Source organism: Panthera pardus, unplaced genomic scaffold (genome assembly GCF_024362965.1).
Source record: "Panthera pardus isolate Hobbes unplaced genomic scaffold, ASM2436296v1 HiC_scaffold_11, whole genome shotgun sequence".
NCBI classification, from domain to species: Eukaryota; Metazoa; Chordata; class Mammalia; order Carnivora; family Felidae; genus Panthera; species Panthera pardus.
In genome coordinates, this window is record NW_026526666.1 from 4949717 (window position 1) to 5020326 (window position 70610).

At 46.6% G+C, this 70610-nt stretch overlaps 2 protein-coding genes across 3 annotated transcripts; one reads left to right on the forward strand and one right to left on the reverse strand.

Annotated features, from left to right (window-relative positions):
• Positions 1-8747: 8747 nt before the first annotated feature.
• Positions 8748-38738, forward strand: ZNF697 (zinc finger protein 697). 2 transcript variants are annotated; one of them, XM_053890649.1, is made up of 3 exons: positions 8748-9088; positions 32342-32622; positions 34003-38738. In XM_053890649.1, exons 2-3 carry the CDS (start codon positions 32379-32381, stop codon positions 35415-35417), a joined length of 1659 nt encoding a protein of 552 aa, XP_053746624.1. In that variant the 5' UTR covers positions 8748-9088; positions 32342-32378; the 3' UTR covers positions 35418-38738. The 2 variants fall into 2 exon arrangements, with proteins under 2 accessions (XP_053746624.1, XP_019313564.2); XM_019458019.2 differs by lacking the exon at positions 8748-9088 and adding an exon at positions 9322-9497.
• A 12979-nt stretch (positions 38739-51717) lies between these two features.
• Positions 51718-59653, reverse strand: LOC109272160 (3 beta-hydroxysteroid dehydrogenase/Delta 5-->4-isomerase). The gene is made up of 4 exons (XM_019458018.2): positions 59492-59653; positions 59146-59365; positions 55111-55275; positions 51718-52894 (listed from the first exon to the last, which is right to left on the reverse strand). Exons 2-4 carry the CDS (start codon positions 59288-59290, stop codon positions 52083-52085), a joined length of 1122 nt encoding a protein of 373 aa, XP_019313563.1. The 5' UTR covers positions 59291-59365; positions 59492-59653; the 3' UTR covers positions 51718-52082.
• Between the last annotated feature and the right edge of the window lie 10957 nt (positions 59654-70610).

A 70610-nucleotide genomic window follows, 5' to 3' on the forward strand; every position in this document is an offset into this window, starting at 1 on the left:
GTTTCAGGCTTCTAAGATACTCAAGATTTGCTGAAATGTACATAGTGCAAGCTCATGGACACGTTTTCTTCACTGAGGTGTCCTCTGGTGTCATATACTAGGCCTGACATAATAGTAGGTGCTCAATAAATACATGTTGAATTTAAGAATGACCGTTCAATTGTAGTAGTAACTGATTTGTAGGGATTGTTTTATAGTTATTTTTTTTTAATTTTTTTTTAATGTTTATTTTTGAGACAGAGAGAGACAGAGCATGAACAGGGGAGGGGCAGAGAGAGAGGGAGACACAGAATCTGAAATGGGCTCCAGGCTCTGAGCTGTCAGCACAGAGCCCGACGCAGGGCTCGAACTCACAGACCGTGAGATCATGACCTAAGCCGAAGTCGGACGCTTAACCGACTGAGCCACCCAGGGGCCCCTGTTTTATAGTTATTTTAATGCAATTCTATTTCTTTCAACAAAGATAAATGGTTAAATATGTAACTTCATGTAGTTAATAAGAAATACTTTCCTGGGGCGCCTGGCTGGCTCAGTCAGTTAAGCATCTGACGTTGGCTGAGGTCATGATCTCATGGCTAGTGAGATCCCCGTGTCAGGCTCTGGGCTGACAGCTCTGAACCTAGAGCCTGCTTCCGATTCTCTGTCTCCCTCTCTCTCTGCCCCTCCCCTGCTCGTGCTCTGTCTCTGTCTCTCCCAAAAAATAAATAAACATTAAAAAAAAAAAAATACTTTTCTAAGACATTAAATGAATCCACAAATCCCAAAAATGATTCCAATTTTGGCTTGGAAAAAAAGTCATCATGTCTTGAAAGGGATACAATATTTAAACTCAGGAGTTTCTGGAACCATTGCCTTATCTACGTGCTTTCTTCTACCACTAAATGCTGAAATCTAAAATGGCTGACTTAACTTTTATTCCTCCCCACCCCCACCTTCATTCCCTCATCCTGGCCTCTTTCGGCCTTCCAGGATATTCTGCAATGGGTGCCAAGTTCTTTCTGGGCTCTGCTTCTTTGTGCTTAGGATATCTTTGACCCAGAATCACATCCCTCCTTTCCTCTGTCACCTGGCTAACTCCTACTGCCCCCGTCAAGCTCGGCTTGAAGCTTTTCCAGAAAATGGTTCCTGACCCCTACAACTGGATTAGGTAAACATTTCTCTAATGCAGTGTGTCTGTATCATGTCATTTATCACACTAGATTGTCATTAGGCTGTTAAAGTGAATGGGATAAGTCACAGACACAGGAGCTGTGCTGCTGGGGCTCCAAGCCCAGTAGCAGGGTGAGATGGGGGTTGTCCAGATAATTAAATGATTGACGGATTCCTATATGGAAGAACAAGGCTTGTCACACAGTGTCATATAATGCTTGCTGATTCTAGTGTTAAATATTATTATCTGTTTGGTCAGCTCAAGCCCATAAACTTCAGAGTAGGAACCATATTTTATTTACTGTGGTATCCTAGCACTAGTAATGCTCTGTCAATATTTGTTGAATGAATGGATTTTTCTTTTCTGTTTCATTAAAGCCGTATTGGGGGACCCTCTTGCTTGATCACAGATGTTAGACCTAGTAATGAAGCCACAAGGATCAAAGAGAAAAGGTGATGTGTGGGTGGGGGGTACTTGTCAAGTGGACTGAAGGTTTAATGCGATCATATTCAGAATAGGGAAGTTTTACTAACACTTTTGTAAAAGCTGTAACTGGTGGTAAATTACAGGAAAATGAGATGGCGACGGAAGTGATCACTGATGTTGAGTGTAGACATGAAAAAATAAAGCGGTTTAACCCCACATCTTTGGTTTTTTTTTTTAATTACTATTATTTTTTTTAATGCTTTCTTTATTTTTGAGACAGAGAGAGACACAGCATGAACTGGGGAGGGGCAGAGAGAGAGGGAGACACAGAATCTGAAGCAGGCTCCAGGCTCTGAGCTGTCGCGGGGCTCGAACTCACGAACCGCGAGATCATGACCTGAGCCGAAGTGAGACGCTTAACCGACTGAGCCACCCAGGCGCCCCCCCACCCCCGTCCCCCCCACATCTTCATTCAACCTATAAGGACTGAGCCATTTTCTTTTCAATGTCTACCCTTTCAGATGTTCTCTTTTATCCAGTCTGTCTCATCCCCCCAGTGCTGTGTCCTGTCCACACTCTTTCATGTAGCTCATACTGTCATTCAGGACCTGGGCCCACAACTAATTAATTTTCTGGCCTGTGGCACTCTGCGGGAACATCCTGGACCCCGCCCCCCCCCGCCCCCCTCCCCCCCTCTCCCCCCCTCTCTCCCTCCCTAATTTTTCTGGAGTACAGAAGTGACCGAAATCTATACCTTGGTCTATATTAACCTAATTTTTCCTGTGACTCACAACTTATTTTCCTCCTCTCCCCACCCTTGAGGGGTAAGAGCTTCCAGGCTATTTGGAGCCCAGCAAGGAACCAAAGTCTTGTGCTCATGCTAGGGGAAACGCTTGTAGGAGGCAGACCATTTTAGAGCTAGCCCTCAGCCAAGTTAATCCCCACGAAAGCATCCCCCTTCTCCTCCCTCTACTTCCTTTAATCCTTTAAACACTCTCACTTTTCCCATCCCCAAATTCTCCTCCAGGAAATAAGACAGTCTTCAACATTTGAATACTTTACTCTTTAATGAGATATTCATTTTTACACATTATGCTTTAATAGAAAGCTTACTAAAAAAAAAAAAGTATCTAAGAGAAGTTGCCCACAAGTGAACATTAAATGCTCCTCACAGATGCTTAAAACATATTTCTTTATTGGATGCATTCACCAAGCACCTTTTGAGCTCTTGCTGTAAAAGCTGAGTGCTGTGCTAGTCTCTTGGGACAGAACTGTGAATCAGACAGACACAGACTCTGTACTCACAGAGTTTCCACTCTAGCTGTAGGAGAGAAACAAAACACAGGAGAACAATGTCTATTAAAGTGGTTCAAACATGAAGGAAAAAGGACTGAGAGAAAGAAGCGGAGTCCACTGTAGATGGAAGGCTCTGAGAAGGTCTCCACAAGGAGGTGGCAGTTAGGTTTAGTGTGGGAAGTATCCATCCACAAAGAGATTGGGACTGAAGGTGGAAAGCTGGTTCTGAGAAGAGAAGGGAGATCGGCCCTGATGAGGGAATACAAGTTTTTAAGCTTGACAAGAAGCAGCGAAAGGCCACCCGCAAATGAAACAAAAATCTAAGGACAAAAAACTAAGCTGCATGTGACCTATTAGTAAATAAACCAGGTTCCACAAGAAGTGTAAGAGTTGAAAATCTTTTTTTTTTTTTTTCAGTTAATTGATTTTTCAGCAAAAGTACCAATACAAAGATGAGAACATGGCTGATCTCGCCCAAGTCAGGCATTGACGGATCCTTAATGTTCCGGGTCATTTCAACCCTGGAAGGTGGTTAGTTTCCCACACACAGTCCTAACCAGCCTGGATGATGGAATTAGAGAGCCGGCAGGGGCAACTACAGGCACCTCCTGAGAAAAAGAACACACGTCACTGACGTGCTGTCCAGGTGAGTACATTCTTGTCTGCTGCTCACCTCCCTCTTTCTTGAAAAACACCAGGAGCCACACTGTAAAGCATTCAAAATCTCGGCGTTTAGTTACAACTGTATCTGTTGAAGAGGTAGACGTCCAATTCAATTAGATAAATAAACAAACACAGGGATGGTTGGGGCTATTTAATCGTTCATATGACTGACAAGTGGGATAGGTTAGGAATGGCTGGATTTAAGAATTCAGATAAACTTCTTTTACTTTCTCTGTCTTTCCCTCCACTCCGCTCTTTTCTCTGTTTTGATGCCACATCCAGGCTACAGCTTCCAGCTTCCAACAGCTTCAGATTTATGTGGTCTTTTCAATTAGCGGCTCCAATGGAGAAAGAGGGCTTCTTCTACATTAGCTTCAGGCTCAGTTGCCCATCCTGAACCCATCACTGGTCTATGAGATGTGGGAGCACTGCTGGGCCCGCTGGGTTACAGACCTACTCCCCCCCACCCCCCACCCCCCGCCCCCACGGGGAGCCACAAGACAAAGAGGTAGATGTGGGGAAGGTGAAAGGCTCTTCCAGGCAAGACTAAAGTTGAGGGAGGGACAGCTTCTCAGAAGTCAAATGAGGGCATTGTTATAAGTGGAAATGCAAGCTGAGCCATCAAAAAATAATAGCCATGCCTTGGCTTCTCTTCTTCCATACACATGATTTTTAAAATGTCCCCACTTAATAGCATGTAATTGTTATGCACACGCATGAAAATGTACTCGCCCACACTCCAGAGGGAGAGAACTTGACTTTAGGTCTGGCTCCTGGTCCCTGACCTTTAAGTGATTTCTATTCTTTCTCATAGCTCATGGTGAAACTACAAATTTGATGATTCCCCACACAGTCGCTGTAAAGTGGCAGAAGGAAAAACAGGCTAACTTTTACTGGAAAACAAAGGCAAGGGGAAAATAATAAGCAGGGAGATTGTCCTACAGGATGCATTCAATTCTGCTAATTAGAAGTAGCAAGGATTACCCGCCAGGAAAGGAATGGAGTTCTTGAAACAATGTAGCTATCGCCACTTTAACTCTCCCAGAAACATTCTCATGATTTTCATCCATGACCACAACTGTGATGGCAACTGAGGACGGTTTCCCTTCTCAGGACTGAACTGCTTTGGCCACCGACTTGCTGGTGCCCCTCAGCAGTGTGGAGCTCATCTACACTCTGAACCCTGGCCTGGAGCTGTCTGTCTTTTAAGGAAACACCTTAGGGTTGATTCACTTTCCAGGCTTCAGTTTAACGGGCCAATTTGACCTCTGCCTAGGGGCAATTGGAAACAATTAACTGGGATTGAAGACGACTGACAGGTTGGCCTCTCGATACAAGGCCAGGCCGTATCCTAGCGGTGAGCTCTTTTAATGGGGGTGACCTGCTTTAGAGCTGTCATTCAGCTGTAATTATTAATAGCACCCCTCACCACATTCCAAACTGTCCCATTTTGGATGATAAATTATACAGTCACCCTACTTAAAATGAGGTTAAGCCTTTTCTTCCTCAGGCAGGGAGGGAACAGCAGGAAGAGTTTGATGTGGACCCTGTACAGTCTTTTTACCATGATCTGAGTTTTTTGCCCTCCTGCCTTTGCTGTTACTCTGGAAAGGGCAGAGAATTTCATGTTTCCAACCTGGCATGGCTCGATATATCTGACTCTTGACCATTTGGGTTTGCTGGCTAGAGTCAGAAAGAACGTCTTTACCCAGGCTCTAATTTCTTCCTCCCTGCTTCCACTGAGGCCAGTTTCAACACTAGCATATCTGGTTCTTCAGAATATTTATAAACACTGCAAACAGTCCAAACCTTCTAAAATGCTGTCATTTGTCAATCAAGACCTCTACAAGCCCACCCTTGAAATGCCGAGGGCTGGAGATGGAGACCTTTGCATTCAGCGTTTTGGCTACCGTATCACAAGGATTTCCAATTCCCCAGCCTGGTACCAAGGGTCCTTTCATGTGTCACCCTTCCTCAATTTAGCCAGGTGCACATTTAACGATCTGCACTGCAACACTCCACGCTCAATGGTATAGACCTCTCTTGGCTGCAAGAGATAGAACTTCACTCAAAATAGCTTAAGCCCAAAAGGGAATGTTTTGGCTCATCTAACAAAAAGAAAATCTAGGGTTGTCTTGGCTTCAGGCATGATCAAACAGTATCACAAGGATTTGCTTGTGCATGCGTTCTCTCTGTCTCTCTCTGTCTCTGTCTCTGTCTCTCTCGCACACCACCCCTCCCTCTTTCTCAACTCTGCATCCTCTAGTAGTTTATCCTCTATAAAGCAATGGAGCAGATTAGCTGGTTGGTGTTGATTACGTACCCATCACTGGAGTGCAGGAGGACATGGGCTCTGCCCTTCTCTAAACCATAAGGATTAAGGTGAAAAGGGGATTATTTCCCCAAAGGTGCTGTTACCAAAAAAAAAAAAAAAAAAAAAAAAAAAGAAGGCGGGGGGAGGTGGTAGGGAATGGATGCTTGTGAGGGTAAGAAAACAACAGATGTCCACCTTATACTTGAAAGCTTAAAACGTGTAGGCAAATGTCTCCTGGTTCAATTCCCCCTTTGAAAGGTGAGGCTGAGAATAGTTAACTATTCTATCTTAAAGTGAAGGGTGGGGGGAAGGCAAGGGTAAAATATTTGCTTAATTAAAAGATTAAATCCACACACTTAAAAGTTGAGACTTTTCTGAAGTTGCTGCATGCCTTTGGAACCCGTTGTGGAGTCTGAAAACTTGACATCCAGCCTGTAGCAGTGGGGAGCCCTGGTTTCCCTCCCCTCACTCCCTATTACCTCCCCAGAGGACTAGAAGGGCGGGGGAGGATGCATGACGAGGGAGAAAGGAATGTCATTTCTGCCTGGTCTCAGACTTTGCTGATCTTAGCTGGGAATGTGCAATTTATTAATTTCCATCTCAACATCTTCAGCAATGATATGTAACAGGAATTAGTTAATTCAGCAAGTATTTGTTGAATGCCTGATCTCTTATCCTTTCTCCCTCCTGTCTTCACCCTCTGCCTCTCTCCTAGTCCTTTCCCATCAGCATTTAAACATCCCCAAGGAGCTGTCATCTTAAAAACTAAACAAATACAAAGCCCACAAACAGAAACTGCCTTCCCCTTAGACCCTTCTCCCTTCCCAGCTACCACTTCTTTATAACCAGATTTCACACACTGAGAGTCCCTAGGTACTATTTGCATTTCCTGGCCTCTCTTGTTCCCTCCTCTGGCCACTGCTGTCCCACTCCTGATCTTGCTGGAACAAAAGAGTTTATGGAAAGAGCACCACTCTCTAAGAACAAAACCTCGGTGTTATGGCTTTGTCATAGCACTAGAATACTAGATGGTAATTGTCTGTGTGATGTCAACTTGAGTATGAACTTCCCGAGAGTTAAGACAGAGTTTGCAGTTAGTCAATATCTTACGGCTGAATGTTAACATACGTCTATTGTAGGTATGGTGACTAGCATGTAGGGAGCATTACACAGATCTCTTTTGAAGCAACTAATTAACCTGGGTTGGCAACAAAAGAGAAGGGCAGGTTTGATATGGGATGGAGAGGAGCGAAATTTTAGGGATCTTGAGCTAACTTAGAAATGTAGGAGGAGAATGAGGAGAGTGTGCTATATTAGAAGGAAGGCAGAAAATAGCTTCACCGAGGGCGTAGCAGGCAACGTTAAATGCCACAGGGAAGTTTCATCTTTTCAAGTTGAACACTACGAGGGGTCGCTGGATTTGCCAAATGATGATCAATTATCTGTTTTTCCCCTTGGTGGTAGTGGAGGGGGCAATTTCAGGGGGATGTTACCAGATTGCAAACCTTTAGGAAGCTGTAATTTATAGGGTCTGGCAAATGCGAGGATTGCAGTGAATGCAGCAGGAAGCTTGGGGAGGTACGTGATCCTATCTGCACACTTGTCACAATTTCTACACCTGAAATGGATTCAGCCCATGTTATCCCTGTGGTCAAGTGTTCCGAGAGAAAGAGAACGACAGCAGAAAAGAAAAGTGAATGCACTTTTCTTTTTTTATTTTTATTAAAAAAAAATTTTTTTAACGTTTATTTATTTTTGAGACAGAAAGAGACAGAGCATGAACGGGGGAGGGTCAGAGAGAGGGAGACACAGAATCTGAAACAGGCTCCAGGCTCTGAGCTGTCAGCACAGAGCCTGACGCGGGGCTCGAACTCACGAACCGGGAGATCATGACCTGAGCCAAAGTCGGACGCTTAACCGACCGAGCCACCCAGGCGCCCCGTGAATGCACTTTTCTTAAAGTACACGGAGACCCCGGTGCAGTTGTTGTAATTCGTGTGCATTTGAAATGTGAAAGGCCAAGTGGATACACAGGGTGATTATGACCTTCTGATTACCTTTCAAACACACTTCAGAGCATGCTAGAACTCTTCCTTTCCTAGCTCGGTTCATCCCATGCTTCTCACTCCCCTGAAGAGAGAACACAACTTTTCATCATTCAGTCTCCAAGTGGCCCTTCCTTGATTTTTCCCACGAGGTCCCGGATATACAGTTCCAGAACTAGACAGGACTTTGTGGAGGATGTTGTAGACTCTGGATAGGCTGCAAGTGGAGTTCTCCGTCCCGAAGCCCCCTCCACAGACGGCCATAGTGGGCACTGCGTCTGTTTGTAGGACCCAGGATACTGACTCCTAAAGGTGAACGAGTAGAAATTCCAGCAGCACACGGGGTTTTTACTTGTCTTGGGGCTAATTCACATAATTTGTTTTCAATCGCTTAACTTAATTACTTTTCTTGAAAAGATGCCCGGGACAACGCCAACGTCGGAGGGAGCAAAGTCACCGGGTCAGGATCTGGAAACAATCAGCTCTCACGGTCCGAGGGATGAAGCGCCAAGATCTTAAGGAACCTGCATTCCTGGTGAGCAGTCAAATTCTTTTAATCCGCTCCCAGCAGGATTCCAGCGGTTTAAAAGACACAAGGAAAAGGAAAAAGAAAATCTGTTGCAAACACAAGTCAATCCGCAGCGAACCCACCCGAAACTTCCTCCTTTCCGAAGAAAAGGCCGCTCCAGCCGCAGAGCGCTCCGCGTGTACCGCGACGGCTAGGCGGCGGACCACGGCTTAGGGGACCGCAGCCTTGGCGGCGAGCGCGGACCGGGGCGCGCGGACGGGCGCCCCGCGGGGTCGGGCGGGGCGGGGCGCGGGGCGCAGGGCGGGGCGGGGCTCAGGGAGCGACGGCCCCGCCGCTCCCTGTCCCGGAGCGCCGCGGGAAGGAGCGAGCGCCGGCGCTCGCGTGCCGGGTCCCCCTCCCGCCGGGGCAGCCTCCCGGGCGCCCGCCGCCGTGGTGGCAGGAAGTCCCCGGGAACTACAAATCGAGGCATGCTGGGAACATTCCCCTGCTCCTCCCAGGAAATGTCCTTTGTCCAGCCCTACAGGAAGCCCCAGTGAGGAGTCAGCCGGGCTGGCGGCCAGTCTGCCAGCCAAGCCCGCGGCCGCCGCCGCCGCAGCACAAGGGCAGACGCGCCGCGCGCGGGGCTCCGGCCGGGGCGCGCGCTGCCCTCGCTCCTCGCCGCGCAGGTAGGAGCGTGGCCGCGGCTGGGCTCACGGCCGCCTGGGGATGGGGCTGACCGGGACCCGAGCCGGTCGCCGCGGGGATGGGCTGTGCGCCGGTGAGCGGGTGGCGGAGCGGCTGGGCGAAGTTGTGCCGCGCGCACCGGACCGCTGTCCGCTCCCCCGGGGCGCAGAGGCCCCGCGCGCGTGGCGGGGTGGGGGGAGGCTCTGCCCCCCGCCCCCCCCCCCCCCCCCCCGAGCCCAAGCTGAGCTCGCTCCGGGATCTGTGGCGAGGGGCGGGGAGGAGGCGGCCGAGACGCGAGGGAGGAGGCAGCGCTGCGAGAGCTGGTGGGACCGTCCCGCCGACCACCGAAGGGGGCATCCGAGACCCTCGGAAAAACGAAACCCGGGGAGGAGCTTGGAAGGCAAGGAGAAGGTGAAGGGCTTTGTGTGCAGCTGCGGACAGGGACCGAGTGTGCTTCCCTCCCCTTGTCTGTCTGCGCCCCCAGCCCCACTCGAGGCCGGAGGAGTGGGGGTGGGGCACTCCAAGGAGGGGCAGCGGGTCATCTTGGGTCCTTGCGAAACGCGTTCCTCCTCTTCCCTCTCCCATCAGCCGACTCCCATCAGCGGCTTGGGCTGCCATCAGACTGGGCAGATGGCACAATAAGGATGAGTGGGTGGGGAGATGGGCAGCAGCTCGCCGTCCCGGAGGGTCGCCGTTTAGCTCCGGTGGGCTTCCCAACCCCCGATGTCCATGTGTGCCCGTGGGCGGGTAGCCGGGCGAAGCTGACGCGCTCACCCGAGGATAATGGTGTGAGTGGAGGCATGGGGTGAGGCGCGTGTTGGGAGGACCGGGCGAGTAGGAGGTGGAGGGGGCGCTGGGTGTACCTAACGGCCAGTGCACATTACGGCCAGGCTTCCAGAATCGGGTTACCACTTCCTCTGGGACTTTCCACGATTGTCCTTTTTCCTAACTGTCCCCCTCCCCCCCAGTAATGAATCACCCACCCCTTACTACAAGAGCGCCGGGCTGGATTCAATTTGGTCGTGTGTGCCTCCCTGCTTTTATAGCGGGCCTATGCGTCCTTTACCTGTGGGGTGACGCGGGTACGCTGCATCCCCTCTGGCGTTATCCTCGTCCCCGGGGGACTGCGGGTGTGGTGAAGGCGGTTGAATGGTGGCTAGCAAGTTAATAGTCTTCGGGGAGCAAGTTAATAGTCATCCATCCATAGTGATGGATGAGGTGGGCAACTTTGAACGCGGCCCAAGTGCTACTGCTGTATCGGAGCTCACTTGCCTAAGGGACCTCGGTTTCTCCTTTTCCCCCTTCCCGTCTTTTTTTTTTTTTTTTTTGTAAATTCTGTATCCAAATGGTTCCCTCCTCTCTTAACAAACCAACATATGGATATTAGTTAACGTGGAATGTATTTTAAGAGCCAAATGAACCTGTAAAAATGCCACTTGGTGGTGAGACAGGAGCAGCCAAGTCTCCTGGTGAGAAAGATGTGTGGAGGCACAGAGCGCAGCCCTGTTTATAGAGGGTTTGTAGGGGGAACAGACTCTTCACGCTGGTGTCTGTAGGAGAGGTGAAGCATCTGAAGGGAAGAATGGAGCTGGGAAAAACCCAGTTGTCCAGGCTGAGGGCATGGGGATGGCGGATAAAGCGGAAAGGTATGTTTCCGATAAAGCGGAAAGGTGTGTTCGTTTGGAAGACGATCTCGAGTGGGAACATTTTGGCAGTGTGTGTGTGTGTGTGTGTATGTGTGCATGTGCACATGTATGTGTGTGTTGGCGGTAGAGGTGTTGTTGGCGGAGAATTGATGTCAGAAGTTCAGCCTGGCCCCCAGCAGAATAAGGTGGCGCCAAGAGTGAACCAAAGTCATAAATGGGAAGCCAGGCCACCCTTTGCCTTACGCACAAAGTAAAACGTTGATGGCCTTCAAAAACCACTGGGATTGAGGAGGGGAATGGAGACAAATCAGGCTGAGGCAAAGCGGCTGATGCAGCTGCAGTGGGGCGGGAAGGCTGACCTCACTGGAGGCTGTGTGACTAAGGCTGATAAAGTTGCACCACATTTCCTCTCCCTCCCCCCAGAAAGCTTTGGATTTCCTCAAAATCTACATGTTTGCCTAATTTCTAGCATCCATTTAAGGGAAGGAGGAAGGGTAAAAGTTGAGTATAAAGATGATAAATTAAGACAAAGATACTCCTAGCTCATGTAGAGTGGGGAAAAAACCCCTCACAAAACTGCAGTGCCATTTAAGAGGTCTGGAGCCTGAAGCTATGCCAGTGTTATGTGGGCTTTTTTTTTTTTTTTTTCCCCAAACATAGGCTTCACACCCAGTGTGGAGCCCAGTGCCCGGCTTGAACTCACAACCCTGAGATCAAGACCTGAGCTAAGAGTCCGAGGCTTAACCGACTGAGCCACCCTGGCGCCTTTGTGGGCTTTTCTTTGTATCTAAGATGCTGCTTCTTTTCCTTCTTTTTTGCCTTTTTTTTTTTTAAACCCCCCTTATCAGGTTTCTTAGCACCACATACTATGTAGTGGTAATGTGATCAATAAAGGTATGTCCTTAGTTTGGCATTCAAAACCCTTCACACTCACCTTGATCCTCCATTGGATCCAGAGCACCCCAAATTACCTACCCATTCTTGCAGCAAACAGTGCCCGTTCCCAGATGCCACAGATACCCTTCCACCAGTGTGTCTCCACCAGGTTCAACTCCATGCTTGTTAGGCATCCCGGCACTGCCTCTGATTATTTTCTGCAAATCCTAGCCCAACTGATGGAGCACCCTTCTGGAAGTCTTCCCAGACTTCCCAGTCAGAATTCATCTCATCCCCGTGGTACTTTGTATCTTTTGGATGACTCACACCTCTGGTCTGTCTTGAGATAGCTGGATGTTCATATTTCTCCCCATCAAACTGTAACCCCCTTGAGGGCAGTGGTCACTCTACCCTGTGCTTTACCTAGCAGTGCAAAACAGGTGTTTATTTGAAAAGCATGAGTAAATGAGGAGTGAGTGAAAGAATGCATATGTCTTTGTTTTAAACATCTATGTATTTGAGAGAAAGAGGGAGAAAGTGGGGGGGGGGGGAGAAACAGAAAGAGGGAGACAGAGCATCTGAAGCAGGCTCTGCAGAGTCCACTTTGGGACTCGAACTCAGAACCAGGAGATCATGACCTGAGCTGAAATCAAGAGCCAGTCGCTTAACCGGCTGAGCCACCTAGGGGTCCCAAGAATGCATATGTCTTAATTTATCTCTTTTCTACAAAAAAGGGGATGAAGCCTTTCCCATAGACCTGTGAGGATTCATTGCAATTGTGAACCTAAAGCATCTGGTGCATAATAGTCTGGAACTTTTCCTTTTGCTCCTGGATTAAAAGGCCCTAGAAGGATCTATCACCAAGTCTAGTACAAAGACATTCATTAGAAGTTTGTTGAGTAGGTTCTTTGCCAGCCTACGTTTTCAGACTCTTATAGACAGGGTGCAGAATGGATTAATCCCAGGTGAATAATCAGTGACTTTCTGGCTGGCTCCTGGACGGAAGGAGGTAACTGTTCCCCCTCAATTTTGTGAGGGTGAGATGTGCTTTCTAGAAAGCAGCACCGCAGAGGCTCTCCTGCTGTTTGGAGTGAAGCCACTGACGTCTGTCATGTTGCTTTGATTTTTTTTTTCTAACTTTTTAATGTTTATTTTTGAGAGAGAGAGAGAGACAGAGTGTGAGTGGGGGAGGAGCAGAGAAAGAGGGAGACACAGAAACTGAAGCAGGCTCCAGGCTCTGAGCTGTCACAGAACCTGACACAGGGTTTGAACCTACAAACCGCAAGATCATGACCTGAACCGAAGTCGGACGCTTAACCCACTGAGCCACCCAGGCGCCCCATGTTGCTTTGATTTTTACAGCCCAAGCCGTCTGCCAGGATTAAAACGTAGTATATACAAGTACAAGGCAGATCAGACTCTCAGATTTTCCTCCAAGACACTGCAATTTTGTCGCCCCTCACTTAGCTCTAACCGGACAGCTTTTCATGCTTGCTTTTCCCTTGATCACAGCAACAGTTACAGTTATCGAACACCTGTGTAGCAACTATCGCACTAGATAATTTCCGTGCATTGCCTCCATCTGATGACTTACCTATTATGATCTCCATTCAAAAACGGAGGAAATGGGAGCTCAGAGGGAAGTTAAAGTAACTTGCTTCAAGTCCCAGATTCCGATCTGGAGGTAGACTGGAATTTGGCTCTCTGACTCCCAACCCTGGTCAGAAAGGGTGGATCTTTCCTCACTCTCGGAGAAAACTGCCAGATCTCTCTTCCTTCTTCCTTCACTTCCCAAATTTCCTGCCAGCAACACTGGGTTTTAAGTTCGTGCTAGTGGATCTCATTCTGAGAGGTACTGGTTTTTCATAAATTCATTATTCTTATGCCCTTAAACTCCCAGGGCCATCAGCTGGAAAGCTCAGGTTCAGAATCCGTAATAAGACCCTGTAGCACAGAACTGTGCCTCGAATCCTTTTCCCCTCTCTCCCAGCCTATCTGAATTCTTTCTATTCCTCCCTCCGGGCCAAGTCTTACCCCTTCCAAGCAGCCTTTCTTGACACTCCAGGTTACACTCAGCCTCTCCTCTAATTTTCTGCATTGTCTGAAATACCTGAAGGTCAGCGTCTTCCTAATGAAAGCAAACCTGAATAAGCCCCACAGTGGAGGGAATATTTGCGTATTCCCTGCGCATGGTGGAACCATGTGTCCAGAACACAACCCAGCGTGGGGTGGCCCTTCAGGAACTGAGCTGAGTCGACTGTAAATTGGTAATGACTGAAAATGCAAAAATGTAGGCATGAAACATTATTTGCATGTTGACAGTTTGGAAGAGAGGTCACTGGGATCATGTTCTTGGTTAATTTTCATCCCTTTCACGTGACTGCCGCAAGAAATAAACACCTTCTGGAAATATGCCAGAGCCGACCCCTGTATTGCTGAGTTTCATGAGCTTGACTGACATCACTGATAAATGATTATGGTGTTTTATGGATAATGGGGTAGCATGGGCAGGGCCATTGCTTCAGTACCTCCCCCCTTGATGTCATGCCAGCCTTCTCCCGTAATCTTATAGGAAGGGCCTTTTTATTGCACATCTGAGAAAATCAGAAGTTTCCCTGCTCCTACAGATATGTTTGGGCCGGGGAAGGTAAGGCGGGGGTGAGGAAGGAAGAGCGTTTGTTTGTTTTTACCTCTGAGAGCAGCATCACTTGTGTGGGGTATGGATTTGGACTTTATTGCATCCTGTATTGATGGGGATGGTAAAAAAGATCAGCGGCCTCTCCTCTTCGGGTGGAAAAAGCTTTTACTCACCACAAGATCGCATTCATCCCTGAGACCCACTGTGCCTCCTTTTTCCCTGACCTCAAGGCTGCGCAGCACTTTGGAAGCCTGGGTATAAACACAGTGTGCTGTGGGGTGGTTTTAAGCACATGAATCATTTTAAGGCAACTAGTATAGTTCTTGGGATGCCTGCCTTCGTTCGGCAGTCACTCACTGCGCATCTGTAGGCCAGCAAGTTTTCCAGCGAGGTGTGTGGCTGGACCACATGTGAGTCTTCAAGTTTCCCTTCCTGCAAAGGGTCAAGTATGCATCCTGTACGTGCTGTAATTTGCTAAACTACGTGTAGTTAGGGGGAAAGATCCTACCTGTTTCAGAAAGGCATTTTAGGTATATATTGTCTCCTGAGAACTTTATTAGAATCTTACCATGAGTTAGAAAACAGGAACCATTCTTTCTGGTTTTTATTAATCAGAAATGTGTCACTTTTATCTCAGTGCTGTGCACATTCATGTGGTTAGCATATCTTTGGTGCTTGACAACACTAAGGCAAAGCACTATTGGAAGAACACATTTCCAGTTGTTGACCCCCCCACCCCCACCCTCCCGCCTGCCCCCACCCCACCCAACACCTAGGAACCTTTGTGTATTTCAAAGAATCACTCTTTTTTTCTAGTCTTTTTAATTTTTTTTAATTTATTTTGAGAGAGAGAGAGAGCAAGCAGAGAAAGAGGGAGCCAGAGAATCCCAAGCAGGCTCCACACTGTCAGTGCAGAGCCTGATGCGGGGCTCAAACTCACGTACCATGAGATCATGACCTCAGTTCAAGTCAACAGTTGGGCGTTTAACTGACTGAGCTACCCAGGCGCCCCTTTTTTCTCTTTTTAAAATAATCTCTCAGGCAGGTATTGACAATAATTTCTGGTAGTAGTAGGTGGTTTTGAAAGCAGTGATTATTTCATTAGAACGTAACCTCCACAAAGCAGAACCCAGTATAATGGGTAGCACATGGTAAGTGTTCAGTAACAATTTGTTGAGTGAATGGATGTGTTATCTTTTAAAGTATTTCATTTTGATTCTTTCCTAATATGATGGCATTGCCAATTTCCTACCGTGTGATGTGGCAAAGCGTCCATGCTTAAATGTTATATAAGCAGAGGAAATATAGATTGTTTTTTTACAAGATGGCCTTTATTTTTTAGAGTGGTTTTATGTTCACAGCAAGGTTGGGCACAAGGTAGAGAGTTCCAGAGTGGCCTCCTGCCCCTACATATGCACAGCCTCCCCATTATCAGCATCGCATACCAGAGCAGTATGTTTGTTAAAAATCCATGAACCTGTATTGACACATCATTATCACCCAAAGTCCACAGTACACGTTAGCATTTGCTCTTGGTGTTGTACATTCCAGGAGTTTTGGCAAATGTGTAATGATATGTATCCACCGTTTTAACATCATGCTGAATAGTTTCACTGCCCTAGAACGTCCTCTGTATCTGCCTGTTCATCCCTTTCTCCCCTCTAACTCCTGGCAAACACTGATCTTTTTACCATCTCCATAGTTCGCCTTTTCAAGAATGTCATATAGTTGGAGTCATACGGTATGTAGCCTTTTCAGATTGACTTCTTTCACTTAGTAATGGGCACTTAGTTCCCCCCATGGCTTTTCATGACTTGATAGCTCATTTCTTATTACCTCTGAATAATATTCTGTTTTCTGGACGTGCCACAGTTTATCCATCTGTTGAAGGACACCTTGGTTGTTTCCAAGTTTTGGTGATTATGATTAAAGCTGCTGTAAACCTCCATATGCAGGGTTTTATGTGTGGATGTTAAGTTTTCAACTCATTTGCATAAACACCAAGGAGTGAGAATGTCGGATTGTGTGGTATGAAAGGCTCAGTTTTATAAAAAGCTGCCCATCTCTCTTCCCAAGTGGCTGTACCATTTTGCATTCTTATCAGCGCTAAGAGAGAGTTCTTGTTCCTCTGCATCATCACCAGTGTTTGATGTTGTCAGTGTTCTGAATTTTTTGCCATTCTAATAAATGTGTAGTAGTGTGTTGTTTTAAACTGTAGATCCCTGGTGACGTATCATGTTGAACACCTTTTCATAGGCTTACTTGCCATCTGTAGATCTTTGGTGAGGTGTCTGTTTAGAACTGTTGCCCATTTTTATTTTACTTACTTTAAATTTTTTAAAAGAATTTTTAAAAAGTTTTTATTTATTTTGAGAGAGAAAGCTCAAATGGGGGAGGAACAGAGAGAGAGAGAGAGAGAGAGAGAGAGAGAGAGAGAATCCCAAGCAGGCTCTGTATTGTCAGCGCCAACCCCAATGCGAGGCTCGAACTCAGGAATCGCAAGATCATGACCTGAGCTGAAGTTGGACATTTAATGGACTGAGCCACCCAGGTGCCCCTGTTGCCCATTTTTAAATCAAGTAGTTCATTTTCTTGTTGTTAAGTTTTAAGGGTTCTTTGTGTATTTTGGATAACAGGCCTATATGTGATGTGTCTTTTGCAAATATTTGCTCCCAGTCTGTGGCTTGCCTTCTCATTCTCTTGATATATTTTTATATACATGAACTTTTCTTGTTTTTCTCCTTTTGGTGAGTGTACGTGTGCCATATCTATTTTAATGCAAACCCAGCTTACCCCAGAAGTGAGAAATCTCATGTAAAATAAACCTGCAGAAATGTTCCCTCACTTCTTTTTTTTTTTTTTTTTTTAAATAAGGTGAATGTCAGTTGAATTTTACTAGACTGTGACCTCAGCCTGGACCAGCTCAGAAGCAGTTGCTATAAGAACTCCCTTTATTTCTTCCCTGCTCCCAACTAGGTACTTGTATGTATTGATCAAACTGGTAGTTTGGTAAATATTTCTGGTCACCTACTTCCTGTAGAGCATGGACCTTTTTACACACTTCTTGAAGAGCCTCTGTTTGTCCATAGCTTAATTCTGGACTCTTGAGGAAAAGGGGTTTCTAGGCTGATGATTGTATGCAGGTGAGAGATAACAAAACTATAGTAGAAAATGAAAAAACACAAACCCCCTGCAAACGGCCACAGAAGAAGCTTTGGTCTGAACAGACACTTACAATGTTAAATAGACGTTTTCCCCCGTATTTGATTGTGTTTCCTGATGTGCCTCCCCGCTGACCCCCTCCCCAACCAAGCAACTTCTAACGGATGATTGTTAGTCTTTTTCATTCATCATTTAACTTCTGTTCATTCTGGTCCTGCTTTTCCTCCAGGGGTGAGCAGAGAAGCAGCTGTCCCGTCACATTGGCAAGAGTCTAGTAGCATTTCCCACCACAAACACAGACACAGCTGTGTGCCACCTCTGTCCTTTGCAGAGCTGAACTGAGTGTTAAAAGCTTAGAGTGGAGGGGAGGACTCCGACAGGACAATCGGATGCAAACAAGGGTGCTGGCATTTGGCCAAGGGATGAGGGTTCTTTTTCTAGAACATTCTAACTTCTGAAGCTAATCGCCACTTTCTATCATGTCTACTTATTTAGCAGGATAATTAAGCAGGCTTGGCTCTTGGTGCTGACAGGTTATTGGATCCTGTTCGGAGAGCTAGGTAGTTTCCATGGCTCTGCCTTACCTGATGTGATCTTGGCCACATCGCTAGATTTCCTGGTCTTGTTAGTCCTTCCTTTTGGGACTGAGGGAGAGAAATAAGGACACCTAATTTTATGCATTTTAAGAAATAATTTGAGGGCTCATTATTGCGGGGGGGGGGGGCATGGATAATCAAAGTGAGTAAATCAACGTGTTCCCTGTAGGAGCTGGCAGTCGGGAGCTGGTAGGGAGGGAGAGAAAACGAATACGATACAAATTATTGTAATTTTAAAACCGACAGTATTTTAAAAACTAACAAGAGACAGAAGAAGATAAGGAAAAGTACCTTAAAGAGTCATACAAAGTGAAACAATAGTAATTCTCTCTGAGCATTTAACAGTAATCCTATAGGGTACATATACTTATTGTACCCATTTTGTAGATGATGAAGCCAAGGCTCCAAGAGATAGAGCAACTTGTTTAAGGTTCTAGAGCTAGAGGCTGGATTCATACAGGTGGCGTGGCTCCAGCATCTGAGCTTTTATTACTTCCTACCAGGAAATGCATCATGCTGTTTCTTGAGGAATAGCATGGCAAGAGAGGAAAAACACAGGGTGCCTTCTGGGAGGCTTAAAGCATCAGGGTTTTGCCTGGGGTTAGCCGATTAGAGGTCAGGGAGGGGTAAGAGAATCTTAGGCTACATTGTTGAAGACGGAGTTTATGCTTCTCTGAAGACTATGGCAGAGTCTGTCAGGGTTCTGAGCTCCAAATGGAGTGGTAACTATGTTTTAAGATCAATCCAGCAGGTGGTATGTAGGTGCGTGTAACCGGTAAGAGTGTCTATTGCAGTGATCTCGGCCACAGAAAAAAAAAGAGGAAAGAAATAAAAGGAAGGGCTCCGAAACTGATTTGACTGAAAGGGGTGAGGAAGGGTCAGACTCCAGGGTTTTGAGCCTGATGAGTAAGAACAGAGAGGCATGGACAGAAATCGGTACTGTGAGGAACTGATTTGTAACAAAGATTTGGGAGAAGAGCTACTGTTTTTTGGTGGAAATTCATTTAGTCTTCACAACAGCCTTTCAAGGTCACTTGTTTTTCTCATTGCAAAGACAAGGAAACTCTGTCTCAAGGAGGTAAGTAACTGTCCTGGGGGATACACTATGTAAGAGGCAAACCGCCGTTTGAAACCAGGTCTGTTGATGCCTCCTGTCCTGTGTCCCGTGTGATGTTCAGGGCAGTGGTATTAATGCTCCTCGGTGTGATGCTTGGTGCATCATTAGAAACGTGGATCTGGAGTGCACATCAGGGGTTGGGGTAAGAGGTTCAAATACTGAGGTCTCTGGGCAGAGGTGTTTCTCTAAAATTAGGGAAAGGGGCTAGATGATTGAGAGGTGAGAGAGAAGAAAGTGTAGACAAGAACCTTGAAGGCTGACTTGTTTGAGGGGTTCAGAAGAGGAGACAAGGTGGGGCACCTGGGTGGCTCAGTCGGTTAAGCGCCCGACTCTTGACCTCAGCTCAGGTCCTGCTTGATCTTATGGTTGGTGAGATAGAGTCCAGGGTTGGGCTCTGCACTGACAGCCAGAGCCTGCTTGCGATCCTTCTCTCCCTTTCTCTGCCCCTCCCCTGCTCTCTCTCTCAAAATAAATAAACTTAAAAAAATTTAAAAAATAAAGAGAAGCCAAGGTGGTAAGTGCTCAGGAGGACTGGGACAGTGTAATATGAAACTCAGGAAGGAGATAATTTCCATGGGACGTGTCTCAGCAGGATTTCTGCAGTCATTTACTGAATCCCTGTTACATATACAAGCACTTTGCGGTGTTGATGGTGTTAACCTTAAACATAAAGGTCAGTTACTTTACCAGTAAAATGGGTTTATTTGGGAAAAACAGAACTGTAACTTGAGACATGCAAGCTTTGGCAAAAGCATAGGCGTGCCCAGCAAGCAAAGGAGAGGAACGTTATTTTATGGAGAAGAAGGAGGAAGTGGAAAGAGGTTGTTTTTAATGCAAGTCCAGTGGAGACAAGCCCAAGTCTGGGCTGCTGACCTTCCCATTGGCTGAATTGCAGGGTAGTTGATTTCTTGCAGGAGATGTAATGTACATCTTTTCCTATTGGGGTCTGTGATTGGAGGTTCTTGCTTTAATTGACTTGAGTAGTAAAGGCCGTTTCTCTTAGCCTCTCCTTCTACCATCCAGACTCCACGTTAGTGAGGTTTCCTTTTATTAATTTGCACAATGGCAAGATCATAGGAGAAGAGACCACTGGATTTGGAAGCTCAGAAATTATAGCTGGTACTGATGTAAGCCTAAATCTCTAAATGTTAGCTATTAATACTATCTGCTGGGATGGCTCACACCTGGGAAGCCTGTGGTTCCCTGGGGAACTGATGTGTGTGGTGATGAAGCACTTTATCAGGTCTCACTGGCACGGACCCCTCCTTTTCCCAGGAGGCACTGCAGAAGGGGATGTAATATAGTTTGATCGTTGGTTTGGGGCATTTAAAAAACAGTAATGTGAAGAAAAAGTGCCCCTTCATAGAGTTTCATAATTTGGTAGAAAAATATCTTTTAAAATTCTTGTTAGAATGGAGTGAGGGGCGCCTGGGTGGCTCAGTCAGTTGAGCGTCCGACTTCAGCTCAGGTCATGATCTCGCAGTCCGTGAGTTCGAGCCCTGAGTCGGGCTCTGTGCTGACAGCTCAGAGCCTGGAGCCTGCTTTGGATTCTGCATCTCCCTCTCTCTGCCCCTCTCCTGCTCTCTCTCTCTCTCTCTCTCTCTCTCTCTCTCATGATGACTTTTCTTTCAGATGCTGTACCAAGGACTTGGAATTATTAACTGTTTACCATAACACTCCATTAACCCAAAGCTAACTCAAATGATTGCTTTCTTCCTAGCCAACAAGATGTCTGTTTTCTCTAAGAAAAACAGTTAAATCAGAGACCCTTTTTAAGCATCGCACGAAGATAAGTTTGAAGAACACTGTCTGAGGGAAAAATAATTAAAATCAAAATAGAAAAGAAGCAATTAGCAGGAGTCTGGAAGAGAACAGGAAAAATAGGAGGAAGGTAGCATCCGTGATGTGCTGTGTCGGTAAAGCCAGAGCACACCCTGCAAATACGACTGAGCCGGCTGGGGAGTGCACTGCAGGGCACATGGAGCTTGAAAGGAATCCCATAACCTGGAGGGTGGTCCCATTTCTACCACCAGCTCCCCACCTTTGTGAATTCAAACAAGCCACTTATTTTCCCTAGTCCTCATTTTCCTCATCAGTAAAAGGAGGGATCCTTTAAAGACATTTTCAGCCAAAAAAATCGTGCTACTGGCTCGTCATCTGTGGATATTGTCTCTTCGGCAAAATTTAGCTTGTGGTTGGTCTGTTTCTGCATCGTCTCCCACACAGAGCATGCCAAGCTATTACAGCAGGAGCAAGAAGATGGAGGAAGGAGGGTGAATCTGAGAAACTGTATTGGTGGTGATGGGTCATGTCGGATGAGCGTGCCTGGAACGCTTTTTTACTCGCCATGAAGTGTGAGCCAGGATTCCTTATACTGCGGAGTTTTGTGTTCCTCCTAGAATCCTTTTTTTTCACCTGGGTATTTCCAAGTTATTATTTCCAGGCAGGATGACTCTGTGAGCACTTTGAAGATTTGTTAGGAATGAGTTGGCGACTTTGGCCAGATTTTTAGTTCTTTTTCCTTGGAGAAAAGGAGGATTAGCTAACAAAGCATTTTGCGTCCTGGGTAGGTAATGGCTTGATTAATGTGCTTTGACTCACTGCCCAAGTAAGCAGCTGATGGGAGCTATAAACCCAGGGTCAAACTTGTATAAATTAGCTACATCCCAGAGAGGCAGTGTGTTGGAGTCTTGAAGAGCAACTTAAGTCCCTCTTAGTGCACCTGCCGTGTAACACAAGTGATTAGGAAGCGAGAAGCAGGTGAGCTAAGTGAGATCCAGGGAGGCCCAGATCATCAGTGTGAGTGTTTCAGCCAAGCACTGTCGGCTGCGTGGGGTAGAATAGAAGGGGGATTGGAACAAAAGTTGCGATGTCAGTGATTGAAGCTCGTGTCTGCCCTTAACTGGTACACTCATGGGTAATTCACTTAAACTTTCTGAGTCCCAAGGCTTATGCTTCTGTAAAATGGTGCTGGACGAGACCAGCAGATTCTCCTCTTGCCGGCTGCCTCGTTCTGCTCTGTCATCAGCTGACGTTTGTGTCTGTGCTGCCGCCTGATTTGGGATCTACTGTCAGCACCTTCTCTTCTCCACCAACCCACCAAAACATCCCGTGGCATGTGGGGGTGCAGTGGGCTCTTACACCTCTTCCCCCAGACCACTGTGGACTTCTGAAACACTGTGATAGGCAATGTATTATGGGTCCTCCGTAGTAGTGGTTTATAACAGGGTTTGGTTTTGTTTGCCATAAATTCTTTCAGAGTCCAAGGGAAAGCCATGGGCCTTCTCAGCAGAAGAAAGTTTCTACAGACACATTCACATAAGACTGCAGGGAGTTCATGGACTCCAAAGGCTCTCAGGCTAAGAACCCACGCCCAAGAAAAATACCATTATTCTGCTTCCAAGCTTGTAGAGGATGCTGTTCTCTCCAGGAAATGCTAGGGGCCGAAGGTAAAGGGGACATTAGGAAACCCTGAGCCTCACGACTGGCTTGGGGACTGTGGTATTGAAGCAGTGAATGAGCTTGGATGCCACAGTCTCCTTGTTGAGACAAATGCACCACTTCCTGGATGACAGCTGTGTCCTGTGACCAGTTCTGTGTCCCCTTCGCTAAAACGGACAATGTCTGTGAGCTTTTGGTTTCCAGCCTGAAGTGGGAACGTAATACTGTCTAGCTGCTCTCTCTGTGATACGGTGTGAGTAAATTTGCATGGCATTTCTCCGAGAAGGACACTCTCTAAATGTAACAGTTCTCAGCTTGGGCTAGTAAAGTAATTCTGTCCCTGCCAGGGTTCATCTCCTGGAGATCACATTTTCATACGTCATGAGTGTATTAGCTTCCTTTTCACCGACACGCACCCTGACCTTTTTCATCCCCTCAGAAGATCGTTCTGGGGACGACCAGTTACCAATGTACTCAGTCTGTTGGATGCTCGTGTCATTTTGTCATTTTGGCTTTTCCGGGGATAAAGCATTCCTCTGGCCGAGTTGTCAGGACCGTGTCCCCTGTCAGGTTTGTCTCCCCTTGGTCTTGGGTGTAAAGTGGCTGAACTAACAATAAGCACCAGCTATGGCAAGATTGTTTTTTGAGTTCCTTGGAAATATAATAGGTGATGAAAGTGGAAACAGTTTTCTGATGCTATTTTGTGTAGAACAGCTATTCTATCATAAGAAGAAGAAAAAAAAAGCTCAAAACATCAAAGTTAAGTTCCTTTTGTCTCTCCCCTACTGCCTCTCTCCCCAGTTCTCAGGGGCTCTATTCAATATTGAGCATCGTAATCAGTCCCGATTTGGCGTATTTCGTAAAAGCAGGCTAATCCGTTTGTGGAAGTCACTGATTTTTTTATTACAGTCGGTTCAGCGTTTGAATGAATATAATCAGCCTTACGTTTCAGAAACAAAACGTATGTTTTCCATTTTACAACTTTTTATTAGTAGCTTTCCTGGCAAACACAAAGTAAGTAGAGCAGTGTGATAACACCGCATATACGCTCTGCTTCAGCAGTCAGCTGTGATCACTGAAAGGGCGTCTTATTTTTTCTGCATCTCTGCCCACTCCCCTGTATCCTGGACATTTCATTTCAAGTGAAGCAAATTCCAGACATACCATTTCACCTGTAAATACTCCATTATGAATATATTAAAGCTGTAAGAGCTCTTTGTAAATTTATTCCCAATACCAACACCTTAAAAAAAAAAAAAACCACAAGTAAGTTTCTTACTATCAAATATGTAATCAGCATTCATGAGTTCCCAGTTGTGTTATAATTTGTTTCTGTACCTTAGTTGACTTGGGATTCAAGTAAGGTCTGAACGCTGGTGTTGGTTGAGACATCTCAAGTCTTTTGACTTGGCGGTTTCCTTCTTGCGTATCATTCTTGCTATTTTTGTCATTGTTGGTAAAGAAACTGGATCATATGTCTCCCATAGTTCCTATGATCTGGGCTTTGCTGACAATGTTATTCTTATTTTTTTAATGTTTATTTGTTTTTGAGAGAAAGAGAACAGAGCGCAAGTGGGGGAGGGGCAGAGAGAGAGAGGGAGACACAGAATCCCAAGCAGGCTCCAGGCTTCAGGCTTCAAGCTGTCGGCACAGAGTCTGATGCGGGGCTGGAACCCACGAACCGCGAGATCATGACCTGAGCCGAAGTCGGATGCCCAACTGACTGAGCCACCCAGGCGCCCCTGATAATGTTATTTTTAAGGAAATAGGAGTCATGCAAGTATGTGATTTTTAAAAACATGTTTTTCAGCCTATGTAACATCTCACTCTGTGCTGAAGACTGTGCAGCTCTAGAGTTTGCAGTTTAATTAGGCAGGAAAATTGAAGCATCAGGAGATGTCTCTACATTTTTCTTCTTGCTTTCTCTGTTGGAAGACGCCTTGGCAAATTGTATGCAGTGGTGTCACTTGCCCACTGCTGAAACGAATGGGGCTGGAACACGCCAGCCCATCTTCATCGGCAACGCCAAACAGTTATTTTGGGCAGAGAATGGGGAGAGCAGTTTTTCCTGTTGAATCTGTAAGTGGGAAACTGGGGTGATTGAATGTATACATCAAACCCCTTGGTCCCAGTGCTCCCCTCTCGCTGTCTGCATTCTCTTGAGGACTGTTCATTCCAGTGGAAATAGGATCACAGAATCATCTGCGGGGGGGGGGGGGGGGGGGGGGAGGGGGGGGAAGAATTCCTGGAGTCACCTGGCCCCATCAGGTAACCTTAACCAGGATTCCAGCATCAGCTCTCCAGAACAAAGCTGTTTGTTAATTTCCGCAGCCCACATTCACCCACCGTGCCTTCTAAGTCTGCTTTCTCCCTCGTCCTTCAGCGAAACAGATTATTAAATTGCGTCTCTCTCTGCAGTGGGAGTGTGTGCCTGTAAACATATATGTGTGTCTGTGTAGCTCTTCGGTTAAGATTAATTTTGATTCCTCCCTGCTGTCCTGTATGGTGCCTACACCCAGAGACCCTGTTCAACTATCTGTATATAGGAATGATTTTTTATAAAAAAAAACATGTTTTTAATGGGTGAATTTTGACTTACAATGGGATTATTGTGGACTTTTTTTTAAAGCTGTCGTGTGTTACGATTAATTTTATGCATCAACTTGGCTGAACCAATAGGTACACAGATACTTGATCTAACATTCTGAGTGTTTCTGTGACAGAATTTTGGGATGAGATTAACATTTAAATTTGTAGATTTCAAGTGTCTGGGTGGCTCAGTTAGTTAGGCATCTGATTTCGGCTCAGGTCATGATCTCACAGTTTGTGAGTTCAAGCCCCATGTCGGGCTCTGTGCTGACAGCTCAGAGCCTGGAACCTGCTGCAGATTCTGTGCCTCATTCTCTCTGTGCCCCTCCCCTGCTCACTCTCTCTACCTCTCTCTCAAAAATAAAATAAACATTAAAAAAAAAAAAAAAACAAAAACCTGAAGGCTTATACCTTTAAATGGGTAGATTTTGAGTAAAGCAGATTGCCCTCCATAATATGGATGGGCCTCATCCAATCAGCTGAAGGCCTGAACAGATTTCCCTGAGTAAGGAGGACTTCTCCAGCAGATGTGCCTTTGGACTGGAACTGTAGCATCATCTTTTCTGGATCTCCAGTGTGCTGACCCACCCTGTAGATTTTGGACTTACTAGTCTCCAAAATGGGTCAATCCCTTATAGTAACTCTCTTTCTATATACACATCCTGTTGGTTTTGTTTCTCTGGAGAATGCTGACAAATGGTGTTGTGGGGGTGGCGGAGTGGGGGGAGGACAAGTAAGTATATGCCCTGGGTTTATCTGGCTGGCTGTATTTGAAGTGGTGTTTTCTATTAAAGAGATGGGAAGGTCATTGGAGAGGCCATCAGAAAAAATTGAGATTCTCCTGGCCATAACCCTTCTAGCAAACTTTCAATTTTTGACCTCGTCTGTTTCCCTTTCTGAGCCTCACTTTCCTGTCTGTAAAGGAGTTTGAGCTAAGGGGTTTCCAGCTCTAGGATTCCATGAAATACAGGTGTGGAGCATTTGAGCCAGCTGTTGACGAGGTATCTGAAGACAGTTCTGAGGACTTACCAAGTGCAAGATAAGAAAAGAGGCTGAGGCTGTGTACCAGGTAGTGGTCGTGGTACAATGCCAAGCAGAGTGGAGGAAAAATATGAACAGAGGGGATACTCTGTGCATCAGGTAGGACATTCGAATCGGTTAAACATAAACCATGGACGAGTAAATGCCTGCCTGAGAATCTACCTTTTGCGACTTCTCGTCTGATGGCGGATGGTCTAATTTTGAGGGCGCTTAGAATCTGTCTCTGAATTGCAGTCATCCTTATTTTTTGCAGCAGGAGTAGGGTGTTGGTGAAGGCTTGACAGCTGTGACAAGCTGAGGCCCCTCTGGCCAAACTGAGGGGCCCCAGCACAACCAACAGACAGGAAATGCCTGACCCCAAGGACATTCATGCTATTCTTGACTAAAGAGATTGGAAGGCGTCTCAGACTAGCTCTGACCACTGGGGTTGTGAATTGATTTCTCTGTGGCCTTGGTTTAAGCCTTTCTCTTTTTTTCAACCCGGGCTTCCCCCTCCAGGTTAAAAGAAAAAAAAAAAAAAAAGCAGTAACCACAAGGAGGAAACCGTGTTATTTTAGCTTCTCCTGTCTGGACAGTACTTGGTACTTAGCTGCAGTCATCTTCTGGCTTTCTGTGGGAAATGAATGTTCACCTCATGTGGCAGCCTGCCACTCAGGAGGGTTGGCGTTTTGGGTTGGGCAGTCTGGGTGTGTGACTGGGGAAGTCAGCTGCACCCTTTGGATACGGACACCTTGTCCCAGATCACCGGAGGCATCTGTGCAAATGTGGTAGGGTGGATTTCTTTGCCCTTGCCTTCTTGCTGACCGCAGGCTCTCCCGCAAGGCGGCAGGACCCTGCTGGTCATATCCCCTGAGAGGCTAGTGCTAGTTGACTGTTTACTCAGTTGATGCTGAGGACTGACAAATGATTAACCCCCTGGAATCCCTGGTTAGACCCCAGTTATGGTCATGAGTTCAGCCTTTTGGACCGCAGACTTCAGATTGTTTTTCCAGCATTCTCCCCCCGTCTGGGTGTCTTGGCCCTGCCTCTGCTATGGAAACCCTCCCCAGGGAGCGAGTGGTGTGCAGGGGGCGTGGGAAGTGAAGGCTGGAGGCCTCGGACCGGACCGCCGTGGGGGAGGCGGGGAGGCCGGCCAGCCCGCGGGGAGGTAAGGAAGGCACCCTCCAGAGGACTGGGGGACAGGAAAGGCGCTGCAGCCTGGAGGAGGCGGAGTGGGAGCCGCTCCTGGCCCTCCGCCCAGCCGCTTCCTTCCCCTGACATGACAGCCCCGCTGCCCTGGCCCCTGGCCACCTGGCAATGGCCATGGCACATGACTCCCCCGCCCGCTGGACCTGGGAGGGGGAGGTCTGTGCGCAGGCCAGCCCCCTCTGCCTGCCCAGGGCCCCTGGGGGGCCGCGCGCACTCCCCCAGGTTCCTGGGGCTCAGCACCTGCCAGCACTCCTCCTCCCCCCCCCCCCCGTTGGGGTCCCCCCAAGGCAGGGGGCCAGTCCGAGTCCTTACTCCACCTAGGAGCTGCATCACCTGGAGCTCATCTGCTGAGCCTCGGCATTCTTGACACATAGAACAGGGTGGGTGACCCTCCATGTCTGCCTCGAGGGATCATGGGATTATTGGAGTCAAATGAGCTGCATCGCCCAGCAGGAGACGTCTCACCACAGGTGCCTGGGAGCACCTCGCTCCGCTCCACCCCACCTGCCCTGGCCAGCGGTGGCATGACCCTGTGCCATCCGTGCCAGATGCCCTGGAGAAAGACAGCCAGTGCTTGATCTTTCAGGAAGGTGAGGGAGAGGGGTGCGCTTGTCTGCCCCCCACCTCCCCACTCCCGGGAAGTTCCCTCAACTCTGTGAAGTGGTGGGCCTCTTGCTTTTGGAGAGGGCTAGGTTTGCATAGAGCCCCAGAGGGGGCCTCTGGGAAAATGTGCCAGTAAACTCCGGGTAAATTCTAATTTCTGTCTGTGCTACTGGCCTCACTTCCTCTTCCCCCAGCCTTTTCCCTCCTTTCCCTCCTTTCCTTCCTTCCCAACATCCTTTATCCTGTTTACTTCTACTCTGTAGCATTATCCTCAAATTGATGTGATCAGTCTTTGAAATGGGGTCGAGTTTGTGTGGAAGGCACGTGAGCATTTTCATAGTGACTTTATAGGGTAACGAACATTACCCTTTTTTGAGTGGGGAGGTTTGGGATAGGAGTAGAGGACATGAAAATATTGCAGGTTCTAAAAGCTAGGATTTGAGCAGCCTTGGCCAAGTTGACTGATCCCATCCTGAAGTGATCTGCACCCAAGAGAAAGGTGTGGGGGGAGGGGGTGGGCATTTGGGGAGTTAACCGCTTGCTGTGCTAGTTGAGGAAACAGGCTGCAGCTGAAAATGTCTAACGAAGCTGACAGGGGTGCCTCGTTGGATTAACTCTCCCGTGTACCGTATGGCAAGCTAGAAGAGGACTCAGGTACATTCAGACCCAGCCTGGCTCCAGAGGGGGCAGATACTTAAAGTCACACAGCACAGTGGCTGTGCTGGCCAAAAACCTGGGCTCTTCCCCATTGCTGCTAGTGCAATGATCAGAAATAGATGCAGAATTAATCTTGTCTGCCTGACTGCTCCCACCATTACCTGTTTGGTTCCCCCCACCCCACCCTACCCTTAAACTTCTAACTCTTCTGCCTGGGAGGAAGCTGTCCCTTACACACAGTGGAAGTCAGGGTTTACTGAGCCATGCACCTCATTCAGCTTGCTTATACATTCTGAATACAGGATCCCTTCTTAACATCCCCAAACCAATATGGAACTGAATCTTCTTCCCTCACCCCCTGCTCCCCCAAGCAGCTAGCCCCTCCCTGGTGGACGTGTCCATAGGGTGGGCTGTTCATTAATAGAGCCTTTAGTTGCCAGGCCAAAGGAAGCTCTGCTTATAAGACTATACCATTTATTATGTCTCTATGCCTACGGCTTTTACAAATCTTATAGGATATAAGGAACAAATCTAACAGGCCAGGCGGTACCATGCTTGTTCTTACGGGTGCAGAATCTGAGGATGAGCAAGGTTAAGTAACTTGCACTAGCAGAGTAGTGGACGGAGAGGAGAGGATTTGAGCCTCGGGCAGTCTAGCCGCACATCTGTCACGGGGCCCTGCTACCCATTCATTATCCACCCCTTGGCCTTGCCCAAGAAAACACGTTGCTAGCTTTTATTTTGAGAATGAATGGGAAAGGAGTTGGAACAAAAAGTGCTTACAGCACTATTGATGGACACTTCAGTTATACCGCAGTGTTTAGATAACGGGTCTAAAGATGAAGTCCTCTCTAGATGGAGACAGACACAACTTCTGTCCTTGTCTTTTTGTGGTTTTTAAAATAATTGTAGTCTTTCCTTTAATGTGTTTTGTCACATTAGAGACAAAGTTGGCTTTTTTGCTGATAAAAAAAAATGTATCTTTAGTGTAGAAAATACAGATGTTCACAAAAAGGAAGAGTGACCCCAAGTGACACACTAGGCTTCTGGCTAAGAAGATGGGCCCTGGAATTCTCTACTGAGGGGCTCAAATCTCTGTGGTGCCCCCGATGACTTATATGACCTTGAGCTAGTCACAGTTTCTGTGCCTGTATCTTTGTCTCCGGAGTTGAAGATCATACCCTTCATCATTGGGTTAAGATTAAATGATGTACAACCCTTACAAGTGGCCAAGAGATGGCTGATTAGCAGCTCAATAAATAATGTTCTGGTTTTCCTCTCTGAACCTGTATATGTGTGTGTAGATATACATATACTAGTATGCATATACTAATAAATGAGTTTTTTTTTTTATTTTTTATTTATTTATTTTTTTTTAATTTTTTTTTTCAACGTTTTTTATTTATTTTTGGGACAGAGAGAGACAGAGCATGAACGGGGGAGGGGCAGAGAGAGAGGGAGACACAGAATCGGAAACAGGCTCCAGGCTCCGAGCCATCAGCCCAGAGCCTGACGCGGGGCTCGAACTCACGGACCGTGAGATCGTGACCTGGCTGAAGTCGGACGCTTAACCGACTGCGCCACCCAGGCGCCCCTGAGTTTTTTTTTTTTAAAGAGCAGCTAGTTTTCACCTAACAATATATCATGACTGCTTTTCCTTACTTCTAAATAGCCTTCTCTGTTATTTGATGGCTGCCTGGGACCCCATGATGTGAGGGCATGAATGGAACTGAATCCATGCAGATTTCCAGGTCTGCTCTAACATTCATGCACTTGCAAATAAATCTGAGTAGATATTGCACCATGAGTGGTGTCGCTCTAGGTGCCAGGAGCTTCCCACCCTTTTTAGAGCACACCTAATCTTCCCTGTCCTGGTGCAAATGAGGATCTAGGCATGTTCCCTTCGGGAGCTCAGAACTTTCTTCATTCTGAGTGTGGCAGCTGTGAACTTCTATATTCCAGCCCCATCTGGGGAACTCAGCCTCTGCCTCTCTTCCTTTCTCCCGCTTAAATCTATACAAACTATGTTTCTTTGCTTAGTATCTCTGGTAGGAATTATCTCTTGGTTCCTGAGAAATCGCAAATCAGAAAGTACTCTCATTCTGTGTTTGCTCTGAGGTTACTCAGAAGGTCTTGTGTCCTTTTTAAAAGGGTTTAGAGGTGAAATGCTAAGCTTCAGCTCAGCAGGGAGCCTGATGTGGGGCTCAATCCCATAACCCTGGGGGCTGAAATCAAGAGTCAGACGCTCAACTGAGCCACCCAGGCATCCCAGAACCTGCATTTTGAACTGTATATATTCTAAAGGAGCTCAGCAACATTCCTGGACACTGCTGACTGAACATCCTCAGACAAAGCCGTTTTCTTATGATGTTTAAGGGACAGGCATGAGTTTTCACTCTAATCTAGGGAATATATCCTCACCTTTGAGAAAGGATAGAATTTGCTACTTAGGGCAGTGAATCTGCCAAAATTATGGTGGTGCCCCTGTGTCTGAGGTATGCTGGAAACGGCATCAGGACTTCAAGAGAAATAATCTGTGTATTTCATATTAAAAATAGAAATGACAGGTATATTCTCGTGAGGATCAATTTGTAAAAAACTCAAGAGTTATCAATTCCTCTCTACAGTGTTTTCCAAAGCACTTTTGTTAATGTTTCCTTTGGACATCCTCCCTGGAAGAAAGGCTAAGTAGCGTTGTCCTCCTTGCACTGATGAGGACACTAAGACACTAAGACAGGTGAACTGACTTGCCTTGGGCCTTGGAGTAAGGCTGGCAAGAGCCTACAGAACCAGGGTTGCCTTGGGGAAGTCCTCTCAATAGAGGCAGGAAAAGCTCCCAGCCAAGGAAAGAGCATCTTGCTAGTTCAGATGCTGCTGAGGCATGGAAAGAGCTGGACACTTCAGAGTCTCAGTTCAAGATCTTTGCTGCCTTGAGCTGAGCTGTAGGAGTGATGGATGGCAGGAGCCCATTAGTTTTGGCTCAACTGCTCAGTCTTGGCAAGGGGCCTTTAAACCTGATGTCTAACAAAAGGTTTAGGAATCCGATGTCATTTTCTTCCTGCAGTTCACATGTTGGCCTGTTCTGTAGAGGGGTTACCAACTGTGTGAGGGTCATGTTCCTGTTAAGGGCTTTCTACAATTAAAGTATATTATATAAGGCAAAAGATGTAATGAGGTTATAGAGATGGCTTCTAATATAGAGGGTCCCTGTATCTGCCTCCACCCCTAGCTGACCTGCTACAGCTTGAATTATCTTGACTCACTGCTCGTAGGAGAGCGGTAGGTCCTCATTGGTTTAATGAGGTTTTCCTGCTTAGAAGTTAGTCTAAGGCTAACAGGGTCTTCTTTTTGAGCTTTATGTTTTCTCAGCTGAAAACTGGGTGCAGCCACCATGAAGGCTAAAAAGCCATGTTGATAGAATAATCCACTTCAGATACGGAAGCAGATTAACCTGTATCCAGCGGGAGTCGGCATGTTAGCCTCAGAGTGCCACTGTTCCTACACAACCCAGACCAGCCTCCTTTGCACTCAGTTCTGTGCATCTTAAAATGAGAGGTGGAGCAGAGATTTGCCATCTGGGGCATGGAACTCTACACGTTTTCTTGGACTGTGCCACTGATTTTCATGGAAATCCATGCCAGATATGGTGAGGGCAGAAGGCCAGACTGACATGACCTTTATCTGTGTTTTGTCTGGAACAGGGGTCCCTGGTCCCGTCCCTTGTCCTGTTCTTCCCGGATGGAACAAGAAGATAAACAGGGTGTGTGTGAAGCCCAGGACTCAGAAGACGAGGGGATGGGCTCTGATTTTGAGAACTCTGAAGACAGGGAACGGGACCCAGAAGAAACGGGAATGGGCTCTAATTCACAGGATGCACTCAAGAGACAAGACCACCCAGAGCCAAAGATGGGCTCCAACCCACAGGATGCAGCTCTAGGAAGGGACCCAGAGGCGAGGGAACTGGTGTCTGACATCTGCCCAGGTGAGGACGAAGCTGGCATTTCCTTGGAAGTTGTCCCACTCACCATCATTTCTAGCTCCTCTAGAGTTAGAACCAGAGGTGGCATTCGTTGCGGGAGAGTCCTTTAGTGGACACCATTAAACAGATTCGGTGCCACTGAAAGCCTGAGGAACAGCCTTTTCTTGAGTCCAGCTTGAGGTGGGCTGTAACTGGTTAACACGGGTGAAGAGGGTAACTCACTGGCGCGGCACTTTACAGTATGCAGAACACTGCTATAAATGAACACCTGGAACCACACGAGAGGGAACACAGCTAGGATCAGAACCTACCTCATCAGGGTGTTGGGAGAGTTCAGATGAGTTGTGCATAAAAACTTAGCACAGCTCTGAGCAAACAAAGCATCCAGGTGTTTACAGTTACAGTCATCATCTTTGTTTGTAGATAAGTAAACTCAGTGGTAAGTGACTACCCAGGTGCATGTGGATAATGCCCAGAGGGCTCAAGGCCTCTGCTAAGTCCCTTGCTACTCCTGACCTGGAAAGAGTAAGTGCTGGCCCTCCGTCCACCTCCTTGGCTCCACCTTTGGGCATTCATTGCTTCATACCGCCCTGTGCGTGCCTGGGGGATAGAAGTGAACTCAAATACCTTATGGCCAAGACTGTGGAGTTACATTCCTTCCCCTGTGACACATCCTGGACTTCCTGCTGCCCTCCCCTGCAGTGTGCACAAGCACGTGGTCTTTTCATATCCTAGTAAGCTTCCGGAGCGCCCTCTGCTTAGAGATGGCCACCAGAGACGGACAGGTGTGCGTTTTGAGTCAGTCTCTAAGCTCTGGGCCCTGCGCTCACTCCCCCTGCCCGGACTAAATAGTAAAGCCCTTAAGTTGGGGTTGGTTGTTGTTCCACCCCAACAAATTATAAAAATCAGCCCATTACCTGGTTAGGACAGGTGGTCTTTTCTTGTGGTTGGCTGAACTGGTCTTGTCTTTGGAGGCCAGGGCCTGGAAACGCATTGGGAGCTGCTAGAGTGAGTCAATCTGTCCCTAGATCCCACAGAGCCCCACCTGCTCAGACTTTACCATTTCAAGCCGACTGTCAGGCCTTCAGATGTGTACCATGGGTGGGGCGTGGGCCCAGAGACAGCTGCTGGAAGAACTGGCCCCCCAAGGGAACAGGTGAGTGAGCCTTTCCCAGGTTTCAGAGCCCACTCTCAGGTAGGCCTTCCCCAGGAGGTACCAGGTGGGAAAGAGGCTGGAATCGTGGGGGCCCTGGAGAGATAGGCTTGAGAGTACCTGGGGAAGGGGATCACTCCGTGGCCCACACTCTAAGAGGCTGGCCTCCTCTAGGTTTACCTTTGAGCGCCAAGTATGGTCACCCCCCACTGCCACCTTTTCTGTTGCAGAGGGGCTGCTGAGTGAGGAAGAAGGAGCTGCTCTCCGCGAGGAAGAAGATTACCCATCTGGTGTAGCTGAGATGGCGATGTTCCCGGGACTGTCTGAGTCGGACAGCATTTCCCGCAGCCCCCGGGAAGAGGAGGAGGAGGAGGAGAGCGCTGGGGAGAACCCGCTAGACGAAGAGGAGCAGCCGCCCCCTCCCATGCTTCCCTGGCGGCGGCACCTCTCCCTGGGGAGTCGGCACCGGAGCGACAAGCCTGCCCACCGCCGCTTCCGCCGGCTCCACCATCCCATGGCCATGGACCTCGGGGAGCTCGACAGCCTGATGGCCAGCATCATGGACGCGCCCACCATCTGCCCCGACTGCGGGGAGAGCTTCAGCCCCGGCGCCGCCTTCCTGCAGCACCAGCGCATCCACCGCCTGGCCGAGGCCGCCGCCGCTGCCAGCCTGGAGCCCTTCGGCTTCGCGGGCGAGTGCGGTGCGGTAGTGGGGATGGTGGGCGTGGGCGTGGCGGGGGGCTTTGGGGCGGGGCCCGCGCTGGCCCGGCCCCCGCGCGAGAAGCCCTTCCGCTGCGGGGAGTGCGGCAAGGGCTTCAGCCGCAACACCTACCTGACCAATCACCTGCGCCTGCACACGGGCGAGCGGCCCAACCTGTGCGCCGACTGCGGCAAGAGCTTCAGCTGGCGCGCCGACCTGCTCAAGCACCGGCGCCTGCACACGGGCGAGAAGCCCTACCCCTGCCCCGAGTGCGGCGAGGCCTTCAGCCTCAGCTCGCACCTGCTGAGCCACCGGCGCGCGCACGCGGCGGCCAGCGGCGCGGGGGCGGCAGCGCTGCGGCCCTTCGCCTGCGGCGAGTGCGGCAAGGGCTTCGTGCGCCGCTCGCACCTGGCCAACCACCAGCGCATCCACACGGGCGAGAAGCCGCACGGCTGCGGCGAGTGCGGCAAGCGCTTCAGCTGGCGCTCGGACCTGGTGAAGCACCAGCGCGTGCACACGGGCGAGAAGCCCTACATGTGCTCCGAATGCGGCGAGACCTTCAGCGTCAGCTCGCACCTCTTCACGCACAAGCGCACGCACTCTGGCGAGCGGCCCTACGTGTGCCGCGAGTGCGGCAAGGGCTTCGGGCGCAACTCGCACCTGGTGAACCACCTGCGCGTGCACACGGGCGAGAAGCCCTTCCGCTGCGGCCAGTGTGAGAAGCGATTCAGCGACTTCTCGACGCTCACGCAGCACCAGCGCACGCACACGGGCGAGAAGCCCTACACGTGCATCGAGTGCGGCAAGAGCTTCATCCAGAGCTCGCACCTGATCCGCCACCGCCGCATCCACACCGGCAACAAGCCGCACAAGTGTGCGGGCTGCGGCAAGGGCTTCCGCTACAAAACGCACCTCGCGCAACACCAGAAGCTGCACCTGTGTTAGGGCTGGGCCGCAGGGAGGCTGCCCTGGGGGTGGGGTGGGGGGAGCATGCGGGGAATAGATGTTCTGGGGATAGGCCATGTAGAAAGAAATGGGAAGGGGCGGGAGGGGCAATCGGAGAGTGACGGGGGAGTCTTTTGGTGTTAGGGGGTCTTGAAGGGAAGGGTTGACTAAGCGTTGTTTGGGGGTGTTATATTTTGCCTGCCTCCTCCCCCAGGAGGGCACGCTTGGGGGAGATGTGCTTGAGCGCGAAGACTTCTTCAGGTGCACGCAGTAGGGGGTGAAGAGCACAGGGGCGGGGTGGGGGGGAGCAGGCGCTTTGAGGACCTTGAAGAAGGGGGGGCGGGGTGGGGGAGTGAACAGGATGGCAGGCAATAGGGTAGGTAGGGTGATGATGGCCTGTGAAAATCGGGAGAGGGCGTGGTTAGAGTGAGGATTATGGGATAAAAGGACGGTATGAATAATTCTATCCTGGTCTCACCAGGCGTTAAGTCAGTGTTGGAACCCTGCCCCCCCCCCCCCTCCCCAACAGCTGTAGTCCCATGAAAAGTAGACGAAACCTTGTCGATCCTATGGGGGAGGATATTTTATATATTCTCCCCTTCTTTTCTCTGAGCCACAGTTAGCTGCTATTTTGAGGCATCCAGGAGAAACTGGGCAGGAAAGCTACACACTCTGTTTTCAAACGCAACACTGAAGTTTAGAAATGCGTTCGTAACTGGTTTTAAGATGACCTGGGTAAGCTTGGTCCTGCCCCTGGCTCTTTATTACTTCCTTTAAAATAGTCTAGCTCCATGCTAGGTCAAGGTGGTCCATGTGGAAGTCCGGTGTGTGCCAAGCCGGGTATTTGAGGTCTCACTTGTGAGATTCTAAGTGCAGGAAAATGAAACAGTCCCGGCTGTGTGTGACTTTCCCTTTCCCAGGTCAACATGATGCTTGTTTCAGACCAGTGACCTGCTACAGAAGTCAACCAGCTCAGAGTTTTGCTAGCCTTACATCAGAAATCCGGGAAAGCAAATGGTCACATGTTGGGGTACAAGGCTTCTTTGTCTCATTTGCCTTCACTCTGTATCCAGTGCACCCCTCCCACCTTGGTAGTAATGGAGGAGGGAATAGAACAGCCACCTCTATCCATTTTGATACGGGCTTTTGGTCTGAGTAGAAATTTCTTTTTGTTACACAGGGAGGCACAGTAGAAAGCTTAAGGCTTTACACCTGGAGGGCACAAGCAGGGAGAGGTGTAAATGCAACATTGCCAAATAGCACAAGCAATGAATGTTTTCTGGTTGTTATATGAATGCCAAAACAGCACTTTTATATTTGTAAAGTGCTTTATGCTTTTTAATGATTGTTAGTTGTTTCTCACATCTTTGTGAGGTAGATCAGTATTATGATCGTAGGGAAGGCCTGGGGACAAGAGTACAGCAGGCTGTTCTGAAGAGAGGCTGATGACCGTAGGGATAGGTACGGCCTGACCTTTTGTGCTCTCCAGCTCAGCTGCTAGAAGACAACCTGTCATGATTTATGTAATAAAGACACTGAAAATTCTTCTGCTTTATGGAAAACTTAAGGCTAGTCTAGAAGGGCCAAAGATGTCCTTGTTGACAAAGCTGGTCTTTGTCACGCAATTAGGGTGTCTTAGGTTTGTTGTATTTCTAGTAGGGCTGTAGTTAGATGACTGTTAAACAGATTTCGGTTACCTGTGCTGAAAATCCCGCCCCTGGTTTAGCCTCTAGAAGTTAGAGTTGTGGAAAGCAGTGTTGTTTTCCTCACCAGTGATCGTGAGTTGTCCTGTACCTTTCATGGAAGCATCTTCACAAGCTGTTGGACGCACTTGAAGGAGAAGAAGAAAAATTGCAAGATTGTTTTTATGGTTTTAGCAAAGTTTCTGTGGATGCTGGTATTTTATACTTGATCAGTTGTGTTTTAGCCAAGAACCTCTTTGGGGACTGTAGGAAAGCATGTTTCTGTCCTTATGAAAACACTTTCTTAAAAAAGTCTTGAGACTTCTGGGCTTAATGTAATGCCTGTCGATCTTGCCCTCTTAATCAGTTTATTGTCGCTTACAAATGCAAATAATACAGATTTTCAAAAGATAGATAATTTTGGAAGACACTAATTCTTTATTTTCTTTTAGTACTCGACAGCACTATGAGCAAAGTAAATGTGCATTATTTATTCTGACTCTTTACTCTGAATACTAAGTGTGTAGGATTCCTCTGAAAAGAATATAGCCGATTTGTAGGTAATCGTATTCCTTTGTGTGTGTGGTTTTTGGTTTTTGTTTTTTTTCCCATGTACATCTACCTCTTCCAGCCGTTTTAAGTTCTCTCAAGTTCGTGCCTATGAAATCTCATCTAACTTTTGATTATTCGGGGATTGATCCTCCACTTTATGGGTTATTTGGTGTTTTGCTGCCACTGCATAGTCATCTATATTAGCTAGGTTATGTATGGATGGCTTTCAAGAAAGAGGTCAACAGGGAAAGGAGATTGAAGCTAATATAACTTAGTGGCAGCGGAAATCTTTGGATTTCATTGACCTCTCTTGGGTGCCATGGATAAGAGAGTCAGCTACTCCTTCTGTATCCCTTTTGTGAGCAAATCCCTTAGCAGAAGAAAACAGTCCAGCCACCAACACCCCCACTCTCATGGTGCATTTAAAACGTGATTCCACTCTTATAATTCTTCAGGGAACAGAGCTGCATTAGGTGACTCGAAATGCGGTCAGGAGATTGTTTCTCGTATTTAGTTTGAGAATTGTTTTTCTTCAGCCAGCGCTTGTTAACTGTGGTTCACCCTTAAAAGTGTTACTTTGAAGATTCCTTCCATCAACTCATTAATGATGGCGGAGGCAAGTGTATCATTTGTTTCCTGGGGAGTTTGGTCAAGTACAGGCTGCTCTTTACTTGGCGAAGCCAGGAGCAGTTTAAATAGGTTAAATGGCTTGACGAAATCTTGAGTTCTGAGTTGGAAAGAGAAGATGAAAAGTTAACCCCTTGAGCCGTGTGGTCTCTTCAGGATCAAGAGCCTTGTACATATGTGAAAAGTACAGATTAAGAACCTGTGTTCATAGACAATCTGAACTGTGTTTCTGAAGTTTGTGCACATTTTCCTTCACTGTAATGTTATTTTACAGCTGTTTGTTAAAATAGTGAATAATTTAATGATCCTGAAAATAACAGTTTTTGTGTGTGTGCTTGTATATGTGAGAACTGCCTTATTTTCAGGTTGTTTTATTTAATGATGGTTCCTTGGACAGCATTCTGGTGTTCAGCCACCAATATGGAATATTTGTCATTAAATCCATATCAGTCTTTCCCCATGTCATTCTTTTCTTCTTTGTCATCCATTGAATGTCACTCAGATCAGTATATGGAAGCTATGTTGGTAGAACAGGGGTCAGCAAACTACCAAACCTAGGCTGCCTCTTTTTGCAAGTAAAAATTTTTGGGTGACAGTCATATCCATACAACCTTGATTACATATTGTCTGTGGCTGCTTTTGCTCTACAACAGCAAGGTTGAGTCTTTGTCACAGAGGCTGCGTGGCCCAAAATCCTAAAATATTTACTCTCTGGATCTTTACAGACAAACTTTGCTGACTCCTGTGTTATTAGAATGTTCAGGTGGATCCTAGATCATCCTGGAACTGGCTGATGTCCAAATACTCTGCCCATTTTAACCAATAATTCAGCGGGGCACTTCTGTACTAATGGGACTTTGGGGTGTTGGGAGGATGTTAATGCAATGCCACTGGTATCGATATCCAAAGATTTGTGTGTTCATTCCTTGTATGAACCAATCTGGGGCATTTAGGCAGCAGGCAGGGGAAAGTCGGGGTGGGGAGGGGAGGCAGCCTTAGGTCTCACCTCTAATCTATTAAAAGAATATATTCCTGAATCACCTAAGAAAGTATTTTCTTTCCCTCAGCTCTCAGACATGTAACTTACTGGCTACTGATAATTCAGAATGGAACTTATCAGCTAGACTGGACTCCTACTTAAAATCTTTTTTAGCTGGTTTCTGTCCAACCTCATGGAAACAATGAGACAGCTGTTTGTAAGAAAGGGATTCACAAGAACTAGAAAAGAGGAAGCGTGAAAAATACCTTATTTTCTTGTAATGATCACAACTACCTCCTTGTGTGTCTGCCGGTCCTTCTTTGCCTGGCAGGTCCAGTGAACGCTGGGTCCTAGTTGTGGAGGAGGCTCTCCCTTCTGAGATTGCAACATTCCTCCCTAGGCCTGACTGTTCTGGCTTGAAGCAACCAGTCTAGCTCCTGGTTCCTAGGAACGAGTATTTGAAGTATTTGTCTGATGCTCTGTGGGGACAGAGCAGTGAACCTGGCCTTCTGGGCTATGCCACGAAAGGATGCTCAGCCTGAACTTGCTGTTAGAGCAGGGTTCAGTCCGAGGTCCAGGTGGAGAAAATGTTATCTGGTCAATTTGGAATTCTTTAGGCTTAATTAGTTTAAGATCAGGATTTTCTGAATTTAACCTTAACTACACAGTAGAATTACCTGGAGAGCTTTAAAAACAAACAACCTCCTCCCCCCCCCCTGCCCCCAACAACAACAACAACAACAACAACAACAAAACAACCAAAAAAACTGGTCCGGAGATTGATTGATTGATTGATTGGTCTGGAGTGAAGTCCAAGGACCTGTAATTTTATAAAGGCTCCCTAGGCAACTTTAATGTGCAACCAGGATTGAGCAATCTGCAGGACCATTTAGGCATCTCCTTTCTTTCTTGGCGGTTACAGTAAGTAAAACTGGTAAGCCTCCCATCTCTCCTCTGCCAAGGGGGTATAGAGGCATAGGGCATTGTCAGATGCTGCTGGCTTTGCTGCCTGTCATTCCTGCTAGGCCTGCCTTTCACATGCACCTTCCCCAAATAGATAATAAGTAAGGGCCAGGGGAGTGCCCACATTCACCCTTCATCAGGTAGTGCCAGATAGGCATCACAGGCAGCTGCTGGCCTTCCTTTGTCTTTGCCTGTCATAGACTGCCTGCCTTCCCTTCTTTCCGACCTTCATTCCGCCTCAGCTCACTTAACAAAGCAAAATTCCATTCATTACTCCTTTTCTGAGCTGCCCTTGGCAATCCAGCGGTTTTCTGAATTTTGCTCCTGGAGAGAAAGGGGAGGAGCTCACCCATCGGGTCTCCAGCTTGAACAGACTAGTGCTGGGCTCTTATTTTTCCTGGTTGGAGCCTCAAGTGTCTGCAGATTATAGTCCCCTGCTGGCCGCCTGTGCTTTCAAGGTCAGCTCTGCTCATCCGAAGCACACTCCAGCGGTTTTCAATTTCCAACCGCCCCACTGGGGTCCAGGCGACTGTTCACAGACTTGTCTGTATCCACCTGCATTGCAGCAGCTGCAGATGCTCAGCTGCTGGAAACCAAAGAGCTGGGTCGCAAGGTGTTTCATGTACCAAGCTTCCCTGTGCTTAGGAAAGATTTAAGAAGTTTATCCGTTTATTGGCAGGGCTCCAGCTGGCCTTCCTGTGCAGATATTTGAAGGGGTGTCATGCCCAGCGAAAGGGCTGAACGGTTCCAGACTTCACCAGTTGCTGGAAACTAGGGTAGTCATTTGTTCACAGAAGATGCTCCCTGAGATGCCTTCCCTGACCCACGAGGGCTGGAGTGGTTCTTCCGCAGAGACGTTCCCATAATGCCCTATACACATTTCCTATGGACGGGTGGCCTCCCTGGTGCCCCAAGGCTGTGGCTCATTAAGAGCAGAGACCCTGAGAAGCTCAGTCCATAAGCCTGCTGAGTGCCCTTGTGCTGGGGTAGCGCTTGATGCTGGGGGTATAGGTATGAAAGAGAGAAGCTCATGTGTTGTAACGCTCCAGAACGGTGAAGGAGAAGGCTGGTTTTGTTCGCTGCCTAACATCAAACCAGCTTCCTGGTGGAGAATTATTTTGCAAACTGTAAGTGTGACTTGGGATTTGGCCCCTTGTGGGGGAAGGAAGAACTCCATAATATGGAGTATGGCTTCAGGTATGATGCCTGGGTAAGGTGGTACCTCCAGCAAAGGCTCAGGGGGAAATGGACGCTGCCAAGGACTTGTGCCAGGGTCACTGCCGCTGCAGAGCAGGCAGTGATCCACTTTATCTGGCTTTGGTGGGTGGGCGAAAGAGGCAGTGTGACCTTGGAGAGGCTAACGAAGCAAGGGGCTGCCAAGGGACCTGGCTAGACACTTCTTTTGTCAAGTCTGGTGTTAGAAAGTGGTGAGGAAAGCCAGAATTTTGATACGCAAGGACCACCTCCAGGCTTCCTCTGAAGTAGCTCTACTGCTCTCGATTAATGTCAGTGGGCATAGGAGGGGTCATGGAGTTCACCACTGGCCTGTCTCCTCTCAGATTTCCAGCTCCAGAGGCAGAGGGATGAGGGGATGGGAGGCCATGGCCTTCACTCCTTTCCTGAGGACAGAGGAAGAAAGGAGGAACCGGTCTACCATCCCTTTGAGGGACGGGCAAAGGAATGGTGTGGGAGCTTGTCTCAGTCCATGTTAGCTTCTGTGGCTCGGGAGGGAGGGGACTCTCTGGGGGGCTCCTGCTTGGTCGGGCCTTGGTCGTCCACATCGGGAAGGAGAGTGTGCCCTGTGCAGATGAGGAACCAGATGCCAATAGGGCTGGGGCAGGGCCAGGGAGCCACTCTCACCTTTGGCTTTGCCCAAATAAATGTACAGCTGGACGACCGTGTTCTGCTGAAGGTTAGCTGCAGAAGTATGGTGGTGCTAGAAGCCACTTACGATTGCCCAATGTCACTGGGATGGACCTGAGAAATGGGCCACGACCTTCATTTTGCAGCTAAAGAAACAGACCGAGAGAAGTAAAGAGAGTTGCCTAATTCTGAAAAGGGCCAAAACGAAAGAGAGCCCAGGTGTTCACCCTTGTTTGCAGAAATGGAAGCTTCTTCTTTTTTTTTTTTTTAATGTTTATTTTTGAGAGAGAGAGAGAGAGCGAGCAGGGGAGGGGCAGAAAGAGAAGGAGACACAGAATCCGAAGCAGGCTCCAGGCTCTGAGTTGTCAGCGCAGAGCCTGATGCAGGCCTCGAACTCACAAACTGTGAGATCGTGACCTGAACTGAGATCAGAAGCTCAACCGACTGAGCCACCCAGGCGCCCCTGGAGATAGAAGCTTCTGAAGAGAGAAAATACTGTCTTCTCTTTTTCCCTCCTCTTCCTCCTCCCCCAGCATCGCCCCCCTCCCCATTCCCACTTTGCCCCGGCAACTTTTGTTCCTGTCCTATGAAGCACCTGCTGTCTCTGTGTAAGACCAGCATTCCACAAGCCGTGCTGGGGTGTATCAGCTCTGCAGAAGGCTCCGGGCAGAAGGCTCGGTGTGCTGGGTAAGCCTGCCCTCTACCCCCTTTCCAAATGTTCTCTCTTATCCCTGTTTCTTTTTCTTTAGCAAATATGTTGGTAGGGTGGCCTCCTGGCTCTGTGCCTTCTTGGCCTCCAGGAGGCAGTGTCTCTCCTACCCATTCTGAGCACGGTGCTCACAGGCCAACCTTGGCAGTCGATAGCAGGTTACCAGGACAGGTGGGTATGGAGTCCAGCTTTGTCTTGCTTAGAGGAACGCCTACTTGGACAACCTTCCCTCCACTCCCTAAAATCCCATTTCTTCTGGTCCAGAGTCTCTTTCTTTAAGAACACTGGCTTTCTTCCTTCCTCCACTCCGTAAATGTTGACCGAATGCTTGCTCTGGGCCAGGCGTGGGTTGTCCAAGCAGGGTCCTCACGGAGCCTTCCGGAGTCTACAGTCTAGTTAGGGAGATGGGCAAGTTAATAAGCAACCACCTGGACTGTGACAAGTGCCTTAGCGGAGGGACACATTTTACCCCTCCCTGGAAGGCTGGAGACTTTCTAGGGAAGGCGCAGCCCGAAGCATGAGGACCAGTTCGTTGGGTCAGGGAAGGGTGCCAGGGAACAGGAATGTGTTGCAGGCACGAGCGGCCATGGCAGCAGCGTGGTGTGGCCAGAGTATGTTCAGGTGGGTGTTTCAGACGTGTCAGAGGCTACAAAGTAACCACCGCCCCCCCCCCCCCCCCCCCCCGCAAGCCCATGTGCTGTGCTTCTCAAACTCTGTATGTTGCCTGGCCTCAGGTGCCCCTGCTATAAACCTTCCTCTTTTCTTCACTATGGGGATTCTCGTGTGTTCTTGAGGGGCAGAATGGAGACCTACACTCTAGCCCAGCTCTGCTACTGATTTGTCGGCGACCCCAGGAAAATGACTTTACTTCTCAGGCCTCCGTGTTCTCATTTGTGAAGTGAGGAAGAGAAGGCAACCATAGCTGAATGCCGGAGTCTCTAGGGCCTAGTTGAGCTCTATAGTTTGAACCCCACCAACACTTTGATCTCTCCAGGAGGGGTCAGGGAGCCTTCCAGGTTTACCTGTGATTAGGAGGGGGTTGTTTTGCCTACTGATGAAAGAAATTCTCATTATCAGGATTGGCTGCTTAAATCCCAAGGCTAGGTGCAAAATCAGATGCGGGGGGCGCCCCAGGGCAGAGCGGTAAGCCAAGCACAGGGCCCTTGTGACCTTACAAGCCGCGTGCTCATGAAGCGCACTGCTCACAATTGAACCAGTGGCTTTACAGGCTTCAGCTGGTGCCAGGAGTTTAGATCCTGTGCCCACTGTGCCCGCCCCCTGTCACCAGCCCCTATTTTGGAAGATGGGCTGACTCTGCCTGCTCAGGTTCTGTTTCTTGAGGAAAGACTGCAGTTTTAATTAGTGGGGAGCTTCAGGTTTCTAGAACAGACTGGTGACTGTTCCAGAGTTTGCAACTGACCCCAGGGTCCCCTGCCCTCCGGGACAGTGGCCAATCCACTTTTTGTTAGTCCTCCCCTCCCCCTCCGCTGCATCATAATGAGCCTCTCTCTTGCCTTGAAACACCAACTCTGTTCCCTGCTCTTTACCTTTGTGTGGGATCCGTCCCAGGTGAATGGAGGGGGATTCCCTCCAAACTTCTTCAGAGTCCCTGGGTGCTTTCAGGAGCACTGTAAGTGACCACTTAAAGTAATCATTTAAGGAATGGGAGATTTTCCCCTCCTCCTCCTCCCCCTCCTCCTCTTCCTCCCCCTCCTCCTCCTCCCCCTCCTTCCCCTCCTCCTCTTCCCCCCTTCTCCTCCTCCCCCCTTTTCCTTCCTCCTTTTCCTATCCCTTCCTCTCCCTCCTCTTCCCCCTCCTCCTCCCTCTCCTCTCCCTCCCCCTCCTCCCCCTCCTCCTCCCTCTTCCTTGTTTTCTGATGAGATTTTATTCTGAATTTAGTTTTTAAAAATAGAATATCCTAGTTTTTGTTTTTGTATTTTTAGATTTTATTTATTTATTTATTTTTATTTGAGAGAGAGAGAGAGTGTGCACTTGGGGGAGGGGCAGAGAGAGGGAGAGAGAGAGAGAGAGAGGGAGAGAGAGAGAATTTTAAGTAGGCTCCAAGCTCAGCGCAGAGCCTGACTCGGGGCTCATTCTCACGAACTGTGAGATCATGACCTGAGCTGAAATCAAGAGTCAGACACTCAACTGACTAAGCCACCCCAGGCGTCCCCTTATTTTTGTAGTCTAAAAACTCCCTGGGCATCACGCTGTTTCAGATTGTACATCTAACTTCCAGTCCCCATAAAAATCTTCCCAGTTACGTTCTGCCTTCGTAGGTGACATTCCCTCTCAACGTTTCTTTCAACCACTCACTCCTCGTACCACACAAATGGATTCCTCTCTCTCCCCCACACTCCCAATGTTGCTTGCCCTCTTCCTGGTTCTCACGATGACCCAGCTTCTTCAGGTTTGTTGATTTCTTGAGGTTTGAAATCTTTCCCCTTCCCTGACTCCCTTCCCTCCCCATCTCAGCAATTCAGTTTGTTTGTGTTTTGTCTGTCTATCTACCCGTCCCTCTATCCATCTAACCACCCATCCATCCATCCGTCAGTCCACGGTCCATCTGTGTGCCTGCTTTGTGTCAGGCACAGGTCTTGGCTCTAGGGACACAGAGATGAAATGGTGAGTGGCTGCCCTCAAGGACATGACAGTGTAGTGAGCGAGGCAGAACATAGAAATAATTACCATGCGATTACATATGCACAGGATGCAGAGATGATACAATGGAAGCTTTGGATAAGTGAACAAAGACTTGAGAAAGATGTGCTGGCAGGAGTGATGGGCAAGGTGTAAGCAGAAGGGACACAGCTTTAGCACAGGAGTATGTAAAAGCACAACATATGCGGGAAGTCTTGGCCTGTCGTTGGCACATAAAGCTGGACAATCTAGAGAGAGGGCAGGAACTGGTGACCGTTGCATCTGGAGAGATGGGCAGGGGCTAGATCTTGAAGGGCCTTAGCTGTTACTCTAAGACACTCAGGGTTATCCTAAGGGGTTCCACTGAATGGTTTTCAGGAAAGGAGCCACATGGTCAGAGTCTATGTTGGATGGACAATGACTAAGAGAGTGGATTTCATCGGTGACTCTCCGAGGCAGGGTGGCCAAGCAAGAGACAACGAGGGCCCAAACTAGGCTGTGTTACTGGACAGGGAGAGGACACTGTCAGGAGGCACTCTGGAGGTGACATTGGTAGGACTGATTGATAGGCTGGAGGGAGAGTGGGGGAAGGACATCCAGGTTTCTGGCTGGAGAGAGTGGGTGCATAGGAGTGCTGTGACCCTACTCAGGTATTTCTTAAAGTACCTGCTCTGCCTCAGGCTGGCCTCAGTTGCCCCCTGCATTCCATTTTTGTTAATCCTGCAGAAATCAGACCTTTATTTCTTGCCTAGGTTCTTGAGGTATCCTCTTTTTAAAAAAAAAAAATTTAATGTTTATTTTTGAGAGAGACAGAGACAGAGGGTGAGTGGGGGAGGAGCAGAGTTGAGAGGGAGACACAGAATCCGAAGCAGGCTCAAGGCTCCAAGCTGTCAGCACAGATCCCAATGCAGGGCTTGAACCCACAAACCGTGAGATCATGACCTGAGCCAAAGTCGGACGCTTAACTGACTGAGCCACCCAGGCGCCCCTTGAGGTATCCTCTTAATTTCTTCCAGCTCATCCTGCACACTGGTGCCCAAGTCCTCTTCCAGGGACAGCTGAACAAGAAACCTCACTGGCTGCACATTGAAAAATCTCCAAGTTCTTTCGCCTGACTGTCAATATTCATTGCTAGTGGGGACATGAAGACATGGTCTTTGCCCTGAAAAAGTGTAATTTTCCACAGAAGGTGAGGCATATTACACGTAAAGTAGCTAAATGTCAAATGGTCTTTAGAAGGGGAACAGAATTCGTGCTCTGAGGGGAAAGAAGGAAGGAGGCAGAGTTTCCCCTAGAGGTAAATCAAGGTCACCCTGGTCTTTTCCCATTATGTCGTTCCAGGTGCATCTTCCATTCTCCCCGGCACCTGTCCTCTCTGGTCTGTCCACACTGGTCTCATCGTTGCCTGAAAATGACTCCCCTTTCCCACCTCTGTGTCTCGGCAGACTCCCTCTGCATGGCATACAGGCCCTCCATTTCTGCCCGTTAGAATCCTACCATCTTTCAGTATTCAGCCCAGTGCAAGTGCTTTATTGAGTCCCCTGCCCAGATGGGATCCTCCCGAGGCACATTACCCTTCTGATGGCCTTTGTACATTTCACCGCATACAGTACCTACCATGTCTCATGCTTTATTGCCCCCACCAGCCTGGGAACAGAGATGGGACACTGGGAGCCTTAGTTGTGGGTCTAGCCCGCAGATGCATTTCACTAGTTCTCATTCTTTTTTAAAAATCACGGGTGCCTGGGTGGCTCAGTCGGTTAAGCGTCCGACTTCAGCTCAGGTCACGATCTCACGGTTCGTGAGTTCGAGCCCCGCGTCAGGCTCTGGGCTGATGGCTCAGAGCCTGGAGCCTGCTTCCGATTCTGTGTCTCCCTCTGTCTCTGCCCCTCCCGTTCATGCTCTGTCTCTCTCTGTCTCAAAAACAAAATAAACGTTAAAAAAATTAAAAAAAAAATCACAATTCATTTAGTTGAAGAATCACAACCAAATATCAAACATACAGAAAAGTACAGAATATGCTGTAATGCCTACCCAGGACCCATCACCAAGAAGGAACAGATCGCCTCTAACGCCTCGCGCTGCCCGCTTTTTAAGAACTAAAATATTACGTTTACGGTTTCGGCACTAGCCCACACATTCCCGGAGCTGGCCTGCACACTGTTTTCAAAATTTAGAATTAGGTGCCAATATTTAGAAATCAAGAGATTTCATATAAAGATTGGGAAGGTTTGCTTTCCTCGAAGAGTCAGAAGATCTGGGAACTTGGAGTACATCCCAGGCCTGAATCAGCGGCTGCCTCCCGGAAGCAGAGCGTGGCCTCCTGCACACCACACTCCCACCCCACCCCCCCCCCCCATGCCCTGGGGTCTCTGGGCTCCAACCTGCTTCACTTATAATTCGGGTGCTGGCTCCTGCAGACATGTGAATCTGATGCCTTCACGTGGACTCCTGGAAGTCACAATGCTTTTATTATTATTATTATTATTACTGGAGCTGAACCACTAGCGAGCTGGATGACCTCGAGCAAATTGCGTACCTCTCTGCTTCCATTTCCTCCTGTGTCAAATTAGGGTAGCAAGAGCGCCTGCTTTTGAGTGTTGTTTGAGGGTTATTATATAAAATGTGTAAAGCAATTCCTGGCACCTGATTCTTCTGTCTAGCAGTCCACAATCTTTTGTCCAAAATCCTAGGGGCTGGATGTGTGTTGAAATTCAGATTTCTTTTAGATTTTAATAAGGTAATAAAGCAATATCATAATTACATAGACCCCCAAGAGGTTCTGGGCCAGCACCTTGTAACTGAACGCGCTGAAATATCTTTGGGGGGAAAAAAGCACAGATATGCACATGACATGTGATACAGACTTGCCTCACAATCCTCACAGGAGCTTCCCGGGTGTAATCTGGATCTGGTTCCTACCCTCAGAGGAACAGATAAAGAGGCCTTCGCTGGGTTCAGTCATGTATACTGTGCAGGTGTTCTCAACACCACATCATTATCTCAAGGCCGTGTCCTTGGAGCAGCCTCTGGAAGCAGGGAAGGCGAGAAGAGCCCACATTCCAAGGGCAGGGGAGGGGCAGAGAGAGAGGGAGAGACAAAATCTCGGGCAGGCTCTGTGCTATCAGAGCAGAGCCCGACGCGGGACCAGATCCCATGAACTGTGAGATCACGACCTGAACCGGAAACCAAGAGCTGGAGGCTCAACCGACTGAGCCATCCAGGGGACCTCAAAATTTATTTTGAGAGAGAGCAAGAGTGAGAGCGTAGAGGGAGGGGCAGAGACAGAGGGAGAGAGAGAATCTCAAGCAGGCTCCACGCTGTCAGCACGGAGCCCGACGTGGGGCTCTACCCCACGAACCGTGAGATCATGACCAGAGCTGAAATCAAGAGTCAGACACTTAACCGACTGAGCCCCCCAGGCGCCCCGGCAGGCATGTCTTTTCGAAGACCCCCTCTAATAGCTTTGTCCATTTCTGGGTGGGCCGGCCTGCCTGGAGCAGTTAGCATGTGAGGGATGTGGAGCCCTGTCCTAATCCAGAGCTGCCCTGCCCTCGCCCCAGTCTCCAGATCTTCCTTGGATATTTGACTTATACTAATGAGAGGAGAAACTGTGAGGTCAGTTTTTGTTATTGTTCTTAGTCTGCTTGTTAATAAAGTAATTGAGAACTTTGTACTTGGGGTGAAACACAGAATGTCTACGTTTCTAAAATTTTTTTTAATGCTTTTTTATTTTTGAGAGAGAGACAGGGAGAGCATGAGCAGGGGAGGGGCAGAGAGAGAGGGAGACACAGAATCCGAAGCAGGCTCCAGGCTCTGTGCCGACGTGGGGCTCGAACCCACGCAACGCAAGATCGTCACCTGAGCCGAAGTTGGATGCTCAACTGACTGAGCCACCCAGGTGCCCCGAGAATGTCTACGTTTCTAAAGCAGCTGGTTGAGGTGGCCTTCCTGTCCAGCTCACCCCCTCTCACCTCTTCAGGCCCCCTGCCACATGTCTGCTGGCCTTCCACCAGGCCATTCAACCACCTGCTCATTCCACCTCTACCCTGAGGCCAGCCTTATCAAGTTCACTGTCACATCTGACGCCCTAAGCCATCTAATCTCCCTGGGAAAAACCCTTCTCCACCTGGCAGGCCAGCCTCCTCACTCCCCTTCACCCTCCTCCCCACCCCACCTCCACACTTCACTGTCCTTCCTTAGCACCACTGCTCAGGCTCCTGCCCTGCCTGGACCACCTCACTCTCCTACCCAAGTCCCATCTAGCCTTCGAGGCCTAGCTGAGGCCCCCCCCCCCCTGCTGTGGGGAGGGGGGCTTTCCCAATAACTTGAGATGAGCTCTGGTCCCTGGACTCACATACACTCAGCGCTTAACCTGGTGGTTGTGCATGCACCTGCACCTTCCTTCACTGTTCACCCTACTCTGTGCTGCACCCAGGTGGGGGGCAGGGGTGGCAGGAAAGGGAAGAGGGGAGGAGGGAGTGGAGAGGGAAGGGAGAGTAGGGGTGGGGAAGGGGAGAGACCTAAAGTTTGTGCATTAGGTTTAAAGGCCGGGAGCCCTCAGTTCTGTGCCCAGTATAAGAATGGCCAACTTCACGGGTCCAAACATTTGAGGCGTTTATGTGTACTCAGCTGGGACCACCAATGGGTCAGAGCCCCTCTCCTCTGCCTCTGCTTACCTTGCGCCCCCCCCCCTTGCCCTTTAGCCACAATGCCCCTTCCCTTCCCTGTGAGAATTGCCCTGGTGGGTTCATAGATGTGGGATTTCACTAGGCTAAAAACTCACCTGGGGAACCCTTGTCCCAGATCCCACCAACCTTCTTTCTTTCCTTCGCTTGGGGACACTCATATAAAGGTGTGTGCACCTTATAAGAGCTTGGACAGGTGGTGTCCCTTGTGTTCTGGGCAGTGCAGGAAGGCAGGATGGAGTGTTCCATTTCTCACCTAAACCCACTGCATCTCCGTGTGCCTCAGCCCTGTGTTGATCTTCTGGCCCTTGGGACTTTGAAGGTGATAGAAACCTGTACCCCAGCCAGAATGTTTTTTTCCCCTTTCTCCTTAGAATGAAAGCATAAGCTATCTCCCTTGTGGTAATCAAATTCAACTGAAATCATAATCTGTACATTCTCTAGGTAAGAAAAGAGCCACTGGATGTTGGGTGCGACTCTTGCCGTGGCTCTGGTTCATAAAGACAGGCAACAGCCTGGTCTGGAGAGAGGCAGCTGTCACCACCCACACTCCAAGCCCCACGGCCACCTCCTCAGCTGCCCCAGGTCATGTGGGCCTCGCCAGTCCTGACGGTGTTTCTTTTGACTATTGGTCCTCTGTTTAGTTCATGACTGTGTTGTCATTCAAGTCCCCAAACCTGCCTTGATTGGCCTCCTCTCCTGAGGATAAGGGATGCACAGGCTGGGGCAGGTGGAGGGAAAGGAGAGAGACTTATGGACGTAGAGGGATAAGCTTCCGTCACAGCAGGCAGTGTAAGGAAGAGCCAGGGAGAGGGAGAAAGGAGTTCATTCTGGAGGTGTGGGGCGGTCGACCTCTACCTCTTGGACTAGGTAGGAGATGAAGTTTTAGGGGTGTTCATATCTGTTCCCTTTACTTTCCTGAGAACCCATGGTATGGTTTCATTGCATGATCTGAAAGGTTAGATAGCGGCTTTGAATTGCCAGGGTGGCCCACGTACGTCCTGGGGGCTAAGGAAACTGGCATTGGCAGTAGAGACTGGCCACATCTCAGCTCCTCCTTTCCCAGCCCAGGCCACCTGGCAAGGGTATTCGAACTCTCCCAGATGCCCCTCAAGGGTTCTTCTGGGTCCTAAGGAGTCTCCTGCACAGAGCTGGGTGAGAAGGAGGTGGCCCAGAGGAGCCGGGCTCTCCCAAGAAGCACACTCCAGGGCTCTGTTGCACCCGCTGACAAACCCCTCTGCGCCATCCCCGTTCGGCTGCAAATTTTAGGCAGTTCAGGCTTCATGAGTCGGTGGACAGGGGCTGTCAAGTCAGTCTGTCTGGGTTAAATGGCCTGGTCACTTAACAGTTGGTGGTCATGATGATCGGGTTTCCTTGTCAATAAAAAGAAGTACTAATCCCTACCTCCTAGTTTTCTGGAGAGGGATTAATGCAGTGATATATACTGGTACTCAGTCGATCTTGATTCCCCCCCGCCTCCAAACACTTCTGCCCACCTCCGTTCCATGCTACCTTCCTAAAAAGGACGTAGTGATACCTGGACATGGAAGGGAAAGGAGGAAGGTGTGTGTCCATGTCAACCACAGCGTCCTCCAGATTAGGCATTAAAGCATTTATTACTCTTTTCATTGAGCTGTGTGTAGGAATCGGAATTTTTAAAAGTTAAGAAATGTTTCACACGTAACAAAAGGAAACGGAACCGATAGGCAAAACTATTTAGCAAAACAGCCCCGAATAGCTCAGAATCGGCATTGGAGGCTTTCGTCTGTCCTTTGTAGTGTGGGTAGGACAGAGAGCTGCTGGTTCAGCCAGGGATGGGGAAGGGTTACCATCTTGTAAAGGAAGGTGGCCATCTTGGAAATGGGAGGCAGTAGGACCCAGGCTTGTGCCCTTGTTTCTTTCTGTGGGAAGCCAGAGTGGGAGAGCCTGAAAGACCTCCCTCTACGTCCTTGGCACCCCAGATCAGTGAGTCTTTGTTTTTAGGGACTTCTTGTGCTCTTTCACTATGGAACCAATCCACTCCATGGTCTTTTGCTTTGCTTCCTCCCAGCTGAAGAGTGGCTCATACCCCAGGTCCCGCTGAGCTTTCTTATAGGAGAAGGTGAACACGCTATTTAACAATGTCACCGTGTGGCGGGTAAAGGGGGGGCGGTATTTGTAAATTGGACTGAGTAGGAAGCTCACTATTTCCAGCAGGAAGGCAAGCCAGTACTCCAGAAATAGAGGAAGGCTCATTCTGGAGTCAAGGGAGAAGCCCCATTCTTTGCTCAAACTGTAATTGAGGTTATCATAGCTTTGGTGAGGTGTGTCATCTGAGATATAATAGAACTGTCCTCCAACTCTGGGGGCCTTCTTGGGGTCCTGTAGGGTCCTCGAGGCCAGAATGTGAGCCCAGGCCACGTTGCCTACATAGACAGGGTTGACTATGGAGAATTTGCTGCTCTGTTTGATGATCCCATTGTTCCTCAGGGCCTGGTATATTTGGTTATAAAGGAATATGCTTCCTTCCCCATAGATATACATGGGCCTTAAGGCACAAGTGTGCAAGGTGCCACCATTTTTAAGAGCCCACCCATTAGCAGCCAGCACAGCTTTCTCCGCAAGTTTTTTGCTGTATGGATACGAAGCGGTCCATGTGGATTCGAGATGTTCGTCTTCGTGGCCGTTCTGGATGATCTCCCTGTAGGAGTTGGGCCCAGCCACCTCTATGGTGCTGGTATAGATGAAGATTGGCACACTAGCCTGGACACAGGCTTCCAAAAGGAGCTGGGTACCTGCCCATGGGGAACATGCAGTCAGTGTCAACAAATAACCCACAGGGCCAGCCATGCCCACGGACCATGTCCACCCCCTAACCCACAAGTGAGGTAGTTATTGTAGATCAGGAGTGTACTCCTCTGTGTCTCTGGCTAAGATCTGACTATGCTATAGCCATAGATACAATGCAAAACTGCAAAAATGAAAACAAACCGACATTTGGGTTCTGGAGAGCAAGAATTTCTAGGCTTTTGGATTTCCTGGACCTGTGTGTGTACTTTTAATTTTGGAAAAGGACAGAGGGTTGCCATTTTATGTTTTGTTGAGTAAAGACATTACAAAAATGATCACTTATCCCTCCCACTTCATTAAAAACAGGTTATTTTAAGTATAACGTTATTAGGAGGCCATAGTCTCAGAATATGGACTAGAATTTTACCTAATCCTGACTGAGTGATCCTTACAAAGACCACTCCTAATTCTGGCTGTGACTTCTTTGACCCAGGTCTGAAAAGCGGACGTGATAAACCTTCCTTTTCCTTAGCATTCCTGAGCCGCACCGGCTCTCTCTGGGCAGCCTGGTGGAGAACGGGAAAGAGGAGTGTGCCCTCTGCTGGTTAATACCTATACCAGGAGGATCTTGCAGAATCCCTCTGGCTGGGGGAGGTGACGCAGGCATCATTCCCATAAGGAAGGAATTTCCCCGGCAAAGCATTGTTTTTCTTTTTCTTCCTTCCTTCCTTCCTTCCTTCCTTCCTTCCTTCCTTCCTTCCTTCCTTCCTTTCTTTCTTTCTTTCTATTAAAAAATACCCTTTAAGGTCTTTGTGCAATTTAATTTTCTAGAGAGACAGCCTTATTTAAAAAAAAAATCAAATCTAGAGGCTGAGAGAATTACAGGCTAATTTATCTGCAAAGGGGGAAATGACCATTCCTATGAAGTATTTTCTAAACCTGGGAGTGACATTGGTTTTAATTCACTGATACTGCTAACACTTGTCAGTGATTCCAAATCCCCTCTTGTTGTGAGCCCTGGAGAGCAGGAGTTAGGAGAGAGGGGCTAAAAAAGGAAAAGTCGGGTAATATAGCACCCTCCTTGCAGCGTGGGAGTTGGTGAGGGTGTGGCTAAGTAGAAATGAGAAAGGGTCTTTTTTGAGATTGTGCTTCTTTAGGCTGGAGATCCTAAAGCCATGAGTTACTTTAGAAAAGGAGCCTCTGAGTAGACTAATGACTAACTTTGTAGAGCAGGGCATAGAAGCCAGATAGGATTGGGGATTGGAGTGCTCTGGTCCTAGAGAAACTGCATCGAGGGATCGGAAGGATAATATCACGTGCCAGGCTAATAAGGGATTTACACTAATCCCTTAAACAAATGTGTCTGGATCTAAAGTAGATTGGAAAGCCATAAATCAGAAAGAGCCACCAGCCAGGCATTTAAGGGATGAGGATCTAAGAAGGGTGTACTTAGCGCACCTGGCTAGAAACTACCCTTTAATAGGAGACCCAGCAGTGAGCTGAAGAAGTACTATTATGGATAAGGGAAGGCTGGTACCATTAAGAAATATCACGGGAAGGCCAGTGCTGGGTAATTCTGTCCTGTCAGACTGCTGTGAACTTGCTTTTCTAGGTCTCTTGAGAGGAATCCTTCTCTGAGGTAAGCAGGAAGGTGCTAGGTATTCTCATTATGCTTGGCGATCCTGCACAGGAGTCCTGCCTGAAGGAAACTGGCCCAGAGCTACGGCCCATCACTCATGATGGACATGGGGGCCCTTTATATCACAGAGCTCTTTGGTCTCGGCCTCACTGGGTGACCGCCAACTTAGAGGCACACAGAAGGGCTGAAATGATGACCAGGGAGGCACTTGTAAGGTCTGATTCTAGCCCAGGGGAGGTAGGAGGTGGTTGGATAGCAAGAGTTTAAGGTCGGAATGGAGTCGATGTTTGAGTAGAGCTACAGTAAGAAGAGCTTGTGTGGCCTTTGGAGACACACAGGTGTGGGTGTAAATTCTAGCTCTCCTACTCAGGGGGACTTGACAAGTTACTTAGCCCTTCTCAGCCCTGGTTTCCTCATCTAAAAACTGGGGATAACAGCCTTGCATCTCTCAGTGGTGATAAGAAAAAGCAGTTGGCACGGGCTCAGCAGGTGCTCAGGGATGGGGGCTTCCCCTCCCCTCCTGTTCTGTTTTCTGAGCCTCACTTGCCCACATCATCCCATATCCTCCCTGGGGTACTGTACCCTTCAGATTGACATTCATGATGGTTTCTCGGTGAACAACATCCATGACGTCAATGATAGAGGCGGTGTGGATGATGACTGAGGTGTCCTGGCAGGCCTTCTTCAAGCACTGTTCATCCAGAATGTCTCCTTCCAGAATGGTCAGCTTGATCTTGCTCTGGAGCTCTGGGTGAACATGAGTCAGGTCATTGGAAGTCTTTTGGGATCTGGAAGTTTCCTGATACAGGTGGCATTTACCCAAGTCCCAAGGACAAGTACATTGAGGGGAGGGTGGGGATAGGGGGAAAATCCACAGAAGGAACAAGTAAACAAAGGCACAGAAATCAGGATGTGTAACATTTATTGGGATAGAGCAAACATCTGTTTCCACCCCATTTTATTTCAAAAAAAAAAAAAAGGAATTTGAGCAGTGAGGGATCAACTGCACCTGGGACAAAAATTATTAAAGTGATTCATGGGAAATTCATAAAATTCATTAAGGAGAGTAGGGTGATTATGAAGAATGGATTTATATCCACTCCTCCTCTTATGAGGAAAGAATTGGAATTTAATTCTGTAGGGAATAAGGAATCATGTACGGGTTTGGAACAAGAAGAGAAAGAAGCCAACAGAGTGGTGGTGTAGGAAGGTAACCCCGGCTGCGGTATATAAAATGGATTGGTGTGGTACATCTAAAAGAGAGCAGGGCATTCGAGAGATGAATCAGAGTGTCTGCACCAAACTTCAGATGAGATGGACTGGAACCAGGGCTCCCACAGAGGGAGCAGGGTCAGGGAGAGATAGGCAGGGTTGACTTTCCAGACCTTACCCAGACAGGTCCTGGTTCTTATTGGAGGTAGGCTAAGAGGAAGAGGTTTTGTTAGAGTCAATGTTAGCCTGAGTATTTCCTGCTTGGGTGACCAGAAGGATAGTGGAGCCATTGACAGGGAACGCTTTGTCAGATATCATCTAAAGCAGGTATCGTTGCTGCAAATGACTCAGCTGCCGAGGAACTGGCATTCTGACCATCTAGCCAAGGGCAATGGATAAACCCATGGCATAAACATGGCACTGCATACAGTTTGGGTAAATTGCCCACATTTACTTTGTGCTTTCTCCTTTGTACACAACTTGTACAGTTGTCTGGTTTTTTCCTTCACAGCTATCTCATGACAAAGATACTCTGATTTCCACTATACAGGCAAGGAAACTGAGGCTGAGGCAGGTTAAGGGGCAGGTCTAAGTCACACTTCTAGTGAAGACTCAAGCCTGCCCACTGCCTTCAAGCTTTGCTCTCTTCCCCCTGTCACCCAAATGCAGGATTAGCACTTTTTTTTTCCTGAGGCAGATTAAGGATAAGTCTACGTATATACATATGTGTGTATGTGTGTATTTAAAGGATAAGGCAACTTAACTGAAATTGGCAATGGAGACCAGAGAACAGTGAGAGAGAGAAATTCAGAGTGAAAAACTCAGGGCTGAGAAATTTCCTTCCTGGGTTACAACTTGGAGGAACCATCTGCTCTGCTTAAGCCTCTGCCAAATTTGCTCTGCGACACCCCCTCCCGCCCCTTCCCTTTTCAGGCAACTCCAAGACTCCCCGAAGAGGAAGAAAGCAGAGGAAAAGCTGCTGGCGATCAGTGGGAATTTTGTGTCTCCACTTCTGCCTTTCCCCCTCCTTTCCTCTGCCTCTTCTTTGCTGCTGACTTCCACAGGCTGGCTCCGAGGAATTGACAAGTTGAGGGGGGAGAAGCCCAAAGCCAGAAGAAAGGGCTCTTACCCTATTAGCTTGGAGGGGCGCAGAGACACCAGCAGAGGGCGCTGCGACTGTGTTGGTGGGAGCGGCACAGCTCGCGCCCTCTCCGAGGCTCTGTGAACTTGAGAAGTATTTTGCTAGACTGAATAGACAGTTGCTTATGCGGTGCGGGCTGCGCTGTAGGGAGACCTAAGAGAAGCTACTAGACAAAATAGTGGTTAAAAGCACAGCCGCTGAAGCTAGACCTTCTGGGTTCAGTTTCAGCTTTGCCATTTTTCAGCTGTGGGACCCTGAACACCTTAGCCTTGGCTGTGTATGGGCTGAATGTTTGTGTCCCCCCACATTCAAGTGTTGAGATCCTAATGCCACCGCGATGGTGTTAGGAGATAGGGCCTTCGGAAGGCGATCAGGTCATGGGGGTTTAACCCTTATGAATGGGATCAGTATTCTGATAAAAGATCCCAGAGAGAGATCCCTCCCCCTTAGTACGATGTGATAACACGGCAAGATGGCACAGGCTATGAGCCAGGAAGAGAGCTCCCACCAGAACATGACCCTGCTTTGCTCTTGGACTTCTAGTCCCCGGAACTGTGAGAAATAAATTGGGTTTAAGCCACCCGGCCTATGGTGTATTGTTATAGCAGCCTTGACAGGACAAAGATGCCTTTCTGTGCCTGCTTTCCCATCTTTTTTTTTTTTTTTTTTTTTAAGCTTATTTATTTCTTCTGAGAGAGACAGAGACAGCGCAAATGGGGGAGAAGCAGAGAGAGAGGGAGAGAGAGACGGTCCCAAGCAGGCTCTGTGCTGGCAGCACAGAGTCCAAGGCGGAGGCTCAAACCCATGAAACTGTGGGATCATGACCTGAGTTAAAACCAGAGTCGGAAGCTCAACTGACAGAGCCACCCAGGCAGCCCTGCCTTCTCATCTCTAAAAAGAGGAGGACGATATTACCTATCCCACAGGGATGTCACGAGGAGCAAACTAGTTGGCGCATGTAGCACACCGAGCACAGGGCCTGGCACGGGAAAACCACTGTAAGGCTTCTCCCCTGTGATCTTGACAGAGGCCCCGGCCCGTCTCTGACACCACGTGACTTGTCACCCTGGGAGACTGCTTCTCTAGGTTAAACGTCGCCTGTTTGGGGCATCAGCTGTCAGACTGTAAGTATTGCTGAGACATAAGGGTTACACCCAGTCGATGTTGATCATGTATGTTCCTGTGTGTTCACCAGAGACACCGTTGCGGCAGAGGGTAGAGGAAATAGGACATCTGAGACATTCAGAGCACAGGAAAGACAAGGAGAGTGACGGGCACTGTCTGGGAGGGCAGGGAGGGGGAACAGGGGCCTCTGCAATGAGGCTCTACTCTGAGCCCTGCCTTCCATTAATCAGAGGGCCTCGGTAAGTCGCTTTACCTTTACCTCGATTTCCTCATTGTCCTGTGGGGTGAGACCCCTTTCCTACTTTCCTCTCAGGGTTGTTTTGAGGATCTGGAGGGGTGAAATAGGTCTTATAAATCTAGCTTTTGCATTTGCTCCAGGGTCAGCAATCTGGGAAAAGAGCAGAGCAGTGAGGTTGTCCAGCAAATGCTGCAGCCACTTTTCTCGTGGTGATGAGTGGAGACAAAAGGTAAAAAGAGATGTTCAGGGAATCCACAAGAGGAATCCGCACTCTGTCTCTGGCTCCCTCATTGCACGCTGTGTGTCCTCCCTACCTCTCTCTCTCCCTGTCTCTCTGTGTCTCTCTCTGTCTGTCTGTCTGTCTGTCTCTCTCTCTCTCACACACACACACACACACACACACACACACACACACACACACACTCAGCTTCACCTTCACTTCCTTTTATTTCACCTTCACTGGCAATGCTAAATGAAGCCACAGAAGGACCAGGACAATCAAGAGGCACGGGGACCTACTGCTGGAGTCTCTGGGTTAATGGTGCTCGTTTGCCCTTTGCAGATGCTGCAAAGTCTGAAATCTTCAGAACATTAAAGAGTTGTTGACAAGGGAGAGAACTGATACATGATTTTATAAATGAGAAGAAAAGAGACCTCGAGGCCAAAGTGGCTGACCTATGGTCATTCCTCTCTAGTTCTGGATCAGAGTCAGACCCAGTCTCCTGATAGCCTTGTATCTCTTACACTACACCACTTCTGTTTTCCTTTCCGATGACTTTGGACCCGGGATTAGCCTTGATTTAGCTACCACTTTCCTTGATTTGCTAGACAACCACCCTCTCCCCACACGTACCCAGGGGTTAAGATGGAGCTACCCACCCATGAACCCAAGTTCACTTACTAGAAAATTCCTCCCGCAATTCTGGGCTGAAGACTTTGTCCAGTGCCCGGATCTCCTGTAGGTCCTTCTCCTCCACCAGCAAATGCACGATTCTCTGACCCAGAAACCCTCCTGCCCCTGTCACAAGGCAGATCCACCCAGCCATGGTCAAACCGGGGTATCAAGAAGCACTCTCCAGGAATCAGAAACACTGGGGAGCAGATTGGATTACAGCGTGATCCTGGAGAAGGCCAGAAAGAGAGATCAAGTAGTTACAGGTTTACAAAAAAAAATTTGTTTCCTCCACTTTATTTCTGCAAAACGCCCATGCCCGGGAATAGTTGAAAGAAAATGAGAAAGCTCTAACCTGTTAGATGGTTGGAAGCCAGTTGAAAGAGCCTGGGTTCTGGTCCCCTTATGTCCCAAAGGCAGGATTGGAGTTTTATGCACTCTTGTTTCTGGCTCAGCCTGTTCACCTTGAACTCTTACCACATACCCATTGCTCATGCCTCCTGCAGGGTCCCTCCTCCTTAAAAAGTGCTGACCTTTAACATAGCTCTCATACTTCCAAGGCACAGGAAGCAGGCTTCAGGGCCACGGTGTGATAAAGGCTGGGTCCTCCCTGTAACAAGACATCCGGTGGTCCATGCCAGCTGTCTGGGATGCACAATCTGTGGATTTAAATGAAGAGAAGAAATCTGCCAGCACAATGGCAATTTTTGCCTTGTGCAGCAAATACATCTGGGGAGAAAATCTACTATAGTCCATTATCTCCTCTCTCAGAGTGCCATTTGAAATGTTACTGTCTTGTAAAGTGTAGACATTTGCATTTGGTGGCAGCTCCAGACACTGAGTTGTATGGGAATTTCCAACCCCACATATCCAGAACCTCAATTTCAATTTCCCCTTGGAGAGCTCTGGGTTTATGGGGGAAGATCACCATTGAAGGGAAGCTATCTAGTGGTAGCTGTCTAGTTCTATGATCCGGGTAATGAGAATAGGGATCCGTAGCTCTGGTCGCTGTGGATCTTATGGTCGTTTGCGGTCAGCCTACATTTTGGTTGCAAAACCACTCTTAGCAGAGTCCTGAACTCAAGATACTATGGATACTTTTGAAGCCTGCGCCCCAGAGATGCCCCAGTACCACCACCAAAAGCTCCTCAAGACGTTGCCTCTTCTCTACTTTAAAAAATTGAGGTGTAATTTACATGAATGAAAATGTCCAGATCTTAAGGGTTAGTTCAATGAAGCTTGACAATTATGTACACACCACTGTCACCATTACCCAAGACAACCTCCAGAACATTTCCTTCACCCTCGAAAAGTTCTTTCTTGCCCCTTTCTAGTCAATTCCCACCTTCCACTCTGCCTGCAATCTACCCCAGAAGCAATGACTTTCTGATTTTTAGTTACGATAGATGCTCTCCTATTTTTTCTCCTAAAGTCTTTATGGTTCTGGATATATGCTTAAATATAGAATCCATGTGAAATTAAATTTTCTGTGTGGATTTCATAAAAATTTACTGTTGTATTTCTCTATTGCTTGTCTCTTTTCTATTTCATCTGTTTCTTTTATTTATTTGCTCCCTTTTGTTTGCCTTGGGTTCAATTTACTCTTGATTTTCAAGGTTCTTAAGGTCAAAGCTAGATTATTGACTTTATCCCTTTTTTGTGTGTGACTGTTGTCACTTAAAGAATAAATTTCTCTGTAAGTACTTACTGTGCCAGCCACATACAACAATTTTGATGTATTAGATTTCTATCATCATTCAGGTAAAAATATTTTCTAATTTATCTATGATTTCCTCTTTAACACATGAGTTGTTCTGAAGTATGTTGTTTAATTTCTAAAATTGGGTATTTTCTAAATATCTTGTTTTTATCGACATCTAATTTAATACTATTGTGGTATGATTTTCACTCTTAGATATTTATGGAAACTTGTTTTGAAGTCCAGCATATGGTCCTGGTAAAAACAGCACATGCACTTGAAGAGAATGTTTTCTTAAGTTGTTGGGAGAAATGTGGGGTGCCTGGGTGGCTCAGTCGGTTAAGCGTCCAACCTCAGCAACAACTTCGGCTCAGGTCACGATCTCACAGTTCGTGGGTTCGAGCCCCAAACTGGGCTCTGTGCTGACAGCTCAGAGCCTGGAGCCCACTTCCGATTCTATGTCTCCCTCTCTCTCTGTCCCTCCGCCGCATGTGCTCTGTGTCTCTCTGTCTCAAAAATAAATAAAAAAACATTAAAAAAAAAGATATTGGGAGAAATGCCCTACAATGATTGGGTTTGACACCCTCCTCTGAGTCTCTCTTTTTCCTTGTGTTGTGGACATTCTCCTCTTCTTACTTGAGACCTGAATCCTCGTGCTGCAAACACATTTGCCTAGGGAAGGTTGACTGTAGTCACCGAGTTGTAGCAGCTTGGTCTCTGAAGCTGTCGGGACTAGCTAAACGCCCTTGGTGTTGCCGAGACCTGTGGAGCCCTACTTGAGGCCACCAAGGTGCATCATACCTCTTTGCCTAGCAGAGTGATGTTCTAAGTGAACCATACACATCCCCATCTCCTTCAGGACCCGGGGAATTCATTCCCCCAGCTGTTGGGAGGGTTGGAGGCTGGCAGAGTCAGCTAGTATCTTCTGGAAATTGCTTTCAGCCAAAGAGCCAATAGGACGAGACTTTAGAGTCTCTGAGTGGAACCAATATAAATTCTATAGAAAATAAGAAATAAATAAAGGGGAAGGCAGATGGGGCCCACAATATCACATTTCTTTTATTTCCAAACAGCTTTATTGAAATATAATTTACAAGCCATAAAATCCACTTGTTTTAAGTGTATAATTCAACTATTTTAAATAAAATTATGGGCTTGTGTAACCATCACCCCAGTCCTGTTTTGGAACCATTCTATCACCCCCAGAATACCTATTGTGTCCTTTAGCAACCACTCCTCATTCCTACTCTTCAGCTCTAGGAACCTCGAATTGACTTTCTGATTCTATAAATTTGCCTTTTCAGGACATCCTATGAATGGAGTCATGCAATATATGGTCTTTTGCATCTGGCTTATTTTACTTAGCATAATATACTTTTGAGATTCATCTCTGTCGTAGCATGTATCAGTATTTCATTCTTTTTAGGTGCTGAATACTATTCCATTGTATGCATATACCACATTTTGTTTATTGATAAACCAGTTGATGGATAATTGGAGTTCTCCCACTTTTTTGGGCTATTATACACCACTCCTGGATCACTTTAGGACAGTTATACTCCTTATGCCATCTACAGAGGTAAATTTGGGAAATGGAAGCATACAATAGTATTTGAAGTCACAGGATTAGATGAAATATAGAGAAGAGTATATTCATGGATAAAAGGAAAAGCCACAGAACTGACTCCTGGGACAGACGTAACAACACTTAGAGGTTGAACAGAAGAGGAGGGGCCAGCTAAGGAGACTGAACAGGAGGGGTGTGAAGCAGGAAGCAAATTCGAAGAGTATGCCACTATGAAAGTCAAGTGTAGAAAGTATTTCAAGAGGGGAAGTGTGGTCGGTTATGCTGGATATTTCAAAGGTATCAAATGCAATGACAAAAAGAATTGACCTTTGGTTTTGGCAACATAGAGTTCATAATTAACTTGGTAAGAGCAATTTCTATTAAGTTGTGTTGAAAGTCCTCCTGGAGTGTGTTGTACTGAAAATCCAATTGGAGTGCATTGAGTCCAAAAGTAGTTAAGAGAATGACTACAAAACATGTTGTTGTGGTGGTTACACTGTTTTGAAAATGGGCTGTTCCCTTCGTTGCTGAATCCTTAACACCTAGCACAGTATATGGCACATAGTAGATGTTCAAAAATTGTTGAGTGTTTGAACTGAATGAAGTATCTATGCCTTATATATCTTTATGTTCCCATAAGAAATAGCACAATATCCAACACACAATAGGAGCTTAATGAATGTTTGCTGAATGAATGAATGAATGAATGAATGAATGGAAGCATACATGAACAATCAGGGACTCTGAAATGTCTCAATGCTTTTGAAAACCTTATGGACTAACAGGTGAAAGGAAATAGAAGAGAGCAGTGACCACAGAAATAAATGTACTAGAAAGCTTCCCATATTAATGTGACTCCCTGGATTTACCGGTCTGTTTCTCCAGTGTCAGAGGTAACGATTTGCCTTGTATGCTCCCCTCTCTTGCAGATCCAAGAAGAGTTCTTGATTTTTCAGTCTGCTCAGCTTTTTCATCTGTTGTCAGCATGGAGTTGTGACCTCCAAACTCCCTAGACGTGGAACCTACCTGTATTATCTCATTTAATTTCCAAAATAAACTTTGTTTTTAGGACATGTTTGAGATCACGGCAAAAGGGAGCAGAAAGCACAAAGAATTCCCATGTACACGTGCACGCATACCTGGTCCGTTATCAACATCCTGCACCAGCGTGGCAACTTTGTTACACTCAGTGAAGCTGCATCTTGTGTTAATACTTAAAGCCCATAACTCACATTAGAGTTCACTCTTGGTGGTGTCCATTCCATGGCTTATGACAAATGCATAGTGACATGCTTCTACTATTCCAATATCATATAGAACAGTTTCACTGAAAGTGAAACAGTTTCACTGAAAGTTCTCAGAACAGTTTCACTGAAAGTTCTCTGAAAGTTCTCTGAAAGTTCAGTGAAACAGTTTCACTGAAAGTTCTCTATGCTGCACCTAAGCCATCCCTGCCTCTCCCCTAATGCTTGGCAACCGCTGACCTTTTTACTACTGTGTTTATAGTTTTGCCTTTCTCAGAATGCCATGTTGGAATTATATGGGCACGCTTTTGGATTGGCTTTTCACTTAGTAACATGCATTTAAGATTTCTCCATGTCTATTCATGGCTTGGTGAGCCATTTCTCTTTAGCTCTGAACAATATTCCGTTGTGTGGATGTACCTCATTTTATCCATTCACCTACTAAAGAACATCTTGGTTGCTCCCAAATTTTGTTGATTATGAATAAAGCTCCTACAGATATTCACATGCGGTTGTGTGTGTGTGTGTGTGTGTGTGTGTGTGTGTAAGTTTTCTACTTATTTGGGTACAAACCAAGGAGCACAACTGCTGGGTTTCATGGTATGAGGATGTTTGGTTTTATAAGAAACTGCCAAACTCCCTTCCAAATCGGTTGTGTCATTTTGCATTCCTACCACTAACGGTGAGCATTCCTGTTGCTCTACATCCTCATCAACATTTGGGGTTGTCAGTGGTTGGGATTTTCTGCCAATGTAATTAGTATGAAGTAGTGTCCTGTTGTTCTAATTTGTAGCTCCCTAATGACATATGATGTGGAATATCATTTCATATGCTTATTTGCTATCTCTATGTCTTCTTTGGTGAAGTGTCTGTTCAGGTCTTTTGCTCATTTTAAAATCAGGTTATTCATGTTCTTTTTTTTTAAGTTTTAAAAATTTTTTAACGTTTATTTATTATTGAGAGACAGAGAGGCACAGAGTGTGAGCAGAGGAGGGGACAGAGAGAGGGGGAGACACAGAATCTGAAGCAGGGTCCAGGCTCTGAGCTGTCAGCACAGAGCCTGACGTGGGGCTCGAACTCACAAACTATGAGATCATGACCTGAGCCAAAGTCGGTTTCCTAACCAGCTGAGCCACCCAGGTGCCCCCAGGTTATTCATGTTCTTATTGACTTTTAACGGTTCTTTGTGGGATGCTTGAGTGACTCAGTCGGTTAAACATCTGACTCTTGATTTCATCTCAGGTCATGATCTCATGGTACGTGAAGGTACGTGAGTTTGAACTCCACACTGGGCTCTGTGCTGACAGCATGGAGCCTACTTATTCTTTCTCCGTCTTTCTCTGCCCCTTCCCTGCTCATACTCTCTCTCTCTCTCAAAAGTAAAATAAATAAACATGATATGTATAGAAAAGAGTTCTCTATAAATTTTGGATAACATTCCTTATCAGATATGGATTTTGTCTTCTTATTCTCTCGACAATTTCTTTCTCAGAGAAGAAGTTTTTAATTTTAATGAAGTCCACATTATCAATTATTTCTTTCATGGATTGTGCCTTTGGTGTTGTATCTAAAAAGCCATTGCCATACATACCCAAAGTCACCTGGGTTGTCTCCTGTGTTATGTTCCAAGAGTTTTTTAGTTTTTTGTAGTTTACATTTAGGTCTATGATCCGTTTTGAGTTAACATTTCTGTGAAAGGTATAAAGTCAGTGTCTAGATTCTTTTTTTTTTTTTTTCATGTGGATGTCAAGTTGTTCTGTCACTATTTGTTTAAGAGACAATCTTTGCTCTTTTGTCAAAGATCAGTTGACTATATTTATGTGGATTTATTTCTGGGCTCTTTATTCTGTTCCTTGATAATCTATTTATTTATTCTTTCACCTATATACACTGTCTTGATTACTGTAGACTTATAGTAAGTCTTGGAGTTGGATAGTGACAATACTACAACTTTTTTCTTCTCCTTTAGTGTTGTGTTGGCTATTCTGGGTCTTTTGACTATCCATATAAACTTTAGAATCAGTTTATCAATATCCACAAAATAACTTACTGGGATTTTTATTGGAATTGTATTGAATCTATAAATCAAGTTGGAAAGAATTGACGTCTTAACATATTGGGTCTTCTTATGTATAACATGAAACATCTTTCCATTTATTTAGTTTCTCTGATTTCTTTACTGAGAATTTTGTAGTTTTCCTTATATCTGGTACCCATTTTGTTAGATTTATACCTAACTATTTACTTTTCTTGGGTGGTAATGTGAATGGTATCGTGTTTTTACTTCCAAATTCCACTTGCTCATTACTGATATAGAGGAAGGTGATTGACTTGTTGTTAACCTTATATCCAGTAGTCCTGTTATAATTGCTTATTAGTTCTAAGGAGACTTTTTTGTGTGTGTCTTTTTTTGGATTTTCTACTTAGACAAATGTCATTTGGAAACAAAGACAATTTTATTTATTCCCTCCTACTCTGTACACATTTTATTTCTTTTTCATGTCTTTTTACTTAGGACTTTCAGTATCATGTTGAAAAGGGATGGTGAAAGGGGGCATTCTTGCCTTGTTCCTGATCTTAGCGAGACAGCTTTGAATTGCTCACCATTAAGTATGATGGTAGCTGTAGGTTCTTTGTAGATGTTCTTTATCAAGTTGAGGAAGTTCCCCTCTATTTCTCATTTGCTGAGAGTTTTTATTATGAATGGGTATTAGACTTTGTCACATGCTTTTTCTGCATGTATTTACATTATCATTGGATTTTTCTTCTTTAGCCTGTAAATGTGACAGATTACATTAAATGATTTTTGAATATTGAACCAGCTTTGCACACTTGAGATAAATCCCATTTGGTTGTGGTGTATAATTATTTTTATACATTGTTGAATTTGATTTGAATTTGAATGTTGAATTTGATTTGCTAATATTTTATTGAGTATTTTTGAATTTGAATATGATTGTTGGTTTGCTAATATTTTATTGAGGATTTTTGCATCTATGTTTTGAGAGATATTGAGCTGTAGTTTCCTTTTCTTGTGATGTCTTTGTCTGGTTCTGGTATTAGAGTAATGCAGGTCTCAGAATGACTTAGGACATATTCCTTTCATGTCTATCTTCTGGAAGAGATTGTAGAGAATTCATATAATTTCTTCCTTAAATGTTTGGTAGAATTCACCAGTGAACCCATCTGGACCTGGTGCTTTCTGTTTTGGAAGGTTATTAATTACTGATTCAATTTCTTCAATAGACATAGGCCTATTCAGATTGTCTATTTTGTCTTGTGTGACTTTGACAGATTGTGTTTTTTTAATTGAAGTATAGTTGACATACAGTGTTATATTAGTTTTAAGTGTACAACATAGTGATTTGACAATTCTATACATGCAATGATCACCACACCACACCACAGTAAGTGTAATTACCATCTGCTACCATACACAATTATTATTATATTATTGACTATATTCCTTATGCTGTACTTTTCATCCTGTGACTTATTTATTTTATAACTGGAAGTTTGTACCATTTAATCTCCTTCACCTATTTTGCCCTTCCCCCCACCCCTTTCCCTCTGGCAACCACCAGTTTGTTCTCTGTATTTATAAGTCATTTCTGATTTTGTTTGTCTGTTTCTTTTGTTTTTTAGATTACACATATAAGTGAAATCATATAATATTTGTCTTTCTCAGTCTGACTTATTTCACTTAGCATAATAACCTCTAGGTTTCCATGTTGTGACTGGCAAGATTCATTCTTTTTTATGGCTGAGTAACATTCCATTGTGTATATATACCACATCTTCTTTATGCATTCACCTATCAATGGACACTCAGGTTGCTTCCATATCTAGACCATTGTAAATGCTTCAGTAAACATAGGGGTACATATATTTTTTCAAAGTAGTGTTTTTATTTTCTTTGGGTAAATACTCACTAGTGAAATTATTGTGTAACATACTTTAATTTTTAATTTTTTGAGGAAACTCCATACTGTTTTCCCTAGTGGATGCACCAAATTATATTCCCACAAATAGTGTACGACCGTCCCTTTTTCTCCACATCCTTGCCAACACTTACTATTTCTTGTATTTTTGTTACTAGCCATTCTGCCTGGTGTGAGATGATATCTCATTGTAGTTTTAATTTGCATTGCCCTGATCATTAGTGATGTTGAACATTTTTTCACTTGTCTGTTGACCATCTGTATATCTTCTTTGGAAAACTGTCTATTCAAGTCTCCTGTCCATTTTTAAAATCAGAACATTGGCTTTTTTGGTATTGGGCTATATGAGTTCTTTATACATTTTGGATATTAACCCAATATTAGATATATCATTTGCAAATATTTTCTCCCATTCTGTAGGTTGCTTTTTTGTTTTGTCGATGGTTTCCTTCACTGTGCAAAAGATTTTTTTAGCTTGATGTAGTCCCATTTGTTTATTTTGCTTTTGTTTCCCTTGCCTGGGGGACATATTCAGAAAAATATTGCTAAGGCTGATGTCCATGAGTTTACTATCTATGTTTTCTCTTAGGAGTTTTATGGGTTCAGGTCTTATATTTAAGTCTTCACTTTGTTTTGAGTTTATTTTTGTGTGTGGTGTGAGAAAATGGTCCAGTTCCGTTCTTTTGAATGTAGCTGTACAGTTTTCTCAGGACCATTTATTGAATAGACTGTCTCTGTCCCATTGTATATTCTTGTCTTCTTTGTCATAGATTAATTGGCCATAGAAACATGAGTTTATTTCTGGGTTCTCAAGAGTTCCATTGGTCTGTGTCTATTTTTATGCCAGTACCATAATGTTTTGATTACTATAGCTTTGTAGTATGGTTTGAACTCTGGCCTGTGAAACACCCAGCTTTGTTTTTCTTTCTCAAGATTACTTTGGTTCTTTGGGGTCTTTTGTGGTTCCATACAAATTTTAGGATTTTTTTGTCTTAGTTCTGTGAAACATATTATTGGTATTTTGATAGGGATTGCATTGAATTTATAGATTGCTTTGGGTAGTATGGACATTTAGACAACATTAATTCTTCCAATCCATTAGTATGGTAAATCTTGCCATTTACTTGTGCATCTTCAGTTTCTTTCACCATTATCTTATAGTTTTCAGAGTACAAGTCTTTCATTGCTTTGGTTAAATTTATTCTTAGGTATTTTATTCTATTTGACGATATTGTAAATAAGATTGTTTTCTTAATTTCCCTTTCTGCTATTTTGTTATTAGTGTATAGAAATGCAAAAGATTTCTGTGTATTGATTTTGTATCCTGCAACTTTACTGAATTCATTTATTAGTTATAACAGGTTTTCTCAGTAGAGTCTTTAGGGTTTTTTGAATATTTATTTTGGAGAGATTGCAAGCAGGGGAGGGGCAAGAGAGGGGGACAGAAGATCTGAAGTGAGCTCTGTGCTGACAGGCTGACAACAGTGAGCCTGATATGGGGCTTGAACTCACAAACCCCAAGATCATGACATGAGCCAAATTTCGACACTCAACCAACTGAGCCATCCAGGTGCCCCAGGGCTTAAATATATATATATATGTGTATATACATATACACACATATATATATATACATATATATATACACACACATATATATATATACACATATATATATACACACACATATATATATATATATTCTTCCTTACTGCTTTGGTTTACCTTTTTTCTTTTCTTGCCTGATTTCTGTGACTGGGACTTCCAGTACTACGTTGGATGAGAGTGGTTGAGAATGGGCATCCTTGTCTTATTCCTTATCTTAGAGAAAAAACTGAAAGCTTTTCAACATTGAGTGTGATGTTAGCTGTGGGTTGATCTATATGGCCTTTATTATGTTAAAGTATGTTCCTTCTATACCCACTTTGTTGTTTTTATCATAAATGGATGTTGAATAATTTTAAATGCTTTTTCTGCATCTATTGAGATATTCATATAATTTTATCTTTTATTTTATTAATGTGATGTATCACATTGATTGATTTGTGTATATTGAGCCACACTTCCACCCCTATAATAAATCCCCTCTGATCATGGTGGATGATTCTTTTAATGTATTTTTTTAATTTTTTTTAATGTTTATTTATTTTTGAGGGAGAGACAGAGCATGAGTGGGGGAGGAGCAGAGAGAGAGGGAGACACAGAATCCGAAGCAGGCTCCAGGCTCTGAGCTGTCAGCACAGAGCCCGACATGGGGCACGAACCCATGAACCATGAGATCATGACCGGAGCTGAAGTCGGGTGGCTTAACCAGCTGAGCCACCCAGGCGCCCCTTAATGTATTTTCGAATTCAGTTTGCTAACATTTTGTTGAAGATTTTTTTGCTCTAGGCTCATCAGGGATATTGGTCTCTAATTTTCGTTTTTGTAGTGTTTTTGGTTTTGGCATCGGGGTAATGCTGACCTCATAGCATGAATTTGGAAGCATTTCTTCATCATCCATTTTTTGGAAAAGTTTGAGAAGGTCAGGTATTAACTGGTCTTTAAATGTTTGGTAGAGTTTACCAAACGTCTGAAGCCATCTGGTTCTGGACTTTGGTTTGTTGAATTTTTTGTTTACCGATTCAATTTTGTTGTTAGTGATAAGGTTTTTTTAGATTTTCTATTATTTCATGATTCAGTTTTGGAAGATTGTATGTTTTTAGGAATTTGTATTTTTTCTAAGTAGTCCAATTTGTTGGCATATAATTTTTCATAGTACTTTCTTATAATTCTTTGTGTTATTGTGGTGTTGGTTGTGACTTCTCTTTCATTCCTGATTTTATTTATCTGGGTTCTCTCTTTTTTTCTCGATGAGTCAAGGTGAAGTTTTATCAGTTTTGCTTACATTTTCAAAAAACTAGCTGCTAGTTTCATTGATCTTTTCTATCTCTCTCTTTTTTTTTTTAGTTTCTATTTGATTTATTTCTGTTCTTATATGTATTATTTCCTTCTTTCTACTAACTTTGGACTTTTTTGCTCTT

Excerpts from the sequence above, each read along its gene's own strand:
- ZNF697 (XM_053890649.1), top strand. The coding sequence starts at position 32,379 with ATGGAACAAGAAGATAAACAGGGTGTGTGTGAAGCCCAGGACTCAGAA. Across the intron at positions 32,623-34,002 it reads GGTGTCTGACATCTGCCCAG|AGGGGCTGCTGAGTGAGGAA; the intron begins GTGAGGACGAAG and ends TTTCTGTTGCAG.
- LOC109272160 (XM_019458018.2), bottom strand. The coding sequence starts at position 59,290 with ATGGCTGGGTGGATCTGCCTTGTGACAGGGGCAGGAGGGTTTCTGGGT. Across the intron at positions 55,276-59,145 it reads ATTGCGGGAGGAATTTTCTA|AGCTCCAGAGCAAGATCAAG; the intron begins GTAAGTGAACTT and ends ATGTTCACCCAG. Across the intron at positions 52,895-55,110 it reads CATGAATGTCAATCTGAAGG|GTACCCAGCTCCTTTTGGAA; the intron begins GTACAGTACCCC and ends CCCCATGGGCAG.